We start from the raw sequence: 69,201 nt of genomic DNA, 5'->3' as shown, positions 1-69,201 counted from the left end.
CCATGTGGGCAGCAGACCCCAGACCCCAGACCCCAGACCCCGAAAGGGTCGTGCGGGTTAGGTGAATTAGAAGTTATTATGGAGACAAAAAAGGAAAGAGAGCAAGAGGAAACTAACAAATGTCGCATAAATTAGAGGAGGCATGGAATCCGGCAGGACACGGACACGAACACGGACACCTTCTCGACTTCTTGTAAGACGAGGCCCAAACGGCACCGCGGGGAGACATTAAGAATTAAGAGGAATCTTTATCCCAGAGCTGGACAATAGTTTCGGAAATAGTTTCGGTCTTTATAGAAGGGCGTGACTAATTGTTTGATTTATGCAAATGTACTGCAAAACTTGTTTCGTTGCCTGCTCCTTCGAGGCAGTAATTAGTGACTGGGAGAGATACTTTCTTGAAGATACTTTCCTCTACTATAAATCCTTTGGCTTTAAGGAACCCCATACCGTCTCCCTCTCCCTGGAGGTGGACTGGTGGCTGCTGGCTGTCATCTGTCAGATGTCAGGACGGTGGCAATACATCATAAGTCAAAAGGTGAGCCCTGGCCCCGGGGTCGCCAGCAACTTGCACAATAATTAAACTTCTGTTTATTCTCTCTCTCTCTCTCGTGGATCTCTCTGGCATAGAAGTTCTTAATTATGTTTGATAAACTAACATCCTCCCCCTCTCCAGAGCCCACGCATCCACACACACACATACATGTCACGTTGACATTTGGCACTCGACAGGCCTCCCTCCGGGAGAATGAGAGATGATGAATCTCCCCTGCTTTTGGTTTTGTTTTTGCCTCCAGGGCCATGTGTGTGACATAATTACAGAACAAAAGCCTCTCCAGGAGGGGGGAAATGGGGAAGGGAAAGGTGGTTGGAGTCTTCTTGAAGTCTTTCCCGGAATTCACGCGCTTCATTTGCTTCGCTTACTCCTTGGATCGCGAACTTTTCCGGGCACAGGCATGGCACTTCATTTAGTCACGTTTTAAACTTGAAAAAGAGTGGAAAGTGGAGCTCCAGGAACGGCGCAGGAGCAAGGGCCCATCGTCTAACAAGTTGTTTGCTGTGAAGGCGCAGATCCTGCCCTGACACGTTGGCGGAGCGTAGCGGAGGGATGGCCGGGGAGAAAATCCCACTCGTAATTGATTTATGACATCAAAGACATATTTTTCGCAATGTTGCGTGGCCTACGTGCGTGACAGTTGCCGGGAACGAGGACCAGGACCACGACCAGGACCAGGACCTGGACCATGGCCTAAAGGACTAAAGTGGCTAGGACTTGGGCTGGTCCTGCTCCTGGTCTTGTTGATAATTTTGACTTATGGCCAGGCTCGTGTCGGGTCTGCTTCTGTGCAGGATTTGTCACATAACTCGTTGTCACTGGGCGAGGAGCGTCTGTCAAAAGTGCTACACGAAGATCTGCCTCCAGCCATTGCCTCCATCTCCATCTGTATCTCCATCTGTATCTGTATCTGTATCTCCGTTCGTGTATCTGTATCTGCGTGTTTCTGTGGCAAAGTTTTTCTATTAGGCGCAATTATTTCAAGGTATTATTGCTTTTAATTAATTCAATTAAACGCTTCATAAATTTTTACTTTTTGATTTCGTTTTGCCTGCGGCATTGGCGGTCGCCTGGCGCTTTCCTTTAATGGAAAAACTTTGCCCATGGTTGGCCAGAGGATTTCCACCCAAAGGGTTTAATTAACGGCAATTGCTGGCAAGGAGCAGCAGGAGGAGCGGTAGGCGGAGCTGGAAAAGGGAATGGGATGGAATCTGTTACTTTTCTCAAGATTTCCGTTGTTTATTGAGATTCCCGTGGATTCTCGTGGCTTTGGCTCAGCGTAAAATTTGATTTGGGCTTTGAATGCCGCTTATTGAATGCCGCGCGGGGTTCGCGTTTATTTGCATTTTTGTGTGCATGGCTGGAGAAGGAGTCGTCTCGAGGAGGCAGGAGTGGGCATTCCACAGAGTACTCTAGCCCCCTGGCTATTAAAAGCAGGACTCTTCCCTCCGATGAGTCCTTCCCTGATCGAATTACCACCCAACACAAACCAACAACAGCAACAGAAAGGAGCGCAGAACAAAAGCTCAAAGTTCGCTTTCTGGCACTTCAATTAAAAGGTCATCAGCAGTCGACACAGCTGCTGCACAGGGGATATCCTCGAGGACCTCCACCTAAAACGTTATTGATATGTAAGAGGCATGCTCACACCTTCCCAGAGAGAGAGAGAGTGCATGAACGAGGGGGGATGGATGCTCTCATGTGAGGTCTGGACTTCCATCATTATCAGGGACAGACGGGGAAAGTTTTCCTGTTGTCCTGTCCTGTCCTATCCCGTCGGCGTCCGGTCGGTCAGGGGCCAACCCTCTGGCAAATAATCGAACTAACGTAGAACAACAATTTGTTTTAAATGCCAAAAGGGAACAATCAGGCAGCCAATCGAACCCCTTAATAATTTATGAAGCAAAGGTGCCAGGGATCTACAAGGAGCAACGAGCAGGGAGCAGGGAGCAGGGACTGCTGCTCTCCACATGTGGGGGATGTCCGGGCAAAAGTTTTGCCATCTAATAGAGATTAAATGCATGTCGAAAAGGCAATTAGTTGGAGCTTCTGTTTCTCGGGGATCCACCATCCAACCCTCTTCCTCGCCCTCTCTTCGACTCCAACTTTCGACCTTTGTCCTTTGCTCATTGAATCAAAGTGTTGCTCAATTTTTCTTTTGGCCAAATGTGTCCAAGGTGTTGTGCCTTCTGGGGGATGGATGGACGGATGGATGGTGGATTGCTGGATGGATGGATGGAGTGGCAACTGCCGGAAGCAATTTAACCGAACCCTTCTCAAAGGTTTCCTTCCTCGAACATCGGACCTCGAGATCAAGATGGGAATCAGAGGCGCAACGTCAATGCTAATTAAACTCGCGCTGTCGCCGCTAATGAGCAATGAAAACAACGTGTTGTTCCTCTACCCCTTGCAGGGACTCCTGCACAGGACTTCCTCCATCTGGCTGGCCATCAGGAATGGTCTGATAAATCCGGCATCCGCCATCCGGCATCAGCGGTTCTCAGGTTAAATCAGCCATCAAAATAATGAAGGCCCAACCCAGTCCCAGATTTCTCATTACTTTTAAATATTTTTCCAGCAATTTTTCGGGCTCTTTTTTCTCTCGACGGTCTTAAGCCATTTAAAAGGATTAGTTGGCTGATGATTTTTTCAAAGGATTCCTTATGGCTTGTGAGGGTGGTTTACCCTTTCGCTGCTACCTTTTTTCGTGGATATTTCAGGACTTTTGCAGGACTTTTATTCTTTAAAGTACGTGAAAAGAAGTCGCTTAATTCAATTTGCTGCCTGTTTCGAGTGATGATAAGAGCAAGGATCTCTGGGGGGGGGGGGGAGTCTAAAGGGTTTCTAATTGACAATCGGAGTAGGAAAGTGCAATCCAGGAAAGAAGTGTTGCCTGTTCTCCGGCTGTCCTTCCTTTACCCCCCCGAAAATAAATTCACACACATTACGATTGTCATTTTTATGGAGCCCAAAAGTCAAATGTTGCAAGAGAGAGCCAATGTTACCTCTCGTTTCCCTCTGTTCGACTCGGCCACACTCTTTCTCCTTCCTTGGAGAACTCTTTGGGCTCCACCTGGCAGGAAGGATGACAGGCTGAGGAGTACCCCGGGCTATGGCAGGGTATGCAAGGGTATGTAATTCATATTGCGTAGCACTCGGCCATAAAAATTACAATTGACTTTGAACTCTGGGGCTCGGGCTGGCAGCGAAGAGCAGCAGGACATTTCCACATTTGCACATTTCCACATTTTTACATTTTGTCAGGCAGCCAACGGGGCAGCGATACATGGAAACAGACTCAACCTCAGACTGGAGTCTCGCTCTCTGCAGTCCTTCCGTCTCCTTTTATGACACCAAGGTACACGGTCGAGACGACGCAACGACAGCGACAACGACAGGGACATCGAGACAGCGAGACAGCGACAATGGAGATGACGGCAATGCAGCTCCGCTTCCAAGTTCCAAGGTGGAGCGGAGCATCGTTCTCCTTTCTCCGCACCCCGCACTCCGCTCTCCGAGCCGAGTCCTGGCCAAAATGTTATGGCGGAATTATGCGACGACGTCGTTGCCCCTGGTGTGTTTATGGCCCCCCAGCGAAGGGCGTTGATGAAGAGCAGAGTGGAGTCTGGTGCTGGTCCTGGTCCTGGTCCCTGCGAAAATTATAAATTATAACAAAATGCTGTGGGCTCAAAAAGTAGTGTTTCTCTCTCTCTCTCTCTCTCTTTGTGAAGAAGAGGTTTTTCTTTTTTCCGTGCAGTTGAACACGAGATGCATGACAAATGGCTCCAGCACTCCACTCCACTCCACAGTGATCCCTGTCCTGGCAGGAGAGAAAACCCTTTAAAGTTTTCCATTTATCGTCACCGCATCAGTTCATTAGTTGAGCACAAAGATTCCACGGCTAAACGAGTACACGGATACGGGATACGGATGCCGTGCCAGATTAATTGCCTCGCTGAGCTCTCCAAGTAAATATTTAATTAATCGCCGATTTGTTCACTGAGCTCTCTCTCTCTCTCTCTCTCTCTCTTTCTCTATGGAAACAAATATATCTCCCACTCTTCCACTTCCACTTCCCCTTCCACTGTCTCTTTCTCTCTTAGCTTTGTCTCAAAACGGAACGCTTTGTAACTAATCGAAGCCATCAATTATGTTGATAGATTGGCCCTGGCCAAAGCCCACGTACAGCAGCGGAAGTAGTTGCAGACCCCTGGCCGGGGATTGAGTGGAGAGGGAGGTACACTCGGCGAAAAGAGAAACGTGCTCGCAATTGGGCAATAGTGAGAGATCTGGACTTCGAAAACTAAGTTTCTCCCAGTGCAGCCAGAGAGAAGGGACAGTTGCTACTCTCGTCGTTGGTCTCCTTACAGTTTGTCACACAGTTGTGGCAGCTGGAAGATGTAGGATGGCTTACCGCTGCTCAAGGTACTTGTAATTGAATCCATTCGGAGTGTCCAGAGCCCCTTGGGGAGGAGTGGCATGGGCTGGGCATCGTTCCGTACAGCGGCAGGATAATCAAAAGGAGTTCGCTTATTCATAAGCTTGCTCATGCAAAATGGCAAGTGGCTGTTGACAAAGTTTCAAGTATTCCGCAACCTAAAAAAAACCGAAGGATAAAAAAACCACACACACAGGAGGAGAGGGGATGGGGATAGGGCAATGGACAGACGTGTGTCTGATCTGAATGCTAGATAAAATTATTACCCTTTTTATTCACGCTGTTCTCTCGCTGGGATTTGTCCGAATTGGAAGCCGTGTCGGGTGCCGCCGGTGCCCTGGACAGGAGATGGCTATGGGCCATGGATATGGAAGGGAGCCGTTGTCCGAGTTCGAGTTCGAGTCCAAATCCAAGTCCGAGTCGCCGTCGCCTGTTTATTTCCTGTTGGACACTTTCCGTTTGTCGTTTGTTGTATAAAAAGTCGCCGTCGCCATCGCCGCTGCCGCTGCCGTTGCCGTTGCCTTTCTCTGTGTCCTCTTTCTCGCTTTCTCTCTGCTTTTTTATGGCTCACACAATAAGCATCATCAACAACAACAACAACAGCAAGAACAACTACGGCACTCGACGTCATCAGCAGCACATTGTGCTCCAGAAGTCCAGAATCCAAGGAGATGGAGACAGAGAATGGACTCGGAGGCGGAGGCGGAGTCGGAGACGATGGCCGCATGCCGATAATGTGCGGCCATAAGGTAATGAAAATTTTATCTGATTCTCTCTTCTCGGCCATAGTTGCACCCTTTTTTCTTTTTCGGTTGTAGCCTTTGATTTGATTTCGGCCAAAAATGAAGGGGAAGGGGTTAAAGATATCCCCGAGCGAGTGCGAGTGCAAATGATACAATACTTTGTGGTCGGTCAGCATATGTGCCCAAAAGGTGCCCGGGTATTGGTCGCATTTGATTGAAATTTGAATTGCAACCACCCCCCGTCTCTGCCCGCTATCCTCTAGTATCCTTACAAAAGGATTGTTGTCATTCGTGGTGTGTATGGAAGATGGGTGTGCGCATACTTTTAGGGGCCATAGCCGAGTACGTGCTGCGGCCAGGCGACAATAACGAACGAACACTATTTCATTTTAGATTTTAATCAATTCCGTTTGATGTGACACCACCCCCCAAAACCCCCCAGGCCCCCGCAAGGTCTCTAAGAAAGGGATAGGGATACGGATCTGCAACATATGCAGAGAATGCCCGCCAGTTGCCGCCCCGCCTAATGAAGGTACAAATACGAATACAGTCCCATGGCTACCACGAGTAACGAACAGAACCCATCGACCCGGAGATTGCTTCATTATTTGCATTATTGTTGATAATTCGCTTTTGAGTTGGGGGTTTCTGTTTAGAATGAGGGTATATTGTTTTGGACTCCATGAAGTATACATATGTAACGACTGCTCAAAGACTATAATATACATATTTCTGCTTGAAGATTGAATTCGAGTGGAGAATTGTTTGCAGTTAAAGTGTATTTTTGCTTAAAAAAAAATAAAAAGCCCTGACTAAACACATGTCACCCTCTAATCGGGCAATTATCTTGCACAACTTCCATCTGCAGGAACCATTTCCACCCCCCCAAGAACCCAGCCAACCCAGGGAACCCAGAGAACATCCATCGCAAGTATTAAGAAATCCCATAAATAACAAACCAATTGAGCAAAAGTCCACTCTTTTGGTATTTTCTGTGGAGTGGAGTGGTGTGGGATGGATCTAGTCCTACAATAAATTCCAGGCACACACCTGCAACTTCTTCAGCAATTATCGGAGGGGGTCCCGGCAGAAGTCGAGTCGAACAAATCCAATAAACTTCACAATCGAACAGCACATAAATATTAAACGATGATTGAGCTGCAATCCACACACAAACAGAGAAAGAGAAAGAGCAAGGGAAAGGGAACCCCCCTCGCAAATGGAGAGCGAGAAAAGCTTAGGGAAAAATTACAATTTATTGGACATTTCCGGTCTGTGACAAAAGTGGACAGTGGAAGATTTATGCGATGCTCGGAACGATTTGCTCCCAGAATTTATGTGGTCAAGGCGAGGGACCCGGGGGGACAGGCCGCTTAATACCTGATCACTTGAGGTTAAGTGGAGACCATCATCATCCAGGGGCAGGGCTTCCAGGGGCTTAAAGCCAGGGACTTTAAGAGGAGCGGTCCGGCCTGGTCCGGCCTGGTCCTGGCCCATGGGCAAACTCGATTATTATGCAGGCACCTCAATTGCATTTGCAGTTACTCAAATTTGCATATCATTCCGCACTCCACTCGCCACTCTCCGCTCTCTGGAAAACTGAAAACTGTAAACTAAACTAAAACTAAATAAATGCCAAAACAAACCCAAAACTTTACCCCGGGCTCTGCTCCGTCTAACTTTATTATGAGATCAGCAGTGGAGTGGGAGAGTCCTGGAGTGTCCGTCCGGGGAGTATCTCTGCGGCTGGCCATCGCTCAGAAAAAGTAAAGCGCTCTGATTCTCCGGATTCTATGCTGCCGACATGTGTCACTCTGCAGTCCAGCAGGCATAAAGATTTGCGGGCCTCCACTCGACTCCACTCCACTCCACTCGATCTAGTGGCCGTGGCCAGTGGGCAGTGGCCAGCATCCTGCATCCTTCTTTGCTCCTTTCCAGAGCTGGGGAAATTTGCATTTTCTAAAAACTGCTACCCCGTTCAGTAGCAGCAGCTGGAGTGGGGTCTGAGGTGTGTGTGGAGCTGCTGTCCGGAGCAGGACGAGGCTCAGGATGGGCCTTGGTCTTCCATCATCGTCGCAGTCGCACTAATTCCTCAGCAGCAATTTATCAACAATAAACAGTTGCAGACATTTTGCTTAGTTTCAGAAGCCATCCGCAGAACCGAGTGTGAGGCAGTGTGGCAGGGCGGAGGAGCAGTATCTGTAGCTGTATCTGTGGGTGTCCCAAACAGGGATGTATGAAAAAGTTTCCATTTTCCCGCTGCTGTTGTTGCTGCTGCTGCGGGCGGCAGGCTTTAAGTGCCACATGATTTAAGAGGAACGGAACGCTGTTCTTTGCATATTGGAATTCCTTTCTTGCCAATCGTCTGTCGCCTGTCGCTTTCTACAAAAATGTCGCGCTAATTCGGTAAATTAGCCAAATAATTCGCACATTGTGCGACACGTAGCGCGGATCGTGTAATCCAATAAGAGATTGCATTTAGCATTTAATTCCATTTGCGCCTCGCCTCGTCTTCGTTCGATTCCTGTCAATGGATGTATAATTTGTATGGCAATCGGAATCGGAATGCCTTGCCTCTGGCTCTGGCGCTTTTCTTTTCGATTGATTCGATTTGCAGTGTCACACAGGGAAAGCGATAGGTGGGAGGCGGAGTACCCACTCGAGTGGGGAGAGGCTAATGAAATTCTTCGTAATCATATCCTTGGCTTATGCTAATGAGCATATGTTGTCCCGTCCTGTTGCCAAGGAATCATCGTGACGAGGCAGCATTGACTGGCAGCGAGGCGCGACGAGGCGAGGCGAGGCGCCAGGCCTCTGTCTGGGACACCTTTGGGCCCGATGGCGCCATCATTCGATGTGGATCTGGATCGCTTTTAATAAACTTGTCGCCCTGTTAACTTTATTAAGATTAATGAGCGTGTGCACTGGATCTGTGCACTCTGCCCCACCATAGGGGGCATCACGGTGCGGGGGGGATGTGGAGCGCATTGGAAAGTGTTCCTGTGACTGCCATGATTTCGTCCTGTCTGGGTGCCCGCAATAATAAAAGCACATTTCACTTGCTTTAATGACGTCATTACGTGGCATTTACTTGCGTGCTAGTCGTCCTGGCCTGTTCATCGTCCTGCTGCTGTTGGACCTCCTAGTCTGTAGCAAAGTCAAGACGTTAATGTGTCCAATAATTTAATTTTAAGTACCTTGCAAAAAGAAATACGGCCACATTTTTACAGACAATTTCCTTTAACGGTCGGCTGGAGAGAGAGCGAGAGAAGCTGCAACCGAAGTCGAACCTGGGCCAGCTCCTGTCGAAGTAGAAGGACATTCGCCTGTCTAGTCCTGGGGCTCTGAGCGAAGGTAATTGCATGGAAAAAGTCAAAGTTGTGCTGCAGTCTGGCATCGGCATGGGGCATGCGGCTGGGGCATGTGGCATGTGGAATGCGGGTGCTGTGCTCTTCGTCTTCTCTGTAATTGAAAATTTAATATTTATTTTTCGCAGTTAGTAAATCAAAGTTTCAACGCAGTGGATAACAGTGCCATTACATATTCATCATACGCCCCGTGGGTTCGTTCTCTGGTGAAATCTCATAAAAAACGAAAGGATCTGGGAGTGTGGGCAAAGTCAAGCACATGTGGAGAGCACAGGACCAAGGCAAGGGCAAGGGCAAGGCATCGCATCGCTCTCTGGCCATAAATCAAGTCAACCTTTGCATGAGTTTCGCTTTCGATGTCGACTCCTGGAATCCTCATGAGTCAGCGGAAAGTAATAAAGATTCAAGGGGAGTAAAAGTCAAGTCGGAGATGGAGAGAGTGGAGCTATAAAGGGGGCTATTATTCCATTACATCCTCATACACGGATTAGTGTTCAATATTACCGGAGGGCTTTTTAGTTTTTCTGTTTAGTGTTTTCCGCTGGTCAGTCCAGCTGTTGCTCCTGGCATACGTTTTGGAGCTAGGACCGTCTGAGGTGTTAACATGTGGGAAAAGAGCATTCAAGCAGCGTATAAATATAAATAAACCCACACCGGGGACAGGACACGGGCACAGGGGACAGGCAGGGAGTGCAAATAATTCACCGAGCGAGAATTTTAGCTGCAAAATCATAAATAACAACATGTAAATAGCTTTTATCTAACAACTCTCGTCAGTGGCGGAAGCGGGCAAAAAGAAAGCCTCACCGAACGCATCCGGAACGTCCGGAAAAGTTGCACAAAAGCCGTGCAGTGGCAGTGGCATGTCCGTGGTGTGTGCTGTGGGGCAGCGGCAGCAAATGACGAGAGTTTTCGTGGCAGAGTGCGAGTGTCCGAGGCCGACACTTCAGCCTGCCTCTCGCTGCTGTTGCTGCTCCTCTCGCATCAATTAAACCTAAATTGTTGCAGTTGTTAACACGCAACAAAATTGTCCGCCGCTGCCGCCGCTGCACTGCAGCTAAAAAACACAAAAAATATGGCGAAAAGGAAAACCAGCGGCAATTGCAACAAAAAGTGTCAACAACAAAAAATTGAACCAACTGGGAGATGATAATGACGATGAAAGTGATGGAATAGGAGATACCCAAAGCGAAAGTAGGAGCTTAAGATGCATACTGATGTCGAAGAGCAACAAATGGAGCTAGGACTAAAGTGGAAATTTCCTGTTTTTGGCGGGGGATCAAGCAAGGAAACACAATTACAATGTGGCAAAAGATAAGGCCACAAAAGAAGCTCAACATTTGTAGACACTTAAAGAACAACCTATTGGTAGCTTTTTATGGAAAATCTTTACTTTACTCTTTGATGGTGGAACAAATTAATATCAGCAAGCTCCATGAGAGAAATATACGACTAAAAGGGGCATTCACCCAATCGAATGGGGTTTAAGTTGGATTCCGATTGATGCGAAACCTATAATTAAATTCCAGTTATAGAAATTGAAGTTGTGTTCATTTTTAAAGCCAGAGATTGATATGAGTATGACAATTATCTTGTCTTTGAAGTAGCTTCAATGATTATACTCTGGTTAACTGTTCATTGGAAGCGCCTCGTCCAACACACTCTCGCGACTGCCATAACTCCAGGGTGCAGTGTGCCTGTGCCTGTGCCTGCCACAATAAAAAGAACTCTTCTGAAATTGGTAAAACGTCAAGTGTGAAATGGCATAGAACTGCATAAAGCCGCAGCTGGAGAGGATGGGAGTGTGTGCGGGTTGTTTGAGTGTACTTCTGCAATGGGATTTATTTTATGCTGCCCCTTTTTTCGCGTTGCATCTCCGCTCGGCATCGAGTGCGGAGTGGACCGGGTCCAGAGCAATTACGCCGCTTGAAATATTGACAATTACTTAAATTTATCTTTTCTAAACGCGAAACGAGTGCACCTCAGTGTGCTTCAGGCCTTAAGCCCCTTCCCCATGTGCCTGGGTGCCATGTGACTGTGTGGGGGCCAGGAATGGACGTTTGTCAATCAAACGGCAGACAGGACAGGACGCGCTTCACGCGTGATATATTTGAAGTGGCCAAGGGGGGGCGGGGCAAGAGAAGGGGCACCATGCCACAGAGCAGAGCCTCCTGCCACCTGATGCACTCGACTGTGTAATTTTTGCATATTCCAAAAGCCCAAAACTCATGACGCAGGGCGCAGGGCATTCCAGGCGGCTGCTTTTCACCTGCGGATCGAAACGAAACGAAACTGAACGAATGAATGCGCCGCCAGTGAATGGAATGGATGAATGGATGAGTGGGTGGATGAGTGAACGAGTGTTTGGGTGTGGATGTGTGGATGTATGGATGTGGCTGTGGATGCATTGCGGTGAAGGTGGCTCTGGGGCACCCGCCGCCGGCGGCTGTGAAATGGCCTGGAAATGATTTAATGCGGAAATTGCGGTCGGGACAGAATTTAAAATTTATTCGAATCGTGCTCTTTCGGCCAGGTGAGAGAGAGGTTCAGAGAGAGATTCCCAAGCCAAAATAAATCACTCATCTGCAAATACGGGGGGATTCGCATTGGAGTTGTGGCTATTTCTGGGGCTACTCCGATTTTCCCTGGCAACTAATTAACTTTAGAGTTGGGACTGGCACTCTTCTGGACTATTTCTGGCACTCTCTTGGCTTTGTGTGTGTTTCTAGTAATTAATCACTGTCTGCCTCGAGTGCAACGTGCTAACAAATTAACACCAGAGGAGGAGGCGCAGGAGGGTGCTGCAGGATGCAACAAGACACGGCAACATTGTAGCCAAAAGAGTCCAAAAGAGAGAGAGAGAGAGCCGCAGAGTCTCCGAGTGGAAAGTGGAGTGAAGAGTGAAGTCTAGACTTCAAAACTCATTTGGGCAGGGAAAATTGCAATTTGCAATTGCGATACTTTTCCCTGACTTCTTTTTTGGTTGGCATTTCGAAAATGCATTTCTCATTTTCAGGCAGCATTTCCCTTCGTTTTCCCATCCGTATGAGTTTCAAAAAAGTCATTTGCCCAGCACGAGCTCATTAGACGGACAGCAGCCGAAGAACCGCGACGAACCGGCTCCCATTCTGACAGTCTATCCCCCGAAAAAAGGGCCCATCTCTGTATCTGTATCTGTATCTGTGGAGTGGGATGGGGGCACAAGGCAAGGAGCCAAAAGCATCTTCACAGCTGCTGATGGGCGACTAAAATAGACATCAGGTTGACTCCACTGGAAAGGGAATTGGAATGGGAACAGCAGGAGCACTGGCCATTGTCCATTGTCCGCTCTAAGAGCTAAACCACAGGTCAGGGTGGGGGTTTGCCATATAAGACCCCTTTCCACCTTCCATTTCTAACAGCCGCATCATCGTTTCCATTGTGTGGGCATTTTTATGAGCATTTTCAATGCCGGGGCAGGGCAGGCGAAAAAAGCACAATAAAATCAATGAGGTGTGTCTGTGTCTGACGAGCGCGTCTCTGGGAGCTGCACCTCGGATACAGCTCCAGGTCCAGGTCCTGGATGCTAGGTGGGAGGGCTGGGCAAACAATTGGGTATCTGATGGATACACAGACGCAGAACAGCTAAACAATCAAAAGCAGGCAACGTGGCAAGGTCCATGTGTAGTCGAGCCGAGCCACCTACAGTGCAATCAAAGATGGGGGCAGGCACAGGACAGGGCGAATCAGCACACCACACCGTGGAGAGCAGCCTCCAACTGGGCATACCCTGTAATGAAAGATGGTAATGTATGGTTCTCTAGAAGAGAATGTAATACCAAAGACAATATAAATATTGAGTGGAGTAACGGCCATACCCACTTTGGGATATAATAAAAGAGGCCTCCACTTCCTGTAGCTTCTATCTGTATCCCTATCCTCCTTTTTCCCTCCCAATTTCCATATTTTTCTGTAAGGTATCAACTATTCGTTGCTGCACCTGCAAATCTCTCGCTCAGTTGTTACCTATTCATAGGTTATTATTATTATCCTTGCACACTCAGCCACACACACACACACACACACACACACACACAGCCTCTGACAGGGACAGGGAGGGAGACTAAGCTTGCGTAACACGTTATCCTTCTGCCCCTGGCCCTGTCCTGCCTGCCTGCCTGCCCCTATATCCTCCCCGCTTTGTTGAGCACTTTGCGAGCCGAACAAAGAATGTGCTTTATTGGCACTTTTTGCACAATTGCCGTTGCCCCATCATCCCATCCACTTTCCCCCAACAGCCCCTTCCCCCAGCAGCAGTAAATGAGCGTGGCAGCAGGAGAAGGAGTTGTGGAAGGAGCCAGAGCCGCCTCCATAGGCCAACAAGGTAGAGGTAGACGACTCCAACGCCTCATCAGCATCGTCTCATCGTCTCATGGTCCTTTGCTCCTTTGTTGGCAACAGCCGGTCTTGATGTGTGCCACGCCCCCCACATCCTCTGCAGCCACCGCCGAGGAGGGGGTACCCGTGGGGAGGGTAGGGTAGTCGCTGGCAAAGGATAAACACATTCATGGTGTGCAATCGATTGGCATAATGTGAAGCATTTTATTAAGGTTATCAATCGGCTATGAATATAGGTATACCGTGTCCGTGTACGTATACTGTGTACCGATAGAGGTAGTAGAGGTTATCCGAGGTGTCTGTGTGTGTGTGCACACCGCACACATGTGTGTGTGCGTGGGTGGGGGTGTATCTGTGGCCCTGGCGTTTGTGTGGCGCAAACAAGGACAGGAAGTGCGACAAAGGACGCTTATCGTGCGGCAAGTGACGCATAAAACGTTCAACGTTCAACCATCGTTCCATCGTGCCATCGTTCAGCGTTATGAATTATGCGGAAATTATTAGAAAGCATTTAAGCGGAATTATTAATGAGAAAAGAGAGAAAAGAAGAGAAGAAAGGTTTCCTTTCTACCAAGATGAGTTGTCATGCGCGTGACTTCTTGTTGTGGAAGAGAATCGAGGGGCAAGAAGATGTCTCCAAGTGAATAATGGAACCACTGACGTTGCATCCATGGGGTGGCTTTTGTGGGGAGTTGATTTGATTGAAAAACTAATTTTGTTCCTCTATTAAATTAAGGGATATTCACAGGATGTTTTGGCCATCAAATACGAGTAATAATCAAATTATTTGTGCAGTCTGCCAGGACTCCACAAGTCCCGCTCTTCAAAAACTCCCGAACAAGGCCAATCCTGGCTGGTGTTTTGCAGTTTACAATCCCAGAAATCGAACCAAATACTCGCAATGTTGGCTGTTGTTTTACCTTTGGAAAATCAGCCGAAATTTCTGGCTGGCCAACAGAATGAACAGGGCATCCCATACAGGGGCCAGGAGAGCAGTGGAGTGCACGGGAAAACACAATCAAATGCATTCGGCCGGAAAAGCGGCTAGCAAAAATAAATACTGCACATATTGCCAGAGAGAGGAGGACGGGGGGAGAGGAGGGATGGCCAGCACGCAATTGGATTAAAATTTACATGCCATCCGACCAGGCGCACCATTATCCCAGCGGGGGCGCAGCGGTGGGGCAGGAGCTGGAGCAGGAGCTGGAGCAGGGGGGAGAACAGGGTATCCACAATGCGTGACTGCGTTAATGTGCTTAACAATAAAATGCAGCGCATTAATTGATAAAGAAACGCACTCCATATGGACGCTGCCATTCGATAGGGCGGTCCATCCGTCCGTCCATCTATCCATCCATCCACCCACCAATCCGTCCATCCGTCCATGCAATCAATTAACAGATCTGCTTGCAGGGTGGCCCGAACCTGAGTCCCACTAAGCAGAGGACCAGGAACTGCAGCCGCCGTGGAGGCTGAGGACACTTCAGTTTCATAAATTGCAGTCAGAGATCTCTGCAGTTGCCGCGAATTAAAAACACTTTTGCATATCATTTTGGAACGGGGCCAACAGACAGACGGACGGACAGAACGAAGGCGTGCAAAAAATTGCTCATTTAATTTGGCTTAATTTCGCTTTCGTTTTAGCCAAATGCATCATCATCATTAGAGCACATCCCTCATTTGATTGAGGAAGCCCCCGAAAATCAAAACTCATTTTCCCGGGGCCATCTATTAAATACCCATAAAATGGGATGCATTACACCAGAAACAGGGGGCGGGAGGGGGCATGGAAACACATGTAAGAGGGGGCATGGCATGGCATGCAAGAACAAAGGTCTTAAACCTCAAACGTGGAGGTTATACAACAGTTTATGACTTCAATAAATTTGCTGTACGCTCGTTTATTTTTTGGCAAGCCCAAGGTGAAATAATAGGAAAATTATGCAGAGACTGCGGCATAAACCACAATTTGCTCGGGGAGCCTGCTTCTTTTTTTATACCCTGTTGCCGCCTGAGGGTGTGTAGCACTCTTGGGGATGTATGTAACAGGAAAGGGAAAGGAGAGCGTGTAAGCGAAAGAGTACACCTGATGAAAGACTGTTGTATCCAAAATCATTGAATATATTCCGTGAATCATGCTACCCCGCAAAGGGTATCCTTCAGTCTAAGCAGTTTTCTTATATGGTTTTTGATTAGATTGTAAAAAGAGATGCCAAGCTTTCATTAGCCGAAGGTGAAATGAGATTGCCAAAGAATGGAATTTATGTTTACGATGATATAGGGTACGTTTTTGGGGAAAATAAATAAATATCCAATCTCCTGATTCGATATTCGATTATTCCGCCCAAAAGTATGCAACGGTAGGGAGCAGGGGCGGAGGCGCAGTAGAAGCCGCGACCGCCGCTTAGCGGTCGATTTTCGGGGCAATTGAAAAAAGTGTCAGAGCGGATAGTGGGGAGCAGAGAGAGGATTTGTCCTCGTATGTGGGAGCGCACTGCAAATAGATAATAATAAATTATAATCAGAGGGCGACATAATGCGAACAAATCTGGCCACGAGCGCGAGTCGTAAAAAGTGCTTAAAACCGATCCAATTGGCGATTTGATGGCGATTTGTGTGCCTGGGGCCCTGCGCCCTGTGCCAGCCCCTTGCTCGAGTTTTATTTATTTATTCGCAGGCAAACAAATTGATTCGCCCGCCAAAACTAAATCAGAGACTCGAAGAGACTAAGGCAAAGCATAAAGTCGTAGAGGCCCCCATATCCCCCCCTTTCTCGGTGAAGGCTCTCCTTGTTGTTGCACGCGATAAGTTGCAAAAAAAATAAAGAGTTTTTACATCGTAAACAACAAGAAACAGCAACCCTTCCACCCCCACCCACACATCCCCATGCCCCCTGCCCCATCTCGTGGCATGAATATTGCACGTAGTATTTCAGCATCAGATGGGAGACTGGATGCGATGCTGAGAACGGCTTATCCGGGGCAATGAAAATTTATACAAATTCGAAAAAAGTGACAACATTTTGCTTTTATTGGCCATTAAAACGACTTAGCGACTTGGCGGACTCCGACTCCTCCGCAGCAGCAGGCAAAAAGGAGTGAAGGGAGTGGAAACGAAACGAGATCTGGTGTGATTTGTACCTTGTACTACCCCCTGCCCCTGCCCCTGGCTTCCCACTTTGCATATGGAAGGATTGGATTGGATTCCTTCCACACATTGTATCGTATCCGTATCCGTAACCCCTGACCAGACATAAGCGGAGTTTACGATGCCCCAGGAATCGGATTGGGAATTGCAAAATGCAAAATGAAAATGAAAATGAACATGTGGATGCCACCGATAAGCGACAGCAGAAATCAATTGCAAATTTTATGTGAATAATTGCACACAAAATGCCAGCCATTTGTCAATGGAATGAAGCTCATGTTTCATTCCTGGAGGAGGACACCTCCTGCTCCTGCTTCTGCTTCTGCTCCTGCTCCCCATCTCTGCCTCTGAGGCTCTCCATCTGCTCGTGGCAAGAACAATTTCTTGTGGCACATTAAGCAATTTTCTCCGATTTTGAGACAATGGCCAGGAAGGTGTTCGAGGAAGCAAATGAAGCAGGAGGCTGAGACTGAGGCTGTGCCTACGGGAAAATTGCTTATCGGCGGGAAAATGTTGCCGCAGCCTCAAAGCGGGAGTTTATTGAGTGGAAAATGCTGCAGCTGAAAGGAAAAGGCAAAGGAAAAGCCAAGGAACGTGAAAGTGAAACTGCTGCCTGCTTCGTGCTGCGGCGTCAAATCCATTAACCTGATATTTACTTTTGCACACTCGCACATGAAGGGAAAGTGCTTCTTGCCCCATAACGAGCCATGTCTGCCCTTGCCATACGCCACCCCCCTCCCTGCTACCGCCAGGCATATTTCCTGTTGTTGTTTTTCCTGTCTTCGGTTGGGGAAAACGCTGGAAAAGGGAGGAGCGTGGAGGGAGGCCAGAAACATGATATTTTTACGTTTAGTTTGCAAAATTGAATAACACGTAAATGTGTTTAGACGTAGGGGAAGAGGCAGTAAATTAAGCTCACTCTCACGCACACACGCACGAGAGGGAGATTGTAGTTGAGGTAAATTACTTACATAACATTAGCACGAGGCAGGGGCATGGGTAAGGGGCAAGAGGCTAAAAGACCTACGGGAAATGGACCAGCAGCAGGAGCAAAGAGCAGGAGCCTATGAAACGCAGCTGTTGATGGTTTAGGCCATTCTCTCCGCTTTATTACCAACAACACACCATTACTCCATTGGCTTTAAAGGAAAACAAAACAAACATTTAGCCGTATATTTTCTTTAGTTTTCTTTACATCCCATACAAACTTTTGAGAACATTTTGCTCAAGTCCTCCCACTCTAGTAAATCCTTCTACATCCTGTACAGAAGGTGAAGCATACTTTTAGGCTCAAATATAAACACATCTCAGAACAGAAGCTATTTTTAATTCATGGATCCAAGCCAACCATTTTCATCCACCTGAACCCTTTAAAGAGAGCCCCCCGTGTCCCGAGTGTGTCTCCCAGCAAAATCAAATTAGGAACCGAACCCGTTGAAAAGTACAAAAATGTTGAAAATAGGACAGACAAAAAATTACCTTGTACCTAGAAAATTTACCCCGTTTTTTCCACTCTTTTTTTGCGTTTGTTGGAGCGCAGGGGAGGGGGAAAAAGCAATTAGACGCACTTTTTGATGGACACGCGTTCAATCATTCGGCCGGCTGTCAAGTCGATGGCTGCCCCAGAGTACCGCATCCTCTTCTTCATTCAACCCGCGACGTGCGCGCCGCGGCATGGGGCAGCATCCAACAAACAAACAAAAAAAAAGGAGCAAAACTCATTACGGGAACTGAAAAACGGGGACCAAAGGTGCGCGAAATGTGGCCATTTTTCAAGTATTACGAAATGAAATGAACATGAATAATGCCCAGGAAGTGGCATGGCACCAGAGCACTTGAGATATACATGGAGTCTACAGAGAATAGAGAAACAGACACAGATCTCGAGCTAATTGTATCAAATGGCTCATCAATAGTTCAAAGGCTTCGCCATTAACGGGGCCACTCGGGACAGCTGGGGACGGATGGGGACAGCTCGGGACAGGTTCATGTCCTCCTCCAGTTTTATGGCTCCGAAAGTACAGGGAAAACTTTCGCTCAAGTGTCTTCCGTTTGTCATAAAAAGTTGTACGCTCCGCTCCGATCCGGACAGCATATGAATCACGGCAACGGCGATGGCAACGGCAATTGGCATCCGTTTAATAGCCAAACTTTAGCCATACTCGTAGATGTAGCGACAAATGAGTGGCTCTCATTGTGTGGGATGGGATGTACCCCACTCCATGGAGCTCCAGTCCACTCCACAATCGATCCCCATCAAAGCACGCACTTGCATCCACTGTGGTTCCTCCTCCTTGAATGCTGCGGCCCCGACGGCCGCCTGGCGACTGAAGGCCCTGCGAAATACATGGCCCAAAGAGCAGCCACATCACACAACAGAGACACATCAGAGAGAAAGAGAGAGAGTGCGTGTAACAGAGAGTATGTTAGCAGCTAACAGCGACTGTTGGGGCCAGGCCAACAGCATTTCCCCTTACGATATACGGAATGGGAACAGAAGTCTTGAAGCATCTTCTCATTACCCAAAGAGCTAGGGGTTTCCCCCTCCATGGGAGATATCTTATAATTTCCATACATCTGCTCTCCCACTATAGTGCTATATTTTAGCTCCACTTTTTATAGTGCACGGATGGCCATGAATTATGGGGCACTAAATCATTTATTTATTTACGACTGCGGCCCATTTAATGCTGTTAACCTTTGACTCGATTTCGGTTTCAGTTTTTCATTCATTCGCCATTTGATATTAGATTTTTATGCCAGCGAAACAACATCCACATTAACATCAACATTCGGTAATTGCGCAAGAATATGAATCATTTTTGCTCGGCGTAAACATTTTCCACACATTTACGAGGCGCAATGTGCAAAATAAAATAATAATAATAATATGTTTCGTTCGATATTAGCCACAAATGATAAATAACCGCATAAATTGAGACCCAGTCCATCCCATCCCATCCTTGTACTTCTGCCTCCCATTCGCCATACGTTCTTTCGGGGGCCCATTGTATTAATTTGTCATAAAATTATACAACCCCTACAGTGCCATCCTCAAGGCAAACAGAGGAGGAGACCGCGAGCCCATAAAAATGTTTTCGTTTCGACTTCGTACAATATAAAAAGTGTTTATCAATGTTCCCCTGCCTTCCGCCCCCTGCCTGCCACAAGTCGGAAAAGATGATGCCTTGCCACCTGCCTTGATGGCGGTGGCCGGGAGGGGACTCCTTGTTCCAGATATTCCAGCATTCGAAAACACGAGTGCGCGAGTGTACGAGTGTTCGAGTGTATATTCCCACATAAACAAGATGCCAAGCGAATCAAAACAGAATGCAGCACGTACGGGCGTGCCCCAAAGGTTCTCCTCTGCTGCGCCACGATTCGATTCTCTGTTTAGTTTTTGGTTCGACGGAGAAAGACATCGAAAATTGCAAATTGCAATGTAAATACCGTGTAATACTGCGAACTAGTAGTGGCAGCGTGTTTGGGTATTATTTGTGTTCGGGGAGATGTAAAACTGAAGAAATATCTCAAAATTAGCAAAGATTGAACGAAATATTAGCTTGTGTATGGAGTATCTGTAAATCTAGAGGTATCTCCTAGTCGTCCCCTCTTGGCATCCCATCCCCCCTTTTGCATGGCATCTAGTGGGAGGGCTACGGGCGACCGACCCATCATCAACGTTGGCTGATGGCTAAATTTAGATGCAAACGGATGTTTTGACGCTACAAAGTTGGGGCTAACCCATATTCTAGTTCAGATGCGGAATGCGGCATGATGCAGGGTGCAGGGGGGGGGCAGCAGGGCGGTTGTCAGCAGCTAATTAAAAGAGCATTTCCAATGGGCATAACTTCCACGGCAACGGATCTGCATGCGATCTGCATATGGAGCCATAGCCATAGCCATAGCCATGCTCGTAAACCGGAATGGTTGTGCCGTGCAGTGCACGGTTTTTGAGCTAATTTGGCTGCGGTTTCCCATTTTCATTTCTTTTTATGGCAACAACACAACAAAGTTGCCCCAGAGGGGGAGGCAGGGGGACCAGAGAGATGCGAATCGTAAAGTCGGATGGCATTAATCCGCGCATAAAACTCCGCCACTCGGAGATTCATTTGTCGACAATGTAGAGCCGTTCGTCCGTCCGTCCCATTACCTTGATTCACTCGCTTGTCAGAACGTCAGATATTGTCAGAGATTGTCAGAGATTGCCGGAGACCATGTCAAATTAGAATCAGATGATTTGTCAAATTTCAAATACGTATATTATTCAATTATTATGTACTGTACGGCAACAGACAGTAAAACAGCAAACAGCAGGAGACGAAAGGACAAGGAAAGGGGGAGAGAGGAGAGGAGGAGAGGACAATGGCATGCAAATAACTTTCGTGAGGACAAACGCTCATTGGGGAGCAATTTGTTGTTGTCGGCTGATGCTGCTATGTGGAAAACAGAACTCAAAAATCACCTATATAGAGCACAGCACCCCCATCCCCCTGTCCTTCTGTCCTCCTGCCCCCCTCCTTTTGTGTGTCGGAGCAACCCTCGCCCTCGCTGTGTGGCATGTTATAAAATTCAAAACGACAACAAAAAAAAGCACAACCCAGAAAAAATGACAACAGAGACGGGGGGATAGTTGTGGAAGTCGAAGTAATAGATACCCTAGAAGAAATTTTGTTCGCTAGGGAGATACATAAGCGAACTACAGTTTAGAAACCTTCGAACATCCGAAGAGCATTCTTGTGGCAGCTACCTGTATTCCAAACTGATTAGATCAAACGATCTACATCAAACTGCAAACTGTATTAAGGTGCAAAGATTTAACTTTAAAACTTTGGATCGTTTTCTCATAGAGCTATCATACATTTATCCATAACATCAACAATATACATATTTAAATTGCAGGAAATGCTTCTTAGTTAACGGAGCTACAAGGATCTACTCCAATTAGTAGTAATACTCTCCTTAAAGAGTATAGACAAACGAGCAACAAAAAGAAGAGTACTCCAAGATATAGTGGAGAGTGGAAAAAGGTATGAAAATGGCAGCAAAACCCACTTGTTTATAACTTCTGTGCAGAAAAATCTGACAAGTCAAGGAAGGGGCAGAAGGGGGGTGGCTTTATAGAGGTGGAGGGGGGAGAGAGTTTTGAAATTGGCGCAGCAGCGCAAATAAAGCAATTTGTATTCAAAATATGAAAGCAAAGGAAGCGACAAACTGACACTGACTTTGGTACTGCCACCCCACCCACCACCACTCCCCTGCCCCCCTTTGGCTGCCATTTCCCCCTCTCCAAGCTGGAAATGTTCTTCCTTTATGCGGTTGCAAAATAATTTGCTCGTTCTTTAAAGTAAACTTTCGAATCCGGAGGCGGACGGACAGAGTGGCGCCAGTGCAAAGATTGAGTTTTTGATCCGGAATTGTCGATATACATACTATATATACTATATAGAACGAGAGAGGGAGCTTTGATTGCAGCCACACGCATCACGCATACGCCACGTTGTCTACAGGAGGGGAGCAGGAGCAGGAGCACAAGCAACGGCATCAGCCTGATGTTTGGAGTTTGAGTGGGGTGAAATTAACATAATTAAGCCGGAAACACTCTCTCCCCTTCCCCCCAGAACACTGCCCTGCCAATGTAGAAGCCGCGCTTGTTTTTGTGGCTCATTAGCAGGCAAATTAACGCCGCCATTGTCGCCTGTGGCCTGGTCGCCTGTCGCCTGGAGTCGATGTCTTGTGCAGGTGCTGGAAAGTATGCTACACTTTGGGCCATAAATTAGCGAGACAGCAGACACTAGCTGTCTCTCCGCTCTCCGGCTCTCTGCATGGATATGGGTGCGTGTAATTACCGCACAATTTGCGGTGCATAATATATTTTGGTTGATTTGTGACTCAATTAGAGTCAACGCGAGGTGCACGAGGCTCTACAGCTCCCCCTGAAAGCCCCCGCATTAGCAGGCGGCACTCTGGCACTGTCAGTGCACTCGGCACTCAAGTGGCTTTGTTGGTCAGAAGCCAGTCTGGACCAGGCCCGAACGGCAGTGTAGTGCAGTGCCGCCGCCGCCTGCACTTTGCATCTGTGTGTGTGCAAAAGCTAATTAAAGCGGTTAGCCCAAAATGCCACATAATGAGGCACGGGGCGCACAAGTGCTGCCAAACACCGTTGAACATTGCCAGTCATTTGTCAACAGATGTGGACACACACAGAGAGAGTGCCACGTCCTTTCCGCCAGCCTCTCTATCCATCTATGTGTGTGTGTGTGTATGTGTGAGGCTGTTGAAAGCACCTAATTGGCTGTGAAGTGGCTTACAATTTGGCCTTGACACACGGCATTCGGTATTCGGTATTGTAATTGTGTCTGTGTCTGTGTGGGTTTAAAGGGAAATTAACTGAGAGCCTGAGGCTTAGTTTGCAAGGGAAAACAGAGAGGAAAAGTGTCCTTACGCCGTAAGCCTGTGGAACAATTAGTATTCTCAGACACAGATCCCAATCTGTTTGTACTTCTTTCAATGGATTTAATAGTGTTTGACATCCTCCAAAAGATTGACAGAGCTGGATACCCTCTACCTTTTCGTGTCCCTAGAAATATCCTTTAAAATAAAAGAGGATAAAGTAGAGCATATACTCGTAAATAGATTTTAGCTTTGCACCGAAAGGGGAGAGAGAGGAATCCTTAGCTGTGACTATGACTCAACTGATTCTGACATAAAGTTCGATATAATATGACACTAACTATCCAAAGACACAGCCATACCAGTTTGCTATCCACTCCAACACATACAATATACAATATACGTTTATATAGTGCTCTCCCTTATCCCTTGGCCAATTGCAGCTTAACTCAATTGAGACTACCCCTGCCTCATCCACACTCCACACTCCTCATCCATACCCCGTATGGAGCATCCACCTTCACAGCCGAACTTTAAGCCAACTGACAAATGTGTCAAACGACATGTTCACATATGTTCCGCATCGATATTATCGACAGGAGCAGCAGCAGCAGGCAGGCGGGCAGGAACCAGAAAAAAAGGAGAGCCAAACGGAAGCAAACTTTCCCAAAAACTTTGGCTCCCCTCCTCCCATCCCCTCTGGCTGCAGTGTCAACGTCACCTTTTCAATAAACTCCATCGAGGGACGAGGGGGAGGGGACAGACCAAAGTATTAATCCCGAAACCGTTTGCCAGCCAGCCCGCAGGACGTGGCGGAGGCCGAGGCCGAGGATGCGCAGGCAGACAAAACGATTGGGCAACAGCTGTCGCCCTCGACCTTTGTCCAGGGATGACTACTCTACTGGGCTGCACCCACTGCCACTCCCACTCCCGCTCCCACTCCTGTGGCTGGAGCTCCTGGAACTCCTGGCCGTGGGCAAAAACAAAAGCTGCAAAATGCCAATGGTCAGCAGAAATGCGCATAACTTTGGAAAGTTCACATGCTGGGCAGACAGGCAGGACAGAACAGGAGACACGGACATACCTACCAAAGGGGCGGAGAGGGGAGAGAGTACGGAGAGTACCTCCTGGTCATAGATAAACTTCGATGTGCAGTGCTAATGTTCGCACATTTGGGGCCAACAGGAAGGAAGGATGCTCAGGACAAAGCGACATTTAGTTACTCTTTTGAAGCCAAAGGGAGAACTAAGAAGAGACCCCTGCCGCTTTCGATTAAGGGCTAAGATTCATCCATGAATGGGAAATGCTCTTCTTGAACAGACTGGAGAATGATAGAGGAAACTCTTCCCCCTGAAGACTGGACTTGATAACATGGACATTTCGCTCTTAATACGTCTGAGAACACTGAAAGAAACTCTTCTCCGCGAAGAGCATCCCAGAGTCAGGAAATGGTGACCTCAGAGGCAGGACTTCGGTTATGATTCCATCTCTCAGAATTGGAGTCAGGCCAGGGTCTGCTTATCGCACACCCGAAAGAACCACAAAACGGCAACGGAATTACCTGCTTACAACATTATTAAATGCCAGACAGTGGCTCCTTTTCCTCCGTCTTTGTCTGTGCCTCCTTTTCAATTTTCCCCCATCTGCCAGAGCAGGAAGAGAAGAGAGTGAGGGGTAGGGCCAGGGGAGAGTGAAATTTCTTGGCAAACTTTTTAATGCTCGCCACTAAAACGACGCATTAAATTATTATCTGTGAGATTATGAAATGTTTTAACAGCAGGTAATAATCGTAGAGAATTTGTTAAGCAGACACCCCCAAAGAAGGCCCAGAAACCCCCAGGAACCAGGCAGTACAGATCCAAGGATGAGCCAAATGAAAGACAAACATTGAAGCTCCAAATTCCCCCGAACCATTCCGCTTCTCCCTGTGGAAAAACTTGAATGCTTCGCTGAGCAACTTGAAACGGCATAAATGAGCGGGGAAGCGGCTCGAATGTAACCGTAGCAATCTCCATTGGCCCTCTTTGGCGGGGAAACTCTCTGGGAAACTGAGGTAATTCAAAAGTTTCCTCGAAGGCGGCTCACATTAAGTGCCACTCCCCCTGCCGCACTCTGGAGATGGAAATGGAGGTATTTCTGGAATGGAAATGACAGCGAGAAGTATTTCACTCCAGACTTCAGCCAACAATTAACTCTGTGGCCATGGAAAGGGGACTCTGTGTGTGTGAGGGGGACTGTGTGTGTGGCACTTAGAATCCAGGACTTGGGGTTTGCCTTTACGCAGAAAAAAGTGCAAGGAACATTTCAGCGACATTTCCTTTGCGGCAATTGGAAAATTGCTTTTGCCTTTTGCCTACGTGTGCAATTGCAATTGTTTTTTTGTTTCGTTCCTTCTGCGAGTGAGAGAGACTTTTTTTGAACGAGCGCCTGCCATTTCTTATCACGTGTCATTGGGTTTTGGCTCAGCCTGGAGCTTGTTGCTGGAGCCTGGAACAACCAGAAGAGACTCCAAAGAGTAAGAAACGACTACCAAAGTACCCTAAACAGGCGGTGAAGGACCTCGAGTGGGTACAAAAATGTAATTTCTACGAGATTTAAATATAAATATTGATTTAATACCTGATTTTTGTGTATTATATCAAGCATTTCAATCACATCGCCATCATATCCTGCGGATACCCCTTAAACTTTGCCTATAATAAAACGCTGACATGTTGCACAGACCATGGACCAGAGTCGAGTAATTTGCACTGAACACAACACTGTGCGCGGGGCATGCAACGCCCACAGACAACACATGGATTCCCTGCTCCTGCTCCAGCCCCTGCCTCTGCCTTGTATCTTCCACTACCAATACCGCAAATGAACGTTTGTCCGGTGGCCAGGAGCAGCAGGGGGAGGAGGGTGCGTATGCAACATTGACATGAAGTTAATGGATGTTTTATGACCGACTAACTTCCCCGAAATTCTCCCCAACGATAAATCGGTTTTCCATGAGCCCCACCAAATTGTGAATTGATTGTTTCTGTTGGACATGCAAACAATTTTCGTATCTTCCAGTCTCCCTGTCGATTTTCATTTCGGTGAAAATGAATGTGAAAAGTGAGCCAAAGTTTTTCCTCTTTTTGACCAGGCAGAACCTTGATTAAAGATTCTTCAGGCAGAGCAGAAGATCAATGACCGGTCCTCCCCCTCAGGGGCAGCCACTCCCCCATGGAGAGCGGCAGAAAAAAACCGAAATATGAAATAAATCAAAGTCCGAAATTTATGAAAATTTATTCAAGCAATGCCTTTCGATTCGCTCTCGCAAGATTTGCATTGTCCGGCATTGTCCGGTCACCATCCTCTACCCTCGTTCCTCCTGCCACATCTCTATCATCCCTGGGTCTGTGCCTCACCTTTTGTTGTAATACACACATCAAGTGGCAGCTGAATTTATGCAACATTTGGCTTTTGTTACTGTCCCCCCTTCAAGGGAAAAAGCGAGGAAAATTCATATGATAATGCGTGAAACAGAATTTGTTTTGTATCCTCGTATTTTTTGTCCAGCCTGACATTTTCCTTTCATAGGTAAATTTTCCGAGTGATTTATGGGCAGGCCACAAAGCCACAAAATGAAATGTTCGCCCAAGTTTAAGAGAGACACTCTTTAAGAGGTCTTCTTTGCCTAAGTCCCTTGTCGGTGTAATCGCCTTTTCAACATCAATTTATTTGCTATTAATCCTTCACCTCTTTATCGACGTATCAGCCCTGGGTCCTGCGTCCTTGCTGGGTCCTTGGTCCTGCAATAAGTAGTCCCCAGTGGCCCCTGTATTGGGCTCGTATTTGTTCTGTCCAGGCAATTAGATGTTTGCGCAGTTGAGAGTCCTGCCTCCTGTTTGTGCGGAGGTGAAATGAGCTCACGGCTATTGCCAATCGATTCGAGTCCTGGCATGCTTCGATGGGGAAACGCCCACAATCCACAATCGAAACGTGTTCGCCATGGTTTGTTGCATGTTACCATCAGAAGAGGATGGGAATCGAATGAGGATAGGAAGAGGAGTGGGTCTATGGGAGTGCGGGAGTCGACTCTTTTGCCTTTAATCTCGCTGCTTGTTTGACAAGCTCTTAACACTAATTGAAGACAGACACACAATCGAAGAGCACCAGCACGCTCTAGGACGCTCTTTCAACTCTTTTGTCTGTAAGCCAGAATCATTCCTCTTGGCTCTGGCTCTGGCTTTGGCTTCAACTTCAAAAGGCGCTGCTCAAAGGCGCGTGATTTATGCTGCATTGCTGCTCAAACAGATCTCTCTCTGAAACGAGGAGAAAGAAGAAAGCTGCGTGCTTTTCTATAAATCAGCTCAATATGCCGCCACTCCATTATCCATTATGTGCCTCCTTCATTTCCAATAGTTCGTTCTTTCAACGCACAAATTCGGAACATCCTCCCGCCATGAGCCACGAGGCTTCCTTTAAAGTTGATTCAAAACTTATGGCTCCTGCTACTGCTGAACTTTATGAACTCACGCGGGATTTACTTGTACCTTTGATTGAATTTCTTTCATTCAGAACTTTCCTCTGGCCACAGCCGCAGCAAGGAGCACCAGGAGCACCAGGAGCACCGGGAGCAGCAGCAGCACGTCTCAATCCGATAAAAAGCATTTCAAAAGTTCCAACTGAATGCCGAATACTCGCGACTCCTGCCTGCTGCCTGCTGTTTGCTGTCTGCTGTGTGGAACAGATGCCAGACGCCGCAGCCTCTAAGGAGATGGGGCTGGAGCCCGCTCTCTTCCGAATCTCAATCTCAGCAACGGGAATTAGTCGTTTCCGTTCAAGTGGCCCCGGCTAACAATTCCAAAATTTATGCCACCCATAAGGCAGGGTCTGGGGCAGGGGCTGATTCTTGATTGTGCAACTGGGAGAAGGACTCCACCTTTGGCAGGACGAACGGACGGGCGGGCTTAAGTGGCCGCCACTGCCACTGCCACAGCCGCTGTTGGGCCGCCAGCAATTGGTCGGGGACTTATTTCAATTAAGGCGCATTACGATCTTTGCTCGACTTTCGGGAACACGGCAATGATTGGATGGAGGCTTGGTGGGAACTTGGTGGGGGCCCGGGAGCTTGGGGGAAAGTTTTTCTGGTTTTCTGGCCAGGAATTCCATTAAAAAGTTTGCGCTGAGGTGAGGTCTGCAGCCAGTTCTGGGACTCGGTGGGGCATCGGAATAGTTTGTGCCGCCGACAGCGAAAAGCAGCGAAAAGTAATTAAAATTCAAATAGCAGACAAACATTTACATTAGCGATTGTGTTGGTTGACTCTCTGTCTCCAGGGGGAGAGGGTACAAGTGGGGTTCTGGCCCTTTTGTCTTGCTGCTGGCGCCAGTCTGAGGCGGTCTGTCATCGCCTTCTAGGTAAAAATCCTTAGAAATCTATAGCCCGTGTGTGTGGCTGCTGTTGCTGCTGTGTCTGAGGATGAGTGGATGACTGATGACTCTTGGCGGGTGCTGCTGTCGACACACCCACCACCCACTCTGGATCCACATCCACCCACTCCTTTAAGAACAGCCCGCACATGTGAGATTATTAATATTGTATTTAATATCCGAGTATCTGAGTATCTGAGCAGCAAGCGAACGAGCGAACTGTTTCAACATTTCAGCCTTTGTTTTCCGAGCCCAAATGAAGAGCAGAAGCGTGGGTGTGTGTGTGTGTCTGCCGCTTGTATCTTTGTCTGTTTGTAGCTCTGTTTGCGGTGGAGTATATGTATCTGCTTAGCTGCGTATCTGTGGACCTGCGTGTGTGTTCAGGTTTAATGACTGCGTGGGCGCATTGAAAGTGGAGCGAATGAATCTTCGCTGAAAGGATTTTCCCACATGTCGCGTCTTTATGAAGTGCCGATCTTTAAATGTGGACTTCCTTACTGCAATCTGAGTTCAAAACCATATGGCAGCGTCATTCGTTCAGTAAATGTACAACTTTAAAGCGTTTACATACACCTATTAAGAAAGAGATGCGGATAGGATAGAAACACTTAAATGAAAAATGTACGATACACCAATATACTCGCATTGATGGGTCACGGTGGCCTGGTAAGTGCTTCGCGGCTTGATCTCGCTGATTTCTGCTGCTGCTGTCGAAAGGTACGTCTACCCGCTGCGAATCTCTTTTTGCAACTACTTTTGCTGCTCCTCTTCTCCTCTTCTCCTCTGCTGAGCTCTCTTTCTGACGTTCTAGCGTTGGTGCTGTCACTCTGCTCTTGATCAGCTGTTTCTCAAACACTTCAATAATCAATTTGTATAACTATTGTCATCTTCATTTACTTCTGGCCTTCCCTTATTTATGACGGACCATTCAAGCTTCTCTTCTGCAGCATCCATTCTGTGGTTTTCAATTGGATTTTCAGTTTCAATGATCATTCAATCACATTTGGGTTATCCTCCTGCTCCTCCTGCCCCTCCTGCTCCTTCTCCTCCAAAGCATAACCATTTCATTAGGGAATCGGAATCTCTGTCAACTGTAAATCACTGTGAAACGGTGATCACGCCCATGCTCATGAACTCCACTCCTCTCCCCGGATAGCCGCTGGTCAGGGCCGGCCGTATTTCATTTCGCGGAAATTCAATATCAAAAGCGGAGGACAGCCGCCCACTAAGCTTCAAAGTTCAACGCGAAATGAATGGAAGCGCGAGAGAGAGAGCTCCAGGGGCACAGCGTGCAACGGAGAGTCCTGCTCCGCATCCTGGTCCTTCTGCTCCTCCACCCCATCTGCTGCCACGTATGCAGAGCACGCGCTGATAACGTAAAGTAGAGGACCCGTAGCCGTACCCGGACTGGACCCCGGCACAGCATGGACATAATTAATTTGAATCCTTTTTTCCTGCTGCTCCTGCTGCTGCTGCTCTCCTTCTTTGTGGTTCCCTTCCGTTCCTCTCTATCTCTCCCTCTCTCTGTTTTGCTTTGCATTTTTTCGCGCTACTTTTGCGTGCAACCAAAAATTAATCAAGTGCTAGTTACGCGAAGCGCACAGTTTTTTAATTAAAGCGCAGCAACAGCGGCAACAGCGGCAGCAGCATCAAAGCAAAGCAAAGCAAAGCAAACTTTTCATAGGGAAATATACCGGCACATACCATCGACCATATACGAGAGATCCTCTGCTTTATGGACGGAGAGCGGAGTAGCTTTAAGGTAGAGCGAAAGACCGACACTTTGCTGAGGTGTTGAGGTCCGTGGCGCCTCAGGGCTGCGTCTCTGCGGCTGCGAGAGTCTCTGCAAAATGTTCGTAATAATACAAACCAATTTCATGCTGAATTAAGCAGGGGGGAAAGCAGGGGGAGAGCAGGGTGTTCTCTATAGTCTCCACAGCTCTGTGGCAAACAATAGTTGAAGTATCCTGTCAACAGGCGGCAGAGCAATTACTGGCACAACAACCGGCTAGGCGAGGAGCGGGCTGCGGGGAGCCACGTGCATTTTGCGCTTTTTAACAAGGGGAATGCCACACACTTGGCCTTGGGCGAAACGGACCCCAGCCACCTTAAACTGTACTAAAGGGTAGCAGGAGGGTAGCTGCAGATTGCTGGGGCACAGGCACACATTGGTTTCCTACGAGGTATGCCACGGTTCGAAAGGATTCCTTGGAGTTTGTCTAAGAAAACTTTTGCCGCCCTTGGATTATCACACGTATACTCCGTGGCACTCTCTCCTGCCAGCCAGCAGATGGGAGTCCTGCCATGAGTCCTGCTCCTTGCTCTAAGGCACCTCAGGCACACCTCCAGACACCGAGACACCCGTCCAGTCGAACCGCTGCCTCTGGGACGACGTGTCTCGCATAATTTGCGGCACAGTGCACAACAATGGCAGCGCCCTCTGTCGTCCGCCTGTCACGGCCAAGCAAAGCATTAGCATTGCTCGTTGGAGGGAAGGGATGACGCGTGAAATATTAGAAATTAAAAAACACATGACAAGCCGTGCTGGAGCAGTGTTTGGTTCCTGCACTTTGATTTGTCTGCCAGCCGCAGACAATGCCTCTGCGGAGGCCCCAACTCCTGTTAATATCCTTCGCAGGAACAATCGCTGGAAATGCTGTGGAAAGAGGGTGGGGCGGAGTGGACTGGAGTGGTGGGACAAGAGAGGGCAGGGTGGGGCAGGGTGGGGCAGGGTGGGGCCTGCAGGGCCATGCCAATAAATTAGGAAACACCTGTTTCTGGCCAAGGAGAGGCAACGCACTGGCGACAGATGTCCGGGGCAGGGGAATCGAAACTGTTTTTGTAATGAAAATATTACGAGAATTATTCCGCTGCTAGGTATATAATTTGTGGCACTCACCCCTTGCCCCCGTTTGGGGTTTGTGTCTGTAATTTATGTTACGCTTTTTTCTCTATTGCTGCTACTTGGCCGCATTTCGCGGTTTTTTATTGCTACGTGCGGGGACTAGAGAGTAGGAGAAGGAGAGAGAGAGGGAGAGGGAGAGAAGTAACACAGGAACAGGAGCAGACCACCGCCATAATGTCGTCATGACAGACGCGGCCATAAAAGATAATTATGATTCCGGTAATAGGTTTTATTTTTCGCATGTACCTCTTTTGTTCCCCATACAGCGAAACCATTGCCAAAAAGTTGTTGCTGGAGGGGGATGGGTATGGGGATGGCTCGGACTTTGGCTGGCACAAAGGTCGAGTCCCCTGCCCCTGCCCCTGCCCCTCCCAAATGTCTGGGACTTTCGCAGTGTCTACATTTACTTTTCGGTGACCAACGTGGCATAGAAATTATGCGCATTATACGCGGCACGGCGCGCTCCAGCGCCTCGCTAAAAAATTATATCCGCGGAATTATGCGAACCCCAAGCCAGGGGAGAGCCGGAGAAAGCGGGAGTGGGAGATAAAGTGAGAGAATTCCTTTGGGCTCCCAGATACCCTGGAGAGAAAGCCTAGATATTCAAATTGAATGCAATACATTTGGGGTTCGTGACAGATTTGGCAGGACATTCTTTGGCAAATTTAAATGATTGGCAGCTTTATTAATTGTACATTTATGCCGCTAAAGAACTAAAGTCTAAAGATAAGACCTTACCATACAAAGAAAAATTACAATTACAAAATTGCCAAATTTGAAGAACCATTACAAAGGATAGAAACATCAGCTTTGGCTAGATATATCTTCAGGTATCTTCAGATATATCCCATGACAGATCATACAATTTTCTTTTCAATCCATAATCCATAAGCTTTTAAGGATGACAACGCTTCTAGTGCCTAGTGAAAAGTCATCATAAGTATATTGCAAATCTCTATTTTAGTCACGCAGTGGTCTGTTTTAAATCGGTATCAATATACCCCTTCGGAATGCCAATACCCTAACCATCCAGCGCTCTCTCCTTTCCTTTTTTTTTCATTCTCTGAGCCTTTTGATAAATTGCAGGCAAACACAGGGTGGGGGCGAACGGATTAAGATGCGTGTTACATATTTAATTAGCAGCCCATCAAGGGGTAGCACCACCAAGTGGGGGGTTTCAGGGACGTGTTTCCCCGCGATGGTATTCCAATGAAGTTGTCACTCTTTTATGAAGATTAATGCCACCTTTTGGCACAGTTTTCACTAAGCAGTTTTCCGATTTCCATTCAGTTTCAATCCATTCCGTTCCATCTTTCAATCAATCGCGCGACCCGCGGAGTTCCGCAGAGGCGGAAAACGCAAAATGGGGGCGGAACAAAGAGTAATTGTCGTAACATGATAATTGCTTTAATGACGAATGCAAAACGAGACCCCGTGGGGGGCGACCTGTCAGGGCTCGCGTCCCTTCGATGTTGATTAATGTGCTCCATGGAGCTCCATGGCGATGGCCGGATTGACCCAGTTTTCAATTAGAACGGGACTCTGCTGACAGGTTGGAAAATTGGGTATCGGAGCCCGCGTATCCTCCAGGAGGACGAAAATCAAACAAGGAGCAGCAGAAGGAGCAGCAGAAGGAGCTGTAGGAAATAGGGAAATGACAGTCCTGTTGATGTCTAATGGAAAACGTGTGCGGGCATAAAAATGGCCGCTAAGAAAATGCATAAAAATGTACATTTGTGTGCGTGTGTGATCCCAAGGAGCGTAGGAAAGATGGAAGGACATGCAAGGACAAGCGGAAGTCACATACGCAGACCACTCTCGCCCACACGAGTAGAGCACAAAGTAACTTTTCCCCGAACCAAAGTCTATAAAATATTTTTTATACACCAGAGATTCGAGGCAGATACTCGAAGGAGAGAAGGAGTTCTGGGCAGAGGCATACCTACACGTAAATGGAGCTGGAAAGGATATCGTGCTCTGGCCTGGGCCCCTGGCCTCTAGTCCGGGGGAAATTGTTTACACAAGTCATAAGCATTTTTTAGCGAGCCATCGCCTTGGACCTCCTCGTCCCAGTCTCCGTCTCCATCCCTGTCGATGTCGATGTCCCTGTCGATGTCTAGTGTTTGCCGTATAAAAGCGTTTGGCATTTGCATAAACCTTTCCCGCATCGAATCTGCTGTTTGCCCAGAACATTATGATAGGAAGGAGCTCGGCTTTAGCTTCAGCTTCAGCTCCTCCCACTCCTCCTCTCCTCTCGCACACCTCCCCTCTCATTCCCTGTTCGCCGAAAGAAACTTTCGACAACTGCAATAATCATAACTGCAGCAACCGCTCGACATTGATTTCAAATTTGAAAAGAGATTGGCGAGCAGATACATTCCCATTCGCATTGCCCCATCTTGAGCGGCGGGCGCCATTAATGGGGCATTGTTTCACAAGTCGTTCCGAGGCGTCTCCGGCGTTTGACTGCTCGCCCGCTTTCCATTTGAGTTTCCACTTGATTTGGTCGGACCATAAAGCATCTCTCTCTCTCGGACTCGGTCCCGGTCGAAACTTTCCCAAGTGGCGGACGGAAAGCGGCCAAAAGTTTGGCGCTTTAAGTTTTATGTGGAGCGATTCCAGTGGGTCACCAATTGAAACCGATATGCCCTTCCCCGGCCAGCCCTTCCCTCGAAGGTGCCTCTGCCTCTGGCTCTCCCACCGCTAAATGCATTAGCTTTCCATCCCAATAGAATTCTGTGTGTGTTTAGGTGTACTCCACTCCTCGTTCAACATTTGCCCGCCACAGATTAAGCGGGAGAGAGTTCATCGGGGGATGTTCTCCAAAGCGGGAGGGAATTCCCTTGAATTCCACTTGGATTGAGGGCGACTGTGGGGCAGTGAGGGGAGTCTTGCAACGAAAGTAAATAGGTTTTTGTGTGCTGCTGGCAGTTTAGGTTTAGGTTAAACGATATTTTGTACCGTGACATGTTTGTGCCCGCCGAACGTTGTCGCTGATTTTGATCCATTCGCCGATGATTGATGACACTTAATTGATGAACATCCCATCCATCCAACAGCTACCATCTCCCCTCCTGCAGGACACACACTGCAAATATTTGCTAATGTCTGGCTTAAAGTGGCCCACCGCCAAAAGGAGCTTAAAGTCTGCTACCAGCTGCTGACAGGAGCATAATCAGGAGCAGGAGCCACACCCGTAAACCGTAGACACGGACACGGACACGGTCTGGTTCTGGTTCTGGTTGTGACTCCTGGCTGTTGGACACTTTCCAGGTCACAGGTGCTTTTGTTGTCCGCATTAGATTCGGTTCTTCTGTCCATCCCCCACTCGATCCCACACACACACACACAAATCTCTGGGCCCCCAGCCCCTGCCCTGACATTTGCTTTGCATTTGGTTGTGCTTTTTGTTCGGCTGCTCTGCTCTGCTCTGCTCTGTCCATTTGGCTGTAAAATTTATTTCATTTGTCCAAACCCAAACCCAAACCCAAACCCGAACTCCATCCGCATACGATCCCGCACCCCGCATAGGCATGACGCTGACAGTTTTATGGCAAAGTTAAGCCGATATCAACGGCAGGACATATCGTCCTATGACCCGCCTGCGTCTCCATAAAAGTGTAAAATTTAAAGCCTTTTCCGGTCATACTCGTATGTACGTACTCGTGCTCGAACTCGTACCTTTGGGCACACGCACAACAAGTGGAACGGCAACGGGCAACGGACCTCTGTTCGTACACAAAATGGTATTGTATTTAGGTTTATCCACAAAAATGGAATCCCCTTTTCAATGGATTCATTCATGGTTAAAGCAGATAAAAACGACTGAGACAGAGAGAGAAAAAGAGAGTGAGTGAGAGAGAGCGCGCTGTGTGACCAGCCCAACCCGATGATTGGGTCAGCAATTGTTCCCAGCATTAACTGGTTAAGCTCTCTCTCACGCTATAGCTATAGCTTGAGCTCTAGATATTATTCCCCACTAATCAGATATACTTCTTTTGTGTTGTGCCCTCTCATAATTCCAATTAATTACTACGAAGAGGCAGTCATTAACTCTGCATCTCTACCTTTTCAAGTTTGAGCTTCCACAGCTACGTCCGTGACTCTACAGTTATTCCCGATACTCAACATTAATTTTATATACCATGGAGTACAACGTCAAGCGACATGCAGCATCTAAATATATGTCTATACATTGATTTGTGTGTTGGTGCAGAACTCCAAGAACCATTCGTACTTCTCCAGCATACCGTGGATCCAGCGGCCAAACACATACAGTGGGATGGGCAGGTACTCGTACTCGTCCTCGCCGCTCTTGCCGTTGTAGTACGTGGTGATCTTGACGTCGATCATTAAAATGGCATGCAGCATGTACAGGATGCCGCAGGTGAGCGAGGCAATGGACTGGCTGCGCATGTAGTGGAAGAAGGGGTGGATGGGTTCGTCCACATGGTACTCTGCCTCCCCCTCGGGGGACTCCTCGCCCGTAAACATCAGATGGAAGTCGTGCTCTGCATCCCACATGGTGGTTATCGAGATCAGGGTGAAGGCGCTGGCGGCGGCCGAGGACTTGATGATCTCCATGCAGACGGTAGGCGAGTGGCCCGTGCAGACGCTGATGCTCTGGAAGAGGGTCAAAACCATGAAGACGTAGAAGGAGCACATGTAGCAGTACTGCAACATCTGCTTCTCCACCGGGAATATCTTCAGATCGATGGCCATGAACCCAGTGATGTGATAGGCCATGCAGAACATGTTGAACACATTCTCCAGGGTGTAGAACACAAAGAGAACGGGCCGCAGGGCGCCAGCTGACGCACTGGAGACAGCAGTGTCCACTGTCATCGTGTTAATGTGTCTCCTAAAAATTTGATTTGATTCGTGAGTGTGCCTCGGTGTCTCTTGACCGGAACTATAAGATTTGATATATTTCCATATTCGATAGATCCATCAAGGCCTCCTCCGTCATCGATCAAACGCTTCCGCTGCATTCCATTGCCAGAAGCATCTCTTCCGCTCCCACGAGCGGCACGTTCTGTGGTGACTCTCAGCCCGCTGCCAGCTCTGCGGTCACGTCTGCTCTGCGCCGGTGCTCTTCGGTTTAATTAAATCGGTGCGTGTCGCTATCAATGCGCGCCTCTTATCAGTGGGCCACAGACACAGCACAACATCAGAGCAACAGAAATAGCAATGGAAATACCAATAGCAATAATAATCATGGTAAGCATTTATCTTTGGCGCCGAAAGCGACAGTTGGCTCTGGCAGTCAGACAGAGCAAGACGCCACAGTGCGAGCCATGAAGTGGAGGATTCTGCTTTTCACACTGATCGCACACTGGGGATGGGTACAGGTCCAATGTCAGGTCGAAGGGGAACAGAGCCACTCCACATCGGTGGCGGGAATGGTGAAGCTCCTCAAGGTGGAGGCACAGCTCATTGATGCCCTGAAGGACTATGCGGGGGAGCTCGAGAAGAAGCTGCAGGCGGTACGCAGGTGAGCCTCCATTCTTGGACCCTCGATTGCTATCGGATAACTAATGGATATTCCCTTCTGGTATAGTGGTATAGTCAGCATGCGGCAGGAAAGCAAAAAGGCGCAGGACTCTATGGAAGAGTACCTTTCGAATCCGTTGAACTCCTTCAGTCTCATCCGCCGCATGCACCGCGACTGGACGCTGTGGCAAATGTTTTTGGAGGATCCGGTGGGCCCGGCGCAGTTAGATCGCATTCAGGAGCTGCGAGAGCAGATGCCCAGCAGCACAGACCTCGAGGAGGCCGTCACAGCCTTGGACCGCATTCAGAGCACCTACGGACTCGAGGTGGCGGACATCAGCCGTGGCATCCTCGACGGCAGACAGTACAAGTGAGCGACTGCCCGATGGATGATGAAGGATGATTCTCTGGAGGATTCTAATCTCTGCTCTGGTCTTTCGTTAGTGTCAGCCTGAATGCCTTGGACACCTATGCCATGGGGCAGACCCTCTTTGACCAAGCCAAATACGTGGCAGCTGCTGGATGGCTCTACCAGGCCCTGGCGTGGCTGGAGAGCAACAGGCTGCCGGTTCCCGTGGAGGTTTCCAAAGGGGAGGTGCAGGCAGTGTACGCCGAGACGCTCTTGAAATTGGGTAAGTCCTGGCATCTAGCTTCGTTCCCTGACCTTCTAATCGATGGCGAATGGCCCACAGACAGGCACGCGGATGCGTTGAAAGTTGTCAACATTGCACTAGGGGGCGATAAGAGGCATGATATTAAATTGTTGCTGAAGAAATCTGAAATAGAAACGCTGATAAGGACGGGCCCCAACTCCATCGGCATAGCACCTACGGTACGTATATGATAAGGTTTCGTATCGTATCGATGGGAGCTAAATTTACCCACCATCGCTTTCCAATCCCCAGTTGAAAAGCACCGCACAGCCCTTGGGTGAGTATGAGCGAGGATGTCGCGGCCTGTTCCCCTCCCCGTCCAAGGATGGCAGGCTCCACTGTGTCTACAACTCGACCAACTCGGCCTTTCTCCGCCTGGCACCGCTCAAGATGGAGCTCGTGGGACTGGACCCCTACATGGTGCTCTACCACGACGTGATCTCTGCCCTAGAGATCAGCCAACTCCAGGACATGGCCACGCCCGGGCTGAAGCGAGCGACGGTCTACAAGGCGAGCGGCCGCAGGAGTGAGGTAGTCAAGACGAGAACGTCCAAGGTCGCCTGGTTCCCCGATACCTTCAACGAGCTCACCGAGCGCCTGAACAGACGCATCGCGGATATGACCAACTTCGATCTGTTGGGCTCCGAGATGCTCCAGGCCATGAACTATGGCCTTGGAGGACACTACGACAAGCACTACGACTTCTTCAATGCGAGCACAGTAAGTGGAGGATCCCTAATGATCCACGGATTACATTGATTCAATCATTCCCTCCCCCTTTTAGGCCGCCAATTTAACTCAAATGAACGGCGATCGCATTGCCACTGTCCTCTTCTATGTGAGTTATCTTAGAAATGGTGATCTTCCAATGAGAGTTTAACCGTTTCCTCTCCTCGATAGCTGACGGATGTGGAACAGGGCGGTGCCACAGTGTTCCCAAACATTCGGAAGGCTGTGTTTCCTCAGAGAGGATCGGCCATCATCTGGTATAACCTGAAGGACGACGGCGACCCCAATCCGCAGACACTCCACGCCGCCTGTCCCGTTCTTGTGGGCTCCAAATGGGGTAAGGTTCTACCCCAAAGAGGAAACTTTTCTTTCTGATTTCACTCTGCATCTTTTCCTCAGTGTGCAACAAGTGGATTCGGGAACGTGCACAGCTCTTCAAGCGGCCCTGTCTCAAGAGGGGAAGTGATTAAATGCTCATGGACATCGAAAATAGTATTACAATGAAATTACCTCATGCCGGAATGAATCTAAAAATAAATAAAGCCACCATAGAAATCGGAAATGCTGTCAATTAAATCCATGACCAGCTGATGCAGTCGATAAGGGCAATCACAGTCAAAACTGCGTCGATAACCTATACTACGAGTATATTTTTCAACACTCTACTCTACTCACCCATCCATTCATCAAAGTCTGGGCAAGTTGAAATACCTGTCACATCAAAGGGGTGAATCAGCAAAGAAAGTATCAAAACAGTAGCAGCTACGTGATGCAGAACTTATCTCGGTATTTGTATAGCCGGTACTTGAAGAACTTGGGGTTATGTATATGTATTTGTTTTGTGGTGGATGTGTGTGTGTAAACCCAGGAGGAAGGCCGATAGGCCGGGTCAAGGTATCGAAGTGCACCAAACTTAAATACGACTTTTCTTTACAATATTCTTTACCAGGATCAATAGCCGAGTCGATATAGCGATGTCTGTCTGTTTCCGAACGACCGTTCTCCCGATGAGCGCCTAGATCTTACGGACTATAAGAGCTAGAGCAACCAAATTCTGTATCCACACTTCTATGACAGCACACTGTTGCAAGTGTGCTCACAGTTTCCCTGTGGCGGTAGTGGCGAAAATAAGGAGCATAAATAATCGAATATGACAAATAAATGACGATGAAAAATGTGCATCTTTTTGCCATCACTATGATTGAATTTACAGCAATATATCGCACATCACTACCCGAAAATGCGGCATCATCGCACGAAAGTTGGAAGAAAAAGATGGCGCCCAAGAAGCAGGCAAAGAAGCGTCGCAGCACTGTATGTATCAAGGAGGAGCAGACCGGAGGAGCCGCTGAGCCCCCCAAAGAGATTTCGCAGCAGGTCGGCCTTCAGTGTAATTTACAACCTGACGAGATATCATGGGCCCAGCGCTCGCAGGGCCAACTCATTTACACGATGACTAAAAATATTTGCAATAGTCGAGTCGAATAAAATAGAGTGCTAAAAAATCACACACATCTGTCTCGTCTCTCATTTTATCACCCCTTCTGCGACACAGGCAGACGTATACCTTACCGTATATACCTTACGACTCGCAAGGTATATTCGGAATCGATAGGCACTGCGATATTAAGTCGATAGGACACCAGCAAAAGTGTAAACAATTGGCAAAGAAATTCCTATTGACGCATCTTTTGATTAGATCTGGATCTTGGATTACGGGACGGCAAAAGGTGAGTTGGCTGGCTCTTCCACACAATCCGATTTCCCAGGACCACGTGGTGGTTGATTTCTGGCTGTCCAAGTAGGCCTGCGTAATCAAAGCATACGGAAATTATTTATTTGTCCAGCTTCCAGACGGGAAATCTATCCTACATTCAAGATGCAGATTCAGTGCTGTCTACTGTCTTTATTGCTCCTGCCGCTTGTTGCAGCAGGATCTCTTACCGGAGCGGAGTACTCCCTCTCAGTGGTGTCGATGAAGCCACTCGTGGAGCTGGAGACAAAGCTGATCCAAAACCTTGACGACTATGTAAAGGCCCTGGCGCACAAGCTGCAGATACTTCGCAGGTGAGGGATACTTCGGTGCACAAGCGATTCAGGTGCAGATTCTGTAAGAGATTCCTTCTGCAGGCACATTTCAGAGATGCGATTGGAGAACGAGAAGGCGCAACGCAATGTAGTCCTCTATCTGTCGCATCCACTCAACGCCTTCGCCTTAATCCGACGGCTGCACGTCGACTGGGTGCAGTGGCGGAAATACATGGAGCAGCCCGTGGGAGGGGCGCAGATGCGAAGCTTTGACGCCTGGCGGGACCATCTCCCCACGCAGTTGGATCTGCAGGATGCGTGCAATGGGATAGCCCGCATTCAGGACATCTACGGCCTCCAGGAGAAGCATATCATGAGGGGACAGCTGGCCGGCATTAAATACAAGTGAGTACAAATACAAGGGAAAAGTGATATATGTATGCCTGATTCCTGCAGCATCAGCATGTCCACTGGCGATATTTTCGCTGTGGGCCAACACTTGTCGAGGACCACAAACGCCAAAGAGGCCGTTCCTTGGCTGGAGGAAGTGAAAAGGCGCCTGCGAAACCAAACGCCCGGACCCCTGGCTGTGGATAAAGCAGAGGTCCTGTTACTATTGGCAGAGACGTACATCAAATCGAGTATGGAGGATCCTTGAAGAGGAACTGCTTCAACTAATGAACCCAATCACCTGATTTTCCAGAGCACTATGCAGATGCTCTGCCCATCCTTGATAGGGCCCTGAAGCACAACATCGCCGACGCTGTGCTCCTGCGTCGCAGGGAGGAGGTCCAGCAGCTGATTGCGAAGGAGCCCAGCACCGTCTTGGATAACGTATGTCCCGGGATCATCAATCATAACATTTTATGACCCATTCACCCGCAGGGCGAGCCCAAGGACAATTCCAAAGTGGCTATATTGAAGTGGGGATGCAGAGGCTTCTCCAGAGAGCAGTCCCCTAAGGCGCTCCACTGCTGCTACAACTTTACGACTACGCCCTTTCTCCGCCTGGCCCCCCTCAAAATGGAGCTACTGGGGGAGCATCCCTATGTCGTGGTCTACCACGACGTCCTCTCCGACTCGGAGATAGCCGAGATCCTCGAAATGGCAGAGCGAAGGATGGCCAGGACATCGACCGTGGCGCAACCGAATCGGACTTCGTCGCCGACCCGCACAGCCATGGGCGCATGGCTGAAGCGCTCCAGCAACGCCCTGACTCGTCGCATCGCTCGGCGAGTGAGGGACATGAGTGGCCTCCAGTTGGAGGGATCGGAGCGGATGCAGGTCATCAACTACGGCATCGGGGGGCACTACGTGCCCCACAAGGACTGGTTCACCCAACATCCGGAAGTGATGGGCAATCGCCTGGCCACAGTCCTGTTCTATGTGAGTCGATCACCTGCCACCGATCTCCCTTGCTAATCCTCCACCTTCCAGCTCACGGACGTGGAGCAGGGTGGCGCCACCATGTTCAATAAGGCCGAGCACAAGGTGCTGCCCCGTCGTGGCACCGCACTCTTCTGGTACAACCTTCACACGGACGGGGAGGGCGATTGGTCCACCACGCATGCCGCCTGCCCCATCATCGTGGGCTCCAAATGGGGTCCGTACTATCCCTGGATGTGGTTGCCATCTGCTATATCCCTCCCTTTTATTGCAGTGTTGACCCAATGGATACGCGAACGTAACCAGATCTTCATCAGGCCATGCCTGGGCCGCACCTCCGACTAGGATTAGCCCTCATTCAACTCGCATTTGGCACACAGACATGGGTAAACGGATACTAACAGGGACACGGAGCGGGAGATCATAGACAAACAAATTTCCGGCATAATCACTTTACACACTTAACAAAATCCGACAGCAGCCTCCAACCAGATCCAGCTCCACCCAGCAGCTCCATCTCCTGCTTAAATGCCTTTTAAAATGCCAACACGGAAAAAATAAAGTGCTGAGTGGTTGATAGTCGTCGTCCATGGGATGTGGCTATGGCTATGGCAATTGCTATGGTTCTAGGGCGAAGGTAAACCCAAAGGCAACCGCAGCCACATTTTAGCATACTCCTAGGAGGAGGACGCTGCCACTGCCACTGCCACCGCCACTCCTGATACTCCTCTTGGCGATGGCGTCTAGTGTCTGACACCGCGTACGTGACGTGCAACTTAATGTTTCAATTAGAGGTGAAGTGGCGCCCACCAGTGGGGCATGTGGCATGGTGGCATGAGGCTATCGTTACCGTTTGGCACCGTATCTCCATCTCTCGACACGGGGGCCATGTGCTTTGCGAGTATCTCTATCAGTCTCTGCACTTATCTGCTTTTAAAAACTTTTAATAATGAACTCTCGCCCACCGCCAAGCGACGTGTCAGTGGCAGCCATCAGACCTTTGGCCCCATCCCCATCCCCTTCCCCTGACCCCAGCACCCACGCTGACTCCGCAGTTTTGTTTAGTCTCCAGTCTCCCGAAAGCACCTTTTTGCGTATTTGCATGCAGTTTGGAGTGCTATTTAATTAAATGTATTTAACAAGAGATTCCATTAAAGGTCGCCAGACTGCAGTTGCGATAGAAGCTATCCTCAAATATTCCTCCATCGTTCAGCCTTATCTGGGAATCATTGTAAAGATCTTTCAGTTGAAGCTACAGTATCAAAGTGGGCAGAGAGAAAGGTTACCCTGGCCTGTGCCCAAACACCTTTTAATAAAGCGAACGCACTGTCTCTCAATAAATAAAAAATTGCCGACATATGCGAAAAAGTCTTGCTGCTGAATGCTGAATGAATCAAGTGGCTGCCGAATGAGCCACCATCCAACCAGAGGGACTTCCAGGGGCACTTCTTCATAGCAAAGGGCAAGCCCTTGAGGGAAGCGTCCTGCTGGCAGTCGGCTATGCCTAGACTGGATGTTCGCACACCGGAATTGTACCTAAAAAACGAATTTCGTTTTGATTGTGTGCACTTTTTGTGGTGTCCTGTGGACAGTATCCTTCCCCCTGGAGCCACAGAGCCACAAAGATGATTACATATGCGCAGACCAATAATTTTGCCCAACGTGAGAGAGAGAGAGAGGGAGGAAGGAACGTATCCCATCCAACAAGGTTAAGAAATCCTGCAGCAAGCGGAGGCTGAGGCGGAGTCGGAGGCAGCATTGATTGTATAAATCTAGTAAAATGTTTTATATGCGCATCGAAGACGAATGGGGGCGAAAAAGGGGCAGAAGGAAGAGCGGAAAAGGGTTACATTTTGTGGTCAATGAAGGAAATATGATTTGGATTTTCGTTACTTTGATTACACACATTACATGCGAAAAATGAAAAAGTAGCAGACCCACCCGCAGACGCCCAGACCCCAGACAGCGGAGAGACACACACAGGCCAAAGGGGTCAACCGATGCAGCTATATATACATACATGTCGTCCATATCCATATATATACGAGTGTATGCGTATACATATGTATTTGGATATCCCAATGTACACGCCACAACGTGTGTTAAATTTCAAGTTGCGGTCTGCGGCCCATCGTAAAGCATTTGATGGGAGGAAATTGAGTTTTTCTTTTTGAGAAGCAGCTGCTCGAAGGAAAGAAAAGGCAATAGACATGCCTGGGCCCCTGCCCCTTCCTCAGGGTCATTTGGGTTGCGAAAATCGATAAATCGATTCGAACACATTTAAATTTAAATCCCAAAAGATATCTCAGCGATATGCCAACGATCGATCGACACCTTTCAACACCTTCAACAGGCCGCAAGGTGAGCTGTCGCTATTTATACCTGAACAAATCACTGAGGTGGGGGCAATGCGCCCGATCAATCGATCGGCCGACTGACGAATCGAACGGAGGTGCTGACAGGTGCCAAGGCTGCAGCCGCCCAGAGACGAGCATTGTCCCCCCTCTCGATCGATCGATGGATTCGATGCACTGCACAGCGAAAAAAAACTTTCTAAAATCAAAAATATCTGAAAATTAAGTAAAAATCACTTGAAACACTCAATATTTGGGGAGTCTAACATTAGGAACAGAACATTTAGATTCACACTAGACCAGACACTCCTTTTTCTTCGAATCAAAATCCTTCCAGTGTTAAGAGCAAAAATTCTGGATCTTATGTGAAGGTCCACGGTTATCATATCCTCTTGTCCCATACTGGGTATCACCAAAGACCAAAGAATGCCATCTAAATTTTGTTTTTGGATTCTGTGGACCGACTCAGCTGCTTGGGCATTGGTGAGCAGACGACGTCGGGTAGGCCGCGGTCAGAGACAAAGCATCCTCTGTCGACGGGGTATCACGAAAAGCTAATGGAAATCGATCTAAAAACTGCAGTCTGACCCCTCATTGTCTGATATTAGACACATCTTAGCAGTATTTGAATTAGTTTATTCACTTGACTCCCCGTGGAGGGAGTATTTGCCATCAGTGTGGGCCACGTCAGACAATTGGCCGGAGAGTCCGAGTCCAAAACTCAGGCCCGAATACCGTTTCAAAATTGATTAAACGTACAGTCAGTGGAGTGGACGGTCGACGGCTTACAATCAATTATGGGATGACAAATTTGACATGTGTGTGTCCGGAAGAGAGAGAGAGTGGAATGTGGAATGGAGACTGATTGCATAATCTGGGGGCAGTGGACAGTGCCTCACAGTTGCATACAAATCGCAATCAGAATAGAGCCAGTCAGTGGAAATCAATGCCAAAGTTGATTTACGTGTGCGGACTGACGGACGGTCGGAGGGACGCGTTGACGGAGGGACGGCCAATTGTCCTCCAGTGGAGCGCAACAGTCAGTCGTCGCATGGCATGGCCATATCGCAATGATTCGAACAGGGACAGACCGAATGCAGCTAAACGAATTATGTCTAATGGCATTTCAGGTTGAAATGCGATTAAAATGCAATTTGAAATGCAAAACATTTCCCTCTCCCTCCCCTCTGCGAATATGCGAGTGGGGAGGAAGGACGACTCCTCTTGTTCGACACTTTAAGAGTCTGTGGCGTTTGGCGTCTCGACATTGTCTGGCCAAAGCCAGAGGCTGGCCGTTGGCCAAGAACTACTCATTCTTCAGGTCTATTCTGTTTTTGTTCTGTTCTGTTCTGCTCTGTTCTGGCATCCAACATTTGTTATGTGTTGTGGTCATGTTTTGGTCATAAGGGGCTGCGATAGATTGACTTCAAATGTTTTAGAAAATCTTAAATCGCGCAGCGCAGATTTATGTGCAGTCCGTGCGACAATTAAAACTCCATTGCGCTGACAATGAAGCCTGTGAAGCGGGGTGGTAGGGGGAAGGCCAGGAAAAACCAGGGAAAACTATTTTCACTGTGCCAAGAAATTCTGTTGCCAGTTCTTCCTGGGTTTTGTTTGTACCTTTTGTGTCACCTCAGACTGCGGCTTCCCTCCTCGACGACAACGAAGCATAATTTATGCGTTGGCCAGACGCCTTGGATATGGAGATGCAGTTGGAGATGGAGAAAGAGGATGGGGATGGGGATGGGGATGGGGATGGAGATGGGTATGCAGAGACCTGGCCAGCGGACACATTGCTAGACAAGCGAACATGACAGCGGCTATGTCGCTCGTCGTCTGCTTTGTTCGCTCCTCCCCAAGCTTGTGGGGAAATTCACGTGGAAAAAGTGCAGCCAGCAGCAACAAACGTGGAAATTATTTTAATTAAAGCAGCGGCAAAAACATCCAGAACTAGGAAGGAGAACCAGAAGAAGGCAAGGCGAACACTAAATGCCCTGGCACTGAGACGGGGAGATCATCTACAAAGACACGGAGAGTCCCGAGAACAAAGTACAGAATATTGCATCACAAGAGACTGAGTGGTAAATGAATACTGATTTCTTCTCTACTCCAAGGAACATGGAACTCCTTGAAGCTATTGCTTTTCCCTATCGAATTGTAAGAAAAATACGATTATCTTTATATATATTTAATACGTACATGATATAAATGATATTGATCCTAGAAATTATACAAAACAAAAGACATTATCCCGAAAATATGAACAATTCAAGTAAATAATTTGTATAAATAATGGCTGACAATTAGAGGCTTATCGTATTCGATATTTGATCATGCTATTGAGTGCCATCTCTAGAGCCAGCGATACTCAGAGCGATGCCAATTAGTGGCATCCCACCTTCTAGGCAGCAGTCGTTGATAGAGTATCTATATGTACCCGCTATCCCCTATCCCCTATCCCCTTAGGTAGACAAGACAGAAGCAGACAATGGGCCCGAGGTGTGTGCCAGCGGAATGGTACGTATACTTTTGGGAGATAGAGTACGGTAGGGGGGCGGGGGGTGGTATCCGCATGTACGCTCGATTTACGCTCTGCATTTGTCATGATCTGTTTGTTTTGATGTATGGCCAAGTGATTAATTTAGCCAGATCGCGGAGTTTGTCGCCGAGTCGTTTGCCGCAGGCGCAGTGCAGGGCCGCGCAGAGGCCACTTGATTTATTTCGCTCGATTTGCACTTTGTTAGCGGAGTGCTCTCGTTCTGCCCTCTCCACGCTCTCCACCCGTGGAAATGCGGATCAGATCTACTTGCGAAATAAATGCAAACTTAATGGAACACTCTTCTACTCCACGCCACACGATTTTCCTTCTGCTCCTCCCCCTCTCATGGGCGCTGTGTGTGTGTGTGCTCGACATATTGATTACAGTTTTTATGGAGCCATCACCTGCCTCCCCTGGTCCTGTCGCCCCTCATTTGCATATCTATAGACTCGACAGACAGGCAGATACTCCCCTCGCCAATAGGTAAACCGATTCCGAACGGAATCAAATCAAGGCAAATGCTCGCCCGGCAGCTGTGTCCCGCGCACGGAGCGAGAGCGAGAGACACCTTCTTCCAGGGCGAAAGTATCTTCGTGTGCGAATGTATCTGCACTGTGGTGTAACATCTGCACACACCTCCGCACACAATTTGATTTTATGTTTGCACACGAAGCAACAATTTCATTGTTTGCAAAATAATTGCAAACCTTACCAGCAGCTGCGTCCCGTTCCGTCTCCCCGGCAAAACCTCTGAATCCACTCCGAATCCAGCAGTTCGCAGGGGAGTGGGGGATGGGGGGATGGGCTGTGGCACATGCCACACTTCTAGAGTGGAAGTAAAAAGAGAAAAGTCCCAGAGAGCAGCCCCAAACAATTAGCACGGAAACAATGGATCTGCAGTCCGATATTTTTGGTTTCGTCTGATGGCTCCCTAAAAATGGATTATTGGGGGCATTGCGGCATAAATTCAGATGCACTCGTTCCCGCACTCGATGTGTGGCTTTCAACAGGCGGAAGTTCAGTCCATTTAATGCTCGAATTTCGCGCCACTCCCGCCTGCCCCCAAATGCGTCTGTGTCTTTTTTTCAGCCACCGGATGGCCGGATGGCGGGGAGTGTCACAAAAAGGTGAACCGCAGAATGGTTTTTCGCCCGGCAACAAAAAAATATTCGGCACTGGAAACGTTTCCGCTCTTTGGGGCTTCCATCTGCAAACAGAAACAGAGCCTCCGAAAAGTGGGTCTAGTTTCGGGGCCCTCAATCGATACGAATCTCGAGAGGAATGGCCTGTGATTCTCCTCCAATAAAGGAGCAATAATCTTCATAGAACTCAAGTGACTTTTATGGGTGCCAGACCACCTTAACAATTAAGCTTAATTTGAATAATCAAAAGCCAACAAGCGGCGGCAGTGGCAGCAATAGAGGAAGAGGCATAGAGGCGTGCAATAAAAACTTTTGCCAGCCATCGAACCTGACGATAAATTTCCGAGTGAAACAAAAACAAGCGCAACTAATGAAAGGAAATCCCTCCATCCACCAGGAGGCAGAGGTATACGAAGGGGTAGCTGAGGGGTGGCATGGGATGAAGGTTGTTTTGTAAGAAACTTAATTGAAATAATTTTGGCAGGCGTTTCCCCCGGAGAAGGCGGAGGGGGAACCACTCGCCAAAAGTTTTACGACAAACCTAGCAATCAAAGGGTCCAACCCAAGGGAGTATGAGTGGATGGATGGGTGCATGGATGGGTGGATTACCTTTAATATTCGATAAACATCAATGAAGTGAAGGATTTGAAAACTTGTGGAACACATGTAAGAACCATACCAGGGCGAACTTTTGCAGACAACCAACTCCTTCTTAGCCCTTGGCTATTTGTGCGCCAAACTTTGCCCCGCTCTCAGCCTCCCCCATCGTCTCCTTGGAGCAGAGCATCCCGCTTTGTTCTGCTGCTACCTCCAGAAGGAACAGAGCAGAACAGAACGGAGCGGTACGCGTTGAAGCGCAGCTCGCATCGCGGCTAACGAAGCGCCGGAGGCCGCCAGATACGCGGCGTATCTTCTGCAGCTCATTAGAATTCATTATAAATTTCGCAGGAGCAGCCACAGGAAACAGAAACAGGGATACAAGCCATAAGGGGAGGAGGAAAGTTCCAGGGGGAACGTACAATCCTCAGACAGATAAATAATCAACACCTGTTTGCCGTTGGTTCTCTGTTTTTGCACTGTTTCCCGGATCACAGAGTGCGGGTGACTACTGGCTAAAAATCGCAGATGGGATAGGGTCAATGAAAGTGCAACCCAAAGACACAATAAACAGATCTGAACATCTAAAGAAAATATATGGAAAAAAGGTATATTTTACATGAATTTCCTATTTTTCTACAGTAGAAACTCTAAACTTTATTCCAGTGTACTTTTAGTACTGCTCCTGTGGTCATTGTCCATAGCATAACGTTTCTATTAGCGGACTTCATGGCTCTTCTGATTTATGCGTCTCGTTTTGGCGGAGTCGCGTTCCACGCTAACAAATTCTGGCACGAACATAACAATTATGAGAGTATTTTCCCTGAAGAAGAAGCTTTAAGTCCGTAGCAGAAATTAGTCAAGAAAATGAAAAGGAGCCACAGCAACAGGAGTAGAGACGGAGACTGGAGACAGGAGACAGGACTCGCATGGCTTATTTAACTTAAACGCAACTCAAAGAAGGAGACAGGAAGAGATGAAGAGATGGCGAGATGGAGAGGCAGAGGCAGAGGGGAAGAACTGCCGAAAAGTCTGTGGCAAAGTAAACGATTAAAATATGCACAACACGAGTAAACATATTCTCAAGAAGTAAATATCCTGAAGGAACAGCAGTAGCAGCAGCAGCAAACGGAGCTCAGGAGCGCATGAAATGTATTTAAAATATGCCAAGTGGCAGACATCCCAACCCCTCATCCCGAGCCCCTGTCCGGGAACAGGTCTGGCCTGAGAGGCACGTAGCCAGGGAGCGACGACAGGGAGCACACAATTGGGGAGCTGAAGTCTAAGGAAGTAAAAGGCCAAGTCGCAGAAGGAAACGAAACTTGCACGTGGGCACAAAAGGCGCAAGGTAAATAAATATTGTAGCAGAAGATGCCTTTCCTTCCAAAAAGGCACTCTTCCTTCCTCTCTCTCCCCCCTCCCCTGGTGGCACGTCCTGGTCTTGGGGTCCTGGTAAGATACTTACAAGGATTAAAGAGTCACTCAAGTTAAATGCATTGAAAATGAACCAAAAGAAGCGTAAAAATGTTGCGCACTCTGACGGAACTTGTTCTTCAGCAATGGGAAAGTCGGGAATCGGGAATGGGAATGGGAAATGGGGAAAATGTCTAAGGATGCGGTCTAAGGAAGTGGGTGTCCTGTAGGTGTACTGTGGCTGTTCTGCTCTAGGTGCTCTCCTTACTCTAGTACTCGTGCTCGTACTCTCCTTCTGGCACTTTTAATTTTACTCACAGTTTATTCAATCTTCTTGGTACGAGTATCTTCGTATCTTCGAGAACGTTTTCTGTCTCCGTTCTGGAGATTGCCCTCCCCTCCTGCCTCTGCCTCCCCGCTGAGTGGCAGTTGTTGATTTAGCGGTGCTTAAATTGAGTCGTATTAGTGGGAGTCGGATTAAGGCCCCAGAGCAGCTTCCGGCTTGCGGTTTAACTTCTTCAAGTTTTCTTCTGAAGCTGAGGCTGGAGAACCCATCACCAATTCATCAGGAATAAGTGCATTTTTGGGTGTTTAACGTTTAAACATTGTACCTACCCTTTGATGTTTTAAGGAATTTCTGATTCACTCTTTCTCTGCTTTTCTCTGAATATTTCCATTGCTATTGAGCTGTTAAAGCTCAATGAAAAGTCGAGCTGGTTCGATTCTTATATGCACATTTATTGGTTAGAGAAAGTGAAAGTATATGCTTTCCCTTTTCGCATATTACCTCTTACCGTTTTCGAGTCGCTTAACCCTCGAGTAGGCGCAATTAAAAAACAAACAAAAAACGAACCCCCAAATGCCAGTTGGTGTTTCCTTTCCCTTTCCCTGCACTCGGGGCTCCACTTGCATTTTCCATTTCCATTTGCATTTGCATTCGCAATGTCTGTTATTATTGCTGTTGATAAAAGATTGCACAATGTTTACTCCCCTTTTGTCCCTTCTCCCTGCACGTTCCACCAATGTGTTGCAACATTTTTCCCGAATGTGCAATGCAAATTTGCGGCCGATGCGGGGTAATTGCCGCTCATTATGGTCAGGCAAATGTGTGTGGCCGACCATTTGGCCATTCCATTGCCATTTGCCAGTCCCAGTCCCAGTTTCCAGAGAAGAGGGATGGCCGAGGACCAGAACCAGAACCAGAACCAGAACCAGGAGCTGATAAGACAAATGCTGCATCCACCTGCCACTCCCACATACACACACACACTCTCCTGGCCATCCCCTCCTCCGATGGCACTCGCTTTTAATGCAATTTTTACATTTCTCCCGCACCCAAAAGGAGAGGGGGAACGGGACGAGGACGAGGTCTCCGGACAGTGCATCGGAACGGAACGGACTCCCCGACACATAAGTCACTTTAATGGGCTTTCAATGAGGTGTGTGCCCCGGGAGGAGGCTGTGGCAGGGGGCAGGGAGCGGGGAGCGTGGCAAACATTACGCAAATGCATTAATGGCATTTTAATGTTGAGGTATTCCAGCCATAGGCCACTGTCCATAGTCCACAGTCCCCAGTCCCCATTCCGGGGCATACCCCCACCTGGGGGAAAAGTCCTCCCTCTCCCCCTTGGAAGAGAGTTCTCCCGGAATTCCAACAATTCCAAAATTACAGAACTATAAAAACAAGCACCAGGCGGCGGAAAAACTTTAAATGACGATAAAACAGTTTGACAAAACTTGAAACCGCACGAAACCCTGGAAAAGGTAGAAGGAACCCCTCCTTCGCACTTGCAACCGCAGCAGCCAACCACCACTCCCCCCTCCAACCGTGTGGCACAGCCAGGGAATTTTCACACACTGAAATGTTTCAGGGAAAAGCGTAGGGAAAATGATAAATTATTTTTGAGCAAAGGCCGCAAGAATTTTCTGCTAAGAAGCCAAAAGTGCGACATTCTCCAGGAGGGGGTGTACTGCAGGGGTGGGGGGCATAGTGGAAATGTTGGGAAATCGTTTTCCATGAGATTTATTGTGGAAGCTTCGGTTAACCGAAAGGTTCGTTGTCCTTTTGGCCCAGGAATCTGGAATCTATGCGACTGTCACTGCGTTTGTCATGTCTGGGGATTCATCTATGAATGGAATGGAATTCAAGACTTGCACCTACAAAACTACTAAAACTATATCTTTCGATCTGCCTTAGAATCCCATAAATATCGCAAATATTTATTTATTTATAAAATGATAGAAATATATAAATGTGGAGCTCTAAGACTTATCAAATCTCCCACTCTATCCAGCCCACACCCATCTCATCCCACAGAAAAACTTAATTTCCCGGAAAATGTCCACAATTAACGGGGGGGCGAAACAGCGGGGGTGGTTAGGCATTGGAATTAATTCACAGCCACAGCCACGGAATGAACTTTGACACCTCATGCAACAATTTTGCGGTGAACAAACCTTTTTGGGGCTTTCACAACTTTTATGTGGAAATCTCTCTACGTTTTCTGTTTTTTTGTTAGGTTTTTTTGGGGTTCGTCTCCTGCTGGCGGCATTTGCTGGCATTTCACTTGGCATTTAATGAGCCCGGACCAATGTCGACAGCAACATTATTATTCCAAATAAAAGCGCATTATGCTGGATTATCAACTGAAAAAAAGGGAGAGAGAGAGAGAGAGAGAGAGAAAGCCCCAAATGCGAGAATCCCCATATGGTAGGAAAGGTAGGAAATGCGAAAACTTAATTTCCATGTGGTATGCGATGGTCCCCCCTGCAGCGCCGCATTCCTCTGTCCTCCCACTGGACATGGGACATGGGACACTTGACCAGTAGTCGCCCCATACCACCCTTCTGGCAGGGGTTTGCTTAATGAATGTGCCGAGTGTCCCGTCCTGTCCCGTCCGGAATCCTCTTTCATTCTGATGCTGCTACTGCTGCTGTCCCCTGTATTTGCCTCTGCCTCGCAATTAAATGTGAAAATGTTGAAAATAATTTGCATTACGTATGCGCCCCGTCTCCCGCACAACTTCAGGCACCCCATCCCCTGGCCCTGGCCGAATCTAACGGCTTATCGCATGCAATTAAGGTAGTTCCCCGAGAAAAAGGGTTTTATTTGCTTTTTTGGGGAATTTAATTACTGCAAGGATTTAATTATGTCATCCTGCCTCTCTCTCTCTCTCTGTGTCTCTTTGGGGGCGAGGGAAAGGGGAAGCTTAGTTCACTTTGGGGCATATGTCAGCAGGGGTAGAGCCTGGAATCGGACTCAAGGACTGCGTTAAGCTCCCGGCGAATTGTTCAATGAATCGTCAAGTATTTTTATACAGCCTTTGCATGGCAGGAGCAGTCGAGAGGACAATTTGTGGAGGACAAAGCCCGGGGATCTGCCACAGTCAATTTACCTGCATTGTCCTGCAGCCTCCTGCCTCCTCTCCTGATCCTGGGGCTCCTCTGGTGTTTTTTTCGCACTTTGAGGATTCTTTTCATGGGTTCTGGTCTGTTATTTTAAATCCAGGCTCCACAGAAAAAAGAATCAACTCCTGCGCTGCACTGCGCTGACAATGAGCGGAAATGAATTATGTTTGGAGGCTCGACACCTAGCCAGGACCTCCTCCATTCAGACTCCTGCCGCTCCTGTGCATTGTGCGAGTGCATTTCGTTGCGTTGTTGCACAGTGCCTGCCAGTTTATTGTTGCACGCAGCAGAGGCAGAAGGGGCAGCAGCAGCACCACCAGCACCAGTAGCAGACAAATAAATCAATGACAGCGCGACTTTATTGTTTCGCTCGCAGAAATATTGCCTTTATATAAAATAAAACAGAAGCCCCCAGCCTCGAACAGGAGCAGGTCCTGCGATCGTGAATGGCTGATAAATAATAAAATACCTATAGGCTGTGTCTCCTGTCCCCTGGGTGTCCAGCGGCAGCTCCTCCTCTCTTTCTATATACGATATATATTAAATGGCTTGCGGTCTGGGATCTGGGCTCTGGCAGGGGTTCGTTCTATTGACAAATTTTGAATGATGAACGGGGCAATAAAAATGCATTAATTGTGGCTGCCAGACCAAAGGATAGCCAGGATACCCTTCAAACCTTCAACCCAGTATAACTTCATCTGGCAGCCCCACTTCTAAATATGATTATCCTCGGCAACACTTTCACTCTCCCCAAAAGAGGAAACGGAAACATCTGGCAGAGTCCAATTCGAGGGGCAGGAGCTGCGGCAGGAGACAAGTTTCCAAGTGAAAACAAACTCCGGGACGAGCTGCTCTCCATTGGAAAATTCGAAACTTAAACTCAATTTTTCGCACAACAATGCGCTCATAATTACTATGGGCAGGCAGGCAGTCTGTCTGTCTTTCACTCTGAAGGATACAGGATGCAGGAGGTTTCAGGAGGTGGCTGCGGGTTGAGCAAATCAAATCAGAAACTTTAAATCTTGAGGAAACAGGACACTACTACTACTACCCCTTCCAATGCCTCCTTCTAATACACGACAAATACACGAGAGAACTCATTCAATCGTCAGTTCCAGCAATTACACGCATTTTGCGCAATTTAAGCCAAATGCTAACGACAGGACGAGCCAAACGACCGACCAGCAACCGACAAGCGACAACCAGCAAACGACATTCGACCTTTGGGCTGCACCTTCGAACAGAAGAGGAGGGAGCTCCGTGGGGGAGTGGGGGCCGGGAGGGGCACTCTTTGATGAACAAAAAGTACCGGAGTGGCAGCATACTGTAAATCACAAAAGTAACTTCTTGCCATACGCCTGCCACACGGATACGGATGTCATCCGTTGCAGATCGTTCGAGCGCAAAATTTAACAATGACACACAGACGCACACAGAGGGAAAGTTTGCTCCGAGGGAAACAGCGGGATGTGGGTGTGGGTGTGGGTGTGTGGATGGACCAGAGAGATAATACCTAACACACCTAAAAACCCAAACAGAGATACAGATACAGAGTGAGAGGCGGAGTGGGGCTGCGGCGGGGGGGAGATACTTTTGGCTTTCGGCCTTTTGGGCCAGGCAGCAACATGTTTGCCTCTGGATAGGGGCAGAGATTCGCATTCGCTCAAGCAGAAGCTGTCATGTCCAGCAGCAGGGATTCTCTACAGAGAATCTCTCTCGTTCTCTCCACAGGAGAAAGGGGAAAGGGGTGCAAATGAAGAGCATGGTGGATAGGGGAGTGTGTGGCAACACTTAAAAGTCACACGGGCGTGGCAAGTTAAATGAAATGCACAATTGATGTGGCCATTGTCCATCTCTCCCCCACACATCTCTCTCTCTCTCTTTCTCTCTCTCTCTCAGCGTATCTCTGTGTTAGGTCCTGCAAGTGACAGGATGTGCGTGTAGCACAAAATTGGGGAGGGCGAGTAGGAGATGGAGATACCTGCCTGAGGAGCGAGACAAATGCAAGGACAGCAAAAACGGAGCAGCAGCAACAGCAACAGCAACAGCCACAGCCAAGTAGCGGCAACAGCTGTCGCCTTCTCCTGTGGCACTCCCCCACCTCATCCTCTTGGGGGCAAGCATCCATATGTGTGGCAACAGAGTGTACAAATTTCAATCAATAACCGTAACGATAACATTGTCAGCAGGAGCACAGCAACTCACATTCCACCGTAAAGAAGGACGAAGTAGAGTCAGAGAAAACGAATGCCAGATTCTCTTTTCATATATTGCAAATAAAGAATACAGGTCGATGTACTATATGTCTAATAAAGGTGAGAAATTTCTAAACTTAGCCAATGTGTCTCCCAAAACTTTGATTGTATTGTGTGTCTCGGTGTCTCTTGATCCGAACTATATTTTTTTGACATATTTCTATATTCGATAGATCCATCAGGGCATACGCCGTCATCGATCAAACGATCAAACATCGATCAGAAGCATCTCTTCCGCTCCCACGAGCGGCACGTTCTGCGGTGACTCTCAGCCCGCTGCCTGCTCTGCGGTCACGTCTGCGGTCCGCTCAGGTGGGGCTCTGCGCCGGTGCTCTTCGGTTTAATTAAATCGTGCGTGTCGCTATCAATGCGCGCCGCTTATCAGTGGGCCACAGACACAGCAGAACATCAGAGCAACAGAAATAGCAATGGAATTACCAATAGCAATAATAATCATGGTAAGCATTTATCTTTGGCGCCGAAAGCGACAGTTGGCTCTGGCAGTCAGACAGACCAAGACGCCACAGAGCGAGCCATGAAGTGGAGGATTCTGCTTTTCACACTGATCGCACACTGGGGATGGGTACAGGTCCAATGTCAGGTCGAAGGGGAACAGAGCTACTCCACATCGGTGGCGGGAATGGTGAAGCTCCTCGAGGTGGAGGCACCACACACCGTAATTAAACAGACTGTCAATTAAATCCATGATAAGAGCAGTCTACAGTCAAACTCCAACATTGGGAAGGTAACTTTAATTAAATTTGGGAGCTGTCTTCATCAACGTCTGAACGTCTGGGTATACCAGTCATTTCAGATGATCATTGTATGTATACTCGGTATGGTGCCCAGGCTCACGCTCTAGGAGAGTCTCGTCGAAGGGATTCGCGTCTTTGCTGAGCCACTAAAGCCGCTGTTGCAGTCCGAGAAGATTGACTTCACACGTCTGGGGTCCAAGCCGTAAGACACATACATTTTGCACATGCGTATTCCTTCCTCTTTGGGTTATATTCAGTGCGTTCGTTCAGATAACGATTGTCCTTCACGCATTTCACGGAAAATAAAAACGATTAAGGAACGATTGCAAGTAAAGATTTATATTTTCTAGCTGTTTCCCACTTTTATTCGATGCTTCTTTTTCCGGATATAGCTCCGGATATTGCTGTAAATTCTATCATCATCAGAGAATATCCGAATCTTCCATAGTCTACTTATCTTAAAGATATATTGTGAATATAACATAATGTTACAGAAAATATCGGATTTTCAGGAAGTACTATGGGAATCTTCCGAATTTTCCAAGTTCGAAACTAAGATATCTATGGAAACCCCAACAGAGTTTCGCCACCCCTTTCTGGAAATTTCTTCATTCTGGCTATGGCACGAATTTAATATACCACATCTTGATGCTCTATGAAAGCCTGTTCCCTGGCCGATAGGTGGGCTGGATAAACATTTGATCCAGCTCGTGTATCCAGCAGGAAAGGACTGCAAAAGAGATGACACATTTTAGCTGGAGGAATGAAAGCCCACAAGAAATACTCACTTGTTTTGGTGCCATTGATGACGGGGCAGGCACCGTGAAGGGTTCGACTGTCCAGATCGTGTGTCTCCCCCCGCATATTGTACCAAAAGAGGACCTTGCCCCGCTCCGAGGGGACCTTTAGCTGTAGATCGGTAAAGGCAGTGGAGCCGCCGTGTTTCATATCGTTCAGCTTCGAGGGAGAGAGAGGTAATCCTTCAGTTATCCTTCAAAAAGAGCTTCGATCAGACTCACGTAGAAGAGGACAGTCGCCATGCGGTCGCCTCTGGCCTTGGTGATCGGAGTGGAGGTATTAAAGTAGTCGAAATGGATATCGTAGTGGCCCCCGTAGCCGTATTTTATCAGCTGCATGTCCTGACGATCGTTTATTATTAAGCCGGTCAGTTCGTGTATGCGCCTGAAGATGCGTTGTATCACTGCCCGGCCCGAGACGTCCATATTATCGTCGGGGAGCCAGGCGCCCAGGGCTGTGCGCCTCTTGCTGGTGGACATCTTATTTTCCTTTCCATCAAACACGACACTGCGTTTCAGAAGCGGCTCAGTAACTCTCTCCACTTCGGCTATTTCCGCGTCGGAGAGAACATTATGGTAGACCACGATATAAGGATCTAGCGACAGCTCCTCCATCCGTAGGGGGGCCAGGCGCAGGAAGGGAGTGGTCGTGGTATTGTAGCGACAGTGCAGACGCGAGGGTTTATTTTGGTGCCAGGAGCGGCAGATCTGATTGAATTCCTCGGGAAGAAAGGGCATCAGTTCCCACGAAACAGGGACGTGTCTCGTGTTTCTGTAGAGGGTGAGCAGACGCTCCGAGTGCTCCGCCAGTGCTGGGTGGCCCATCAGTGTCGTTCGAGCGTCCTCCTCCATGTCTGACAATGAATGAGAGATAGATCTTCACCATAGGAATGTCGGATCATGATCATTTACCCAACTCCACGAGGCAGCGGGCCAGGAGCATGAAGACTTCCCTTGAGGCCAATCCTAGCACATCGTAGACCGAATAATACTCTGGATTTACCAGATCGAAGATGTAGTGAAGATATTCGTGGGCATTTTTGTACTCCCCCCACTGGAAGAATAGGGTTCCCAGAGAGAGGCTGTCAATGGCTGAAATGCTACTACTGTAGGAGGAACATGGAATGAACGGATGATACAGAGTAATCCTGCTGGAGTTATACTTGTACTGCACGCCATCGATTAGCCCCTTTACGAGATCCGCTGGATCCACATTATAGGTGAAGATAATCCGATAAATAGCCTCCGTGGCTTCCTCAGTCTCTTCTACTGAAGGAAATTTCGTTGCCTTGTTTTTAAGGAAATTAATCTGATCTGAATGGAAAGCGTGGCGATTATATCCATTATTCTTTCGTAGATTTGCACTCACCCTGCCCCACAGGCTGCCGCATGAACTTCTCTAAATGGCGCCAGTCCTCGTGCATGTGTCGGATGAGTTGGAAACTGTGCAGCGGATTCGAAAGGTACTCCTCCTCCCTGCCCTTGGAATTCTCCAGAGGTATTTGCATCGCCTTTGCACATCTGTGGGAGCGCCCAACACCACCCAAATGATTGAAACGGTTCTCAGTAGTTATCTCGAGTCTCACCTCTGCAGCACGTCGACTTTTTCCTGCAACTCTTCAGCATATTGCACGAGGTTTGAGATCAGCTCCCTGTCCAGCAGCAGCAGCTCCATTCGATCAGCCATTGAGGTCATAAACTCCTTGGGTGGATTGGAGCTCGTTTCGGTGCTCGTCTGACTCTGACTCTGACCAGCAGCACTCGTGAGGCTTATGAGGACCAGGAGTGGCAGCATTGTAGTGTTGGATGTGATAAGTTACAAACCGTCATCAAAAGCACAAAATATCATCTGAAAAACAGAAAGGGGTTGATATTATTTGTATTCCGCAGTTTTTTTAAGTGGTACTAATATATGTATGTACATATGTATCTCGGGACCAAGTATTTTTCTCAGGGTATTCTTTCGTTGCCTTCTTTACAATTTACCGTTTGTTTTTATCCACTGTCTGTCCCATTGCTGGGTAGGTGTTAGTGAGAGAGTGCGCAGGAGAGAGACGACTCGCTCAGAGAGGCTCAAAGGGGACAAAATGAAGCAAGCGCGCGTTGAGCGTGTTCCTCTGCAGCAGTGTGTATGGGTTAGAAAGGGAAAGAGCGACTTTCGATGATTGTCTTAGAGGAATAGTTTGGCACTTCTCAGAGAGCAATATTCGCTGTTTGAAGATTGCAATGGAAACTGATGTGAATTATAATAGAGTTTTTTCGGTACCTATAAATTTGACTTGGAACTTGGTACACTAGAATTCTAGAAAGTCTCACAAGGAACTGTTTTATTCTTCATAAGCTGTTGATCGTTGCACCTCGGCTGCGGAGCTTAAAGCTTCTTTCGGCTTCGGCTTCGACTTCGGCTTAAAGCGTCAGCGTCGTTGACTTTTTGAGAGCGGCTGATAAGCGATCGGCACGTTGGCCTACGTGTGGGAGACGGTGGGACTGCATAAAAGGCGCGACTGCAGCTGGCGATCGGTGTCGGATTGCTTCTGGAGAACGCACTTGTTCGTGTTGATTAGTATAGGGCTCTGTATTGCATTGAGACTTCCTGTTTGTTTATGCAGGTAATCGATTTAAAAATGTGTTTGTTGCGTTCCTGTCATACTCCTCTTTATTACATTCCCCGTAAATCAGTGGCATCACAATTCAGTGCTTATCAAGCGTACTTCCAGCTGTGGTGTGCTACAGCTACATTTTTACATCACTTTTTGACCGCAACGAATGTCCGATGACATGCTATTTATGCATCGATTTTCCATCACCCACTCGCTGGCAAAGCGATACTCACGAAAGATGACTCCCATAATGCGGATGCTGGCTCTTGGACTCGGCCTGGCCTCCGTGGCTGGTACGATGAGACTGTGAAAGACCACACCCACCGCAAGAACTATGTCGTCTCGGAGCAGAGCAGACTGCAGCTTGTGGAGCAGGACCTCGAGCTGGCGGCGAATCTCAACGCATACGCGGAGCAGCTGCAGAAGAAGATCAGTGTGCTGAGGAGGTGAGTTCAGGGGGAGAGTTTCATATGGGACCAGTCTTAGATATAATCTGTGGTCTTAGAGTGGCTGAGAATTGGCGGCGGGCTTTGGACGAGGCAAAGGGCAGGGAGGAGGAGTACCTATCGAATCCGCTGCACAGTTTCCCGCTCATCCGCACGTTGCACGAGGACTGGGGCCCCGTGGAGAGGCTCATGCAGCAGCTCGTGGGGCAAGAGCAGATCGCTGCGTTGGAGCTGATGCGGGAGCAGCTTCCTGGGGCGGAAGATGTGGCAGAGGCCATGTGGGGAATTTTCCGCATTGTCCACACGCATAATCTCGAACCGAAGGATGTGGCCGAGGGAGTCCTGGATGGCATCCAGTACAGGTGGGTACCGCTGAGAGATCCTGGATGCAGATTGTTGATATTCCTCGCTCTTAAAGGGGTCGGCTCTCTGCTTTGGACTGCCAGGCGCTGGGGAAGTTCTACTTCCACGTAGCCGACTACCAGACAGCCATCAAGTGGCTGACCCTGTCCCAAGATCTGATGGAGGAGCAACCTCTGGAGTACTACGAGGAGCTGGGGGCCACGAGCAGTGGCATTACCCTTCTGCTTTCCCGCTGCCTGGTGGCCTTAGACAGGTTCCACGAGGCAGAGATTCTTCTGAGGGGGGACAAAACGTTCGGGGACAAGGCCTACCACATCGTGTCGCACTTCCAGGAGCATCCACCCCAGCAATCCATCAACATTGGGAGCAGGGGCTTCACAGAGAAATTTAACCGCCTCTGCAGATCGATGAGCAGACGGAAGACGGACGGATCCGCAGCCCACTCGAAGCCTGCGCGCCTGCATTGTCGCTACAATGCCACAACCACAGCCTTCCTGCGACTGGCCCCCCTACGGATGGAGGAGCTCTCCTTGGACCCCTACATCGTGCTGTACCACAATGTCCTGAGCGACGAAGAGATGGCCAGGCTGGAAAACATGAGCACCCCTCTGCTGCACCGCGCGCGCATCTTCGATAAGGAGACAAAAAAACCCAAAATCTCACCCGTCCGCTCCGCCGATGAAGTCGGGATCCCGAACCCCAAGTTGGTGACAGGAGATATACAGCTGGTGGAGTGCATTCAGAAACGAATAACGGATCTCACGGGCCTCATGCTAACGAGCATGAGACGTATTCAATTCCTGAAGTACGGCTTTGGCGGGATCTACGTGCCCCACCACGACTTCTTCAGCGTGCACACACCGACCTCACGTCTCCATGGTGATCGCATTGCCACCGTGATCTTCTACGTGGGTACTCCCAGTGGAATCCAAAGAATTTCGACTCATTTCTATAGATTCTGTTTGCACAGCTGAACGATGTGGAGCATGGGGGGGCCACTGCCTTCCCCAATTTGGATCTGGTGGTGCCCACGGAGCGGGGCGCAGTCCTCTTCTGGCACAACATGGATGGCGAGACATACGACCTTGACTATCGCACCCTCCACGGCGCCTGTCCCGTTATCGTTGGCACTAAAATGGGTGAGTCGGGAGGATGTATCTGTATACTCGCGTAGATAGTATGTCTACATATGTATATCTATTACTCTTTCCGTACAGTAATGGCGGGCTGGATATACGAGTGGGATCAGATGTTTGTCAAGTCCACCTACTATCCACCTCGGCAGAAGGACTACAGGCAATTTAATTAAGACTTCAGCTATTGAATAGCTATTGAAAGCCCTAGTGTATTAGGGTCACAGGAATGTCTCATCTTTAACGAACATTGCCACAGTGATTACTAATAGGTTTTGTCACATGAAGCGATCCAATTGATACTTGTTTCAATACTTTCAACAAAGATGTATCCGTTGTGGTGGCAATAGTATTTTCTTGTGATTGATTTGACTTCCGAGACCGGTAATGCATCAGTATCGAGTATTGTAAGGTCGCGACACGGGTGCAGCGACTCATGTACTGACTCGCTGATGATATTTTTGGAGAGCGGCGCTCTGGGAAATCTTCTCTTAGCTGTTAAGAGTTATATATCCTCTAAGTGAGGGTAATTTGAGTGGGAATAGAGCATTAAAACACTTGCTTTGCAGCTAAGATCCCAACAAGACAAAGATCCAATTACGTGCTTGTACATAGCCCACAAAAATTTGCTGAAAATTGGACCACTATATCATAGAGTATTGATGGTAGGCACAAAGGTTGCTGATAAAACCAGAGCTTTCAAAGTTCTTTTAAATCGCAGCATCACGGCTTCGCTTTGGGCTACTGTGTGTGCGAGGCCATAAAAAGATCACATTTATCCGAGATGAGGTAGAATTGGATTAAAATCATTGGAATGTATTATAAACAGGAACAGATTAGATACAGGCACTAAAGAACAATGACATTTGAAAGGGATAAGTCATAAATTCCACAGTTCTGGCATTGTCCAAAATTATTCGGCGGGAGTGTTACTCCTTTCAAGTGATTTTAAACACACACTTCCTCACATTTGGTGGCCATGCGAATAGGCTAATCCATTTTTCACCTTCTTCCCAAAAACACACAATTTTGTAATCGGGATTGTATGAACAATATTCAAATATACTGTACAAAATGTAAACATAATCAAGTATGCTTTGATCTATTTGTGTATATGTGCTGCGTGTGTCGTGACTGCCAAGTAAATAATTAAGAACAGCAATTTGTTCAACTTTTGCGCAAGGTGGCCTTTTTTGACTGTCGACTGTAGGAACGAACAGGAAGAACAGACGAAAAATCAAAGAAGATTACGAAAATGTGCGTGTGAGCACGTTGGTTGGCCCCACTCCCACTCCCGTACCACGCATTACTTCTTATCGAGATCACAAAGGTGTCCGACACCTGATATATTCCAGATCCAGATAGATTATATCTTTTGAAACAAATCTAATGACAAATCGTATGTCCTCTAGTTCCATTTAAATTGAGCAAAAGCCGATGTATTTATCTTAATCTTCAATAGTCTGCTAGACATGATACACACTTTAATAGAATTTGGAAGAATTTTTTCATAAAGAATATATTGTTACAGAGAATATTGGATTTCTTTTCTGGCTTTGGCAAGAATTTAATATACCACATCTTGATGCTCTATGAAAGCCTATTCCCTGACCGATAGGTGGGCTGGATAAACATTTGATCCAGCTCGTGTATCCAGCAGGAAAGGACTGCAAAAGAGATGACACATTTTAGCTGGAGGAATGAAAGCCCACAAGAAATACTCACTTGATTTGGTGCCATCGATGACGGGGCAGGCACCGTGAAGGGTTCGACTGTCCAGATCGTGTGTCTCCCCCCGCATATTGTACCAAAAGAGGACCTTGCCCCGCTCCGAGGGGACCTTAAGCTGTAGATCGGTAAAGGCAGTGGAGCCGCCGTGTTTCACATCGTTCAGCTTCGAGGGAGAGAGAGGTAATCCTTCAGTTATCCTTCAAAAAGAGCTTCGATCAGACTCACATAGAAGAGGACAGTCGCCATGCGGTCGCCTCTGGCCTTGGTGATCGGAGAGGAGGTATTAAAGTAGTCGAAATGGATATCGTAGTGGCCCCCGTAGCCGTATTTTATCAGCTGCATGTCCTGACGATCGTTCATTATTAAGCCGGTCAGTTCGTGTATGCGCCTTAAGATGCGTTGTATCACTGCCCGGCCCGAGACGTCCATATTATCGTCGGGGAGCCAGGCTCCCAGGGCTGTGCGCTTCTTGCTGGTGGACATCTTATTTTCCTTTCCATCAAACACGACACTGCGTTTCAGAAGCGGCTCAGTAACTCTCTCCACTTCGGCTATTTCCGCGTCGGAGAGAACATTATGGTAGACCACGATATAAGGATCTAGCGACAGCTCCTCCATCCGTAGGGGGGCCAGGCGCAGGAAGGGAGTGGTCGTGGTATTGTAGCGACAGTGCAGACGCGAGGGTTTATTTTGGTGCGAGTAGCGGCAGATCTGATTGAATTCCTCGGGCAGAAAGGGCATCAGTTTCCACGAAACAGGGACGTGTCTCGTGTTTCTGTAGAGGGTGAGCAGACGCTCCGAGTGCTCCACCAGAGCTGGGTGGGCCATCAGTGTAGTTCGAGCGTCCTCCTCCATGTCTGACAATGAATGAGAGATAGATCTTCAGCAGAGGAATGTCGGATCATGATTACTCACCCATCTCCACGAGGCAGCGGGCCAGGAGCATGAAGACCTCGCTTGACTCAAATTCCAGCACATCGTAAACCGAATAATACTCTGGATTAACCTGGTCCAAGGAGTAGGCTAACATTTCTGCAGCCTTGCCGTACTCGCCCCACTGGAAGAAAAGGCTTCCAAGAGAGAAGCAATCTTTGACTGAAATACTACTGCTGCAGAAGGATTTTGGAATAAACAGCTGAAGTAGAGTAATCCTGCTGGAGACCTACTTGTAATGCATGCCATCTATTAGCCCCTGGTCGAGATCCGCTGGCTGAACATTATAGGTGAGAATAATCCGATAAATAGCCTCCGTGGCATCCTCAGTCTCTTCTACTGAAGGAAATTTTGTTGCCTTGTTTTTGAGGAAACTAATCTGATCTGAATAGAAAGCGTGGCGATTATATCCATTATTCTTTCGTAGATTTGCACTCACCCTGCCCCACAGGCTGTCGCATGAACTTCTCCAAATGGCTCCAGTCCTCGTGCATGTGGCGGATGAGTTGGAAACTGTGCAGTGGATTCGAAAGGTACTCCTCCTCCCTTCCCTTCGAAGCCTGGAGAGGTGTCCGCATCGCCTTTGCACATCTGTGGGAGCACCCAACCCCACCCAAGCGATTCAAACGGTTTTCAGGGGGTCGGATCTCGTTATCCCTAGTCTCACCTCTGCAGCACGTTGACTTTTTCCTGTAACTTATCAGCATATTGCACGAGGTTTGAGATCAGCTCCCTGTCCAGCAGCAGCAGCTCCATTCGATCAGCCATTGAGATCATAAACTCCTTGGGTGGATTGGAGCTCGTTTCCGTTTCCGTTCTCGTCTGATTCTGACTCTGACCAGCAGCACTCGTGAGGAATAGGAGAATCAGGAGTGGCAGCATTGTAGTGTTGGATTTATCATCTGGAAAGCAGAATATAGCTTTTATTTTGTGCTATTTCGTGTGTTTAAAAAGTGAAGGGCAACTTGAACGTATCGTTTGAATGGAAATAATAAGGTGTTTAATTAGTGAGCTTCGAATGCTGTGAAACAAAGCCAACGGTGGCTTAAGTATGTCGCAGTAATGATTATCTGCTGATTTATCGGTTTTTTTGTTGGAACTTCGTGAAATTCAAATGGAGGAATACATTTCTACACCCTTAGACACCTTTCCATTTATCCCACATATGTCCCTTCCATCCCCTCCTCAAAATCATCATACCCTTCTCTAGACTCTCATCACACACCGAACACATCGAAGAACTCGTGCAACTCATTTTGGCGTACATTTGCAATAAATTTTGCCGCCTGTTGACAAGCCGCAAAGTATCCTTTAAACTGGCTAAACCCGTGTCTCCTTCTTTTTGCCTTGCATCCTTTTGCTGGAGGAGGAGGAGGAGGAGGATTCTACATTCTAGATGGCAAAAAGGAACACCAGCCTGGCAAACGCGATTTTTATCGCAATTCAATAGAGTTTCCGTTACATTACGCTGCTCCGATGTCCTTCGTCCTCCGCTTTGTATCCCATGTCGTGGTCCTGGTCCTGGTCCTGGCCCTGGTCCTTTGTCTAGCTGCGGAACTAACAGCGCCACATTTTGTATCCGTGCGACGTGTCAACGTGTATTGCTTCCGTTTCTCCTGCTCCTTCCCCTTTCTCTTCCTGCTTTTGTACTTTTGTGTGTTATTGCCTCTCGTTTGTGCACCTTGTGGCACGGAGACAAGAATGTTATTGAAATTTTATGTTGTCTGCGATTTCTTTTCGCTTTTCGCTGGGTTTTCTGGATTTACATTTCCCTGGCAGCTGATTTATGGCCTGACGTGTGCTCCTTGGGGGTAGGATGTGGTGACGGAGAGACAGGGGCAGGACCTGCCCCTCAAAGGATGGTCCCATAATTAGCCAGCCGCAGATAATCCTCCCATCCCACTCCATCTCCCAATCAGAAATGGAAAAGGGGTTGGCTTTTTGGAAAACTTTGCGCCTTTTACTTTTATTTTTGTTTCAGCTTTCAGCTTCCGCGGAAATTGAATTACGGGCCTTTGCTCCGCTCTGAAATGTCAATCTTTGAGGTAGAGAGAGAGAGAGAGGCAAAGAGAGAGGGTTGTGTCGCAGAAGAGGCAGAAGTCACCTTGAGTGGAGGATTCCTCTCATTATGATTCCGTTTCTGGATGCTTCGCTTATTTACCTTGAAATTAAAAATGCGAAAGGAGATTCCTTGAAGATGCCTTCGCTTGAAGGAACCATCTCAGCCAGAAGCCTCGCGCAGAGGCAGATTCCAGTGAATTATTTATGGCACTTGCTCCCTCCCTTGTGGCTCCGCCGAAAGCCGAACGGGAGACACAGAAACAGATTACAAGATTAAATTATTGTAACAAGGGCATTACGCAACTACTTTGCATAATTTACCACAAAAAAAAATGGAGGAAAACTGTGGAGAAAAAGTCAAGGGGCGCAGAAATAAAAAAAACATTCATCTTGGCAGCAAACGAAATCCCAAGGACTTCTTGGGAGTAGACAAAAATATACACAAGATAAAATAAAACACTAGGTAGGACTCTCTCCTCTCCCCTCATCCTTTTAGTAGGTGACAGTCGAGGGCCTTCCAGTATCCTTCCTGTAGGTCCCCCGAGGCGTATACGTAACGATTCGGTGTTTACAGCAATTTGTCACTTTTTGGTAACCTGCTGCCGCTCCTCAAGGACCTGCTGCCAAAAAGGAAGAAGGGGAAGACTGCAATCCAGACGACACTGCCACAGCCACAGGAATGCCTAATTTGCATTTTAATTTAATTTTTTCCATACCGCGAAATGTCAACAGACAGGGGACTCTCAAGACACAGGACACAGGACTCCTCAGGACTCAAGGCTCGAGTCACTTGCAGACATCTACTTCGAATCAGACCAGACGGTGGCTGTGGCACCCCCCTCAAAGGAAAAGGAGTTCGTTTTTGTTTGTCTTTCTGTCTTTTTCTTGGCGCACTTTTAATTGAGCGCCGCATATGCATGAGGCACGGGACACGGGGCATGGCCATGAGGCACAAAGGCATGAGGCCGTGGCGCAACTCAATTAAAGCGATTGCCACGTCGCATCGCGTCGCTTTGAACTTCAACCTCCACTTGAAGGCGATTCTTGCCTCAAGGAACAATCTGATCCGGCAAAAATCAATGCCATCGATTGTCCGCCCATAAAACTCTATGCGACATCGAATTATGGGCATCATAAAATTCGAGGCGATGCAAAGAGACAGAGAGAGAGAGAAAGGGGAAAATGAGAAAAGAGGTTGAAACTCGTGCTGCAGCTGCGGTAATCCGATACATTGCACGGCTGTCGCCGGTTGGGGGGATTCACTGGGGAAATAAATAGAGCCAAAATAAATAAAGTCTTTTTTCATTAGTATTTCATGGAATTAATACAAATAATTCCATTTACAAAATAAAATTAGTGTTTATACTTTTACAAATAAATACATAAGTTTTCCGTCTTCAATTAAAGATACGATAGCTGCGACGTAAGCACGCGAATGGCAAAATAAGTTGGCAGATGGGCAACCTCCTTCCAGGTATCGGCGTGCAACTCTAACAAATTCGACAACGACCCCGTCATCCAAACAATGACTGTCAAATACTGGCAAAAGTGAGTTGTAAATTATACAGATATAGAGATCTACAAATTTGAATCTTTCATAGATTTATTGGAAATATTAACCTACGAACATTTTAGGTAAGTATAAAGTGAAACGAAAAAACATTTAAGAATGTTTTCCCTGAGTGTTGTGTCTGCCCTTCCTTTTCTATTTGGAGCTTGTAAATTTTCACAGAAATTGTCAGGGGAAACCAATCGTGCAACCGTTATTACCTGTTCAGGGCTCCCTTTTGGCACTCCCTGCTCTTCTCCTCCCTCTCTTTCTCTGTGTCCCTTTGTCTCTTGCTGGTGGACACCGACACGGACGTGTTGCCATTGCGGTTGCACTCCGTTTCCGTCTGCGTTACGGCTCATAATTCTTTAGATTTATGAAGTGTAACCGGAGAAGAGTAGAGCAGCTATGTCTGTCGCCTGGCGAGACTCCAGGAAAGTAGGACCTTCAAGGGGTTAAGCTCTGTTTGGACGGAGAGCCATAGCCAAAGTGCTGCATTAAGGAGATTCCTAATCTGCTCCTCCTCTTTTCTGATTGAGTTCCACCTCCTTTTGGAGCTACATTCCCCCTGTAAACGTACCCAATCGTTACGGCCACCTACAGCCTCATTTTCAGCCTCATCTTCCTGCCACATCTTGTGTCACGTGACGACACTCACCTAATTTGAGAGCAACAGCACTTAATCCAATCCACGACGCCACGAAGCACAATGGGGATAAATACCTTTGTGGCGGTTAACCATAGCCCCTTGCCAACCCACCCACCCCCGCCGGTTCTCGTGTAATCCGTGGCACTTGGCACGCTCCCTAACTGCCACTTGAGGCAGATTGCTTGCTACCAAGCAATGCTAGACTGTGGCACGAACTGAAGCTCTTCTTCGCTTATTACCTGGCGAGAGGAGTTGCCTCCCATCCCTGAAGGTCGCTTATCTCTCTCTCCAGATTGTTAATGTATTAATTTGAATTCCTTATGAGAAGGTGCAGAGTGGGAGGCAAGAGCAGGGCAGGACTCTTCCTCTCCTCCTCCCTCTACCGTCTGGAAAATATGTTTGACGGAGCAAATTTAGTGGAAAATTGCCGCATGTCATTGGGCAAATACTCGCACGGATCGGGGGGGCTGATGCAAGTGAAAATGCTACGTGACTGCCATTGCAAAAGTCCTGCGAAAACAGGGAAACCCCTGTTTCACGGAAGGAATTCCAGGGACAAATTGGCCAACTTCTGGCGAAACTTCCCTCAAGGAGTGCCCCGGAAAATTTAAAAAACAAATCACACCTCCAAGGACCAAGGACCAGCCGCAAGACAAATTTCCGGGGCTAAAAAACCTTCCGCACAGACGTAGGAAGTGCACACAAAGGACACACACGTATGGGAGTCCTGAAGTCCCGCCGGTAATGGAGTGGACTTTATTTGCGCTCCTTGTTTGTTGCTGGACATGCTTCGATGCTTCGAATGGTACCACCCTCTATCCTCTACCACCTTTTGTGGCACACTCCGACATGCGACA

At 48.0% G+C, this 69,201-nt stretch overlaps 6 protein-coding genes across 7 annotated transcripts; 3 read left to right on the top strand and 3 right to left on the bottom strand.

The window, feature by feature from the left end:
* Positions 1–35,452: 35,452 nt before the first annotated feature.
* LOC6595313 lies at positions 35,453–36,211 on the bottom strand. The gene has a single exon (XM_002020404.2). It carries the CDS (start codon positions 36,173–36,175, stop codon positions 35,519–35,521), a length of 657 nt encoding a protein of 218 aa, XP_002020440.2. The 5' UTR covers positions 36,176–36,211; the 3' UTR covers positions 35,453–35,518.
* A 313-nt stretch (positions 36,212–36,524) lies between these two features.
* On the top strand, positions 36,525–38,758 carry LOC6595314 (prolyl 4-hydroxylase subunit alpha-2). The gene is made up of 8 exons (XM_002020405.2): positions 36,525–36,824; positions 36,891–37,193; positions 37,268–37,455; positions 37,516–37,655; positions 37,729–38,196; positions 38,261–38,314; positions 38,377–38,542; positions 38,605–38,758. The coding sequence occupies exons 1-8, from the start codon at positions 36,628–36,630 to the stop codon at positions 38,673–38,675; spliced, it is 1,587 nt and encodes a 528-aa protein (XP_002020441.2). The 5' UTR covers positions 36,525–36,627; the 3' UTR covers positions 38,676–38,758.
* A 1,136-nt stretch (positions 38,759–39,894) lies between these two features.
* LOC6595315 (prolyl 4-hydroxylase subunit alpha-2) lies at positions 39,895–42,198 on the top strand. 2 transcript variants are annotated; one of them, XM_026994657.1, is made up of 8 exons: positions 39,895–39,935; positions 40,053–40,272; positions 40,336–40,638; positions 40,696–40,874; positions 40,937–41,067; positions 41,119–41,619; positions 41,671–41,836; positions 41,894–42,198. In XM_026994657.1, exons 2-8 carry the CDS (start codon positions 40,085–40,087, stop codon positions 41,962–41,964), a joined length of 1,539 nt encoding a protein of 512 aa, XP_026850458.1. In that variant the 5' UTR covers positions 39,895–39,935; positions 40,053–40,084; the 3' UTR covers positions 41,965–42,198. The 2 variants fall into 2 exon arrangements, with proteins under 2 accessions (XP_026850458.1, XP_026850457.1); XM_026994656.1 differs by having other exon boundaries at positions 40,690–40,874.
* Positions 42,199–56,436: 14,238 nt separating this feature from the next.
* LOC6595316 (prolyl 4-hydroxylase subunit alpha-2) lies at positions 56,437–59,069 on the bottom strand. The gene is made up of 8 exons (XM_002020407.2): positions 58,866–59,069; positions 58,466–58,728; positions 58,249–58,400; positions 58,043–58,193; positions 57,792–57,985; positions 57,102–57,733; positions 56,871–57,039; positions 56,437–56,812 (listed from the first exon to the last, which is right to left on the bottom strand). The coding sequence occupies exons 2-8, from the start codon at positions 58,672–58,674 to the stop codon at positions 56,736–56,738; spliced, it is 1,584 nt and encodes a 527-aa protein (XP_002020443.2). The 5' UTR covers positions 58,675–58,728; positions 58,866–59,069; the 3' UTR covers positions 56,437–56,735.
* Positions 59,070–59,656: 587 nt separating this feature from the next.
* On the top strand, positions 59,657–61,623 carry LOC6595317 (prolyl 4-hydroxylase subunit alpha-1). Its single transcript, XM_026995430.1, has 5 exons — positions 59,657–59,925; positions 59,985–60,287; positions 60,344–61,196; positions 61,259–61,427; positions 61,506–61,623. Exons 2-5 carry the CDS (start codon positions 60,115–60,117, stop codon positions 61,595–61,597), a joined length of 1,287 nt encoding a protein of 428 aa, XP_026851231.1. The 5' UTR covers positions 59,657–59,925; positions 59,985–60,114; the 3' UTR covers positions 61,598–61,623.
* Positions 61,624–62,595: 972 nt separating this feature from the next.
* Positions 62,596–64,980, bottom strand: LOC6595318 (prolyl 4-hydroxylase subunit alpha-2). The gene is made up of 7 exons (XM_026994930.1): positions 64,753–64,980; positions 64,525–64,676; positions 64,319–64,469; positions 64,068–64,261; positions 63,378–64,009; positions 63,147–63,315; positions 62,596–63,088 (listed from the first exon to the last, which is right to left on the bottom strand). Exons 1-7 carry the CDS (start codon positions 64,965–64,967, stop codon positions 63,012–63,014), a joined length of 1,590 nt encoding a protein of 529 aa, XP_026850731.1. The 5' UTR covers positions 64,968–64,980; the 3' UTR covers positions 62,596–63,011.
* Between the last annotated feature and the right edge of the window lie 4,221 nt (positions 64,981–69,201).

Source organism: Drosophila persimilis, unplaced genomic scaffold (assembly GCF_003286085.1).
Source record: "Drosophila persimilis strain 14011-0111.01,24,50 unplaced genomic scaffold, DperRS2 tig00000000-arrow-pilon, whole genome shotgun sequence".
Classification (NCBI taxonomy): domain Eukaryota; kingdom Metazoa; phylum Arthropoda; class Insecta; order Diptera; family Drosophilidae; genus Drosophila; species Drosophila persimilis.
The sequence above is the reverse complement of the archived record's forward strand: the minus strand, read 5'-3'. Positions and strand labels throughout refer to the sequence as shown.

Excerpts from the sequence above, each read along its gene's own strand:
- LOC6595313 (XM_002020404.2), bottom strand. The coding sequence starts at position 36,175 with ATGACAGTGGACACTGCTGTCTCCAGTGCGTCAGCTGGCGCCCTGCGG.
- LOC6595314 (XM_002020405.2), top strand. The coding sequence starts at position 36,628 with ATGAAGTGGAGGATTCTGCTTTTCACACTGATCGCACACTGGGGATGG. Across the intron at positions 37,456-37,515 it reads CGAGACGCTCTTGAAATTGG|ACAGGCACGCGGATGCGTTG; the intron begins GTAAGTCCTGGC and ends AATGGCCCACAG. Across the intron at positions 38,197-38,260 it reads ACTTCTTCAATGCGAGCACA|GCCGCCAATTTAACTCAAAT; the intron begins GTAAGTGGAGGA and ends TCCCCCTTTTAG.
- LOC6595315 (XM_026994656.1), top strand. The coding sequence starts at position 40,085 with ATGCAGATTCAGTGCTGTCTACTGTCTTTATTGCTCCTGCCGCTTGTT. Across the intron at positions 41,620-41,670 it reads TGGCCACAGTCCTGTTCTAT|CTCACGGACGTGGAGCAGGG; the intron begins GTGAGTCGATCA and ends TCCACCTTCCAG. Across the intron at positions 41,837-41,893 it reads CATCGTGGGCTCCAAATGGG|TGTTGACCCAATGGATACGC; the intron begins GTCCGTACTATC and ends CTTTTATTGCAG.
- LOC6595316 (XM_002020407.2), bottom strand. The coding sequence starts at position 58,674 with ATGCTGCCACTCCTGGTCCTCATAAGCCTCACGAGTGCTGCTGGTCAG. Across the intron at positions 58,401-58,465 it reads AAAGTCGACGTGCTGCAGAG|ATGTGCAAAGGCGATGCAAA; the intron begins GTGAGACTCGAG and ends GCGCTCCCACAG. Across the intron at positions 57,986-58,042 it reads ATCGATGGCGTGCAGTACAA|TAGTAGCATTTCAGCCATTG; the intron begins GTATAACTCCAG and ends TTCCTCCTACAG.
- LOC6595317 (XM_026995430.1), top strand. The coding sequence starts at position 60,115 with ATGCAGCAGCTCGTGGGGCAAGAGCAGATCGCTGCGTTGGAGCTGATG. Across the intron at positions 60,288-60,343 it reads CTGGATGGCATCCAGTACAG|GGGTCGGCTCTCTGCTTTGG; the intron begins GTGGGTACCGCT and ends TCGCTCTTAAAG. Across the intron at positions 61,197-61,258 it reads TTGCCACCGTGATCTTCTAC|CTGAACGATGTGGAGCATGG; the intron begins GTGGGTACTCCC and ends CTGTTTGCACAG.
- LOC6595318 (XM_026994930.1), bottom strand. The coding sequence starts at position 64,967 with ATGCTGCCACTCCTGATTCTCCTATTCCTCACGAGTGCTGCTGGTCAG. Across the intron at positions 64,470-64,524 it reads GCGACAGCCTGTGGGGCAGG|ATCAGATTAGTTTCCTCAAA; the intron begins GTGAGTGCAAAT and ends CTTTCTATTCAG. Across the intron at positions 64,010-64,067 it reads CCGCTGCCTCGTGGAGATGG|ACATGGAGGAGGACGCTCGA; the intron begins GTGAGTAATCAT and ends ATTCATTGTCAG.